The sequence below is a fragment of the Lactuca virosa genome, chromosome 8 (assembly GCF_052849685.1).
Source record: "Lactuca virosa cultivar CGN04683 chromosome 8, Lactuca_virosa_CGN04683_v6, whole genome shotgun sequence".
Taxonomy (NCBI): domain Eukaryota; kingdom Viridiplantae; phylum Streptophyta; class Magnoliopsida; order Asterales; family Asteraceae; genus Lactuca; species Lactuca virosa.
In genome coordinates this window covers 42,108,190-42,180,278 of record NC_136433.1, presented here as the reverse complement: position 1 = coordinate 42,180,278, position 72,089 = coordinate 42,108,190, and the positions used below count along the sequence as shown (strand labels likewise).

The 72,089-nt window shown below is 39.5% G+C and overlaps 2 protein-coding genes across 2 annotated transcripts; both read right to left on the bottom strand.

Moving 5' to 3' along the window:
* Positions 1 to 30,517: 30,517 nt before the first annotated feature.
* Positions 30,518 to 32,067, bottom strand: LOC145130284 (uncharacterized). The gene is made up of 2 exons (XM_079065111.1): positions 31,921 to 32,067; positions 30,518 to 31,837 (listed from the first exon to the last, which is right to left on the bottom strand). The coding sequence occupies exons 1-2, from the start codon at positions 32,065 to 32,067 to the stop codon at positions 30,518 to 30,520; spliced, it is 1,467 nt and encodes a 488-aa protein (XP_078921237.1).
* Positions 32,068 to 51,006: 18,939 nt separating this feature from the next.
* Positions 51,007 to 60,388, bottom strand: LOC145133751 (putative serine/threonine-protein kinase PIX13). The gene is made up of 6 exons (XM_079068716.1): positions 59,053 to 60,388; positions 58,429 to 58,790; positions 52,282 to 52,417; positions 52,051 to 52,187; positions 51,765 to 51,888; positions 51,007 to 51,607 (listed from the first exon to the last, which is right to left on the bottom strand). Exons 1-6 carry the CDS (start codon positions 59,876 to 59,878, stop codon positions 51,294 to 51,296), a joined length of 1,899 nt encoding a protein of 632 aa, XP_078924842.1. The 5' UTR covers positions 59,879 to 60,388; the 3' UTR covers positions 51,007 to 51,293.
* Between the last annotated feature and the right edge of the window lie 11,701 nt (positions 60,389 to 72,089).

The window sequence follows — 72,089 nt, the reverse complement described above, 5'->3', positions numbered from 1 at the left end:
ACTCAGGAGCAGCATGGGGAGCACCTGAGGGAGGTGCTGGAGACACTGAGGAGGGAGAGACTTTTTGCGAAGTTCTCCAAGTGTGAGTTCTGATTGCGCGAGGTGCAGTTCCTTGGGCATCTCGTCAACCAGAAGGGTATTCTGGTCGATCCGGCCAAGATAGAGGCCGTGATGTAGTGGGAGGTTCCTAGGTCTCCAACTGAGATTCAGAGTTTTCTTGGTCTAGCGGGTTACTACAGGAGATTCACCCAGGATTTCTCCAAGATTGTTGTTCCTTTGACCCGACTGACTAAGAAGTCGGTGACATTCCGCTGGGGGCCTGAGCAGCAGGCGGCCTTCGAGACATTTAGACAGTGGTTGTGTGAGGCACCGATTTTGACTCTGTCTGAGGGAGTATATGACTTCGTGGTGTATTGTGATGCGTCGATTACGGGCATGGGTGCAGTTCTGATGCAGAGGGGTCATGTGATAGCCTACGCGTCGAGGCAGCTGAAGCCTCACGAGGCTAACTATCCGACACATGATTTAGAGCTGGGGGGTGTGGTGTTCCCCCTCAAGATTTGGCGGCATTACCTCTACGGGGTCCGTTGTACCATTTACACGGACCACAAGAGTTTGTGGTACCGCATGGATCAGCCAAATCTGAACATGAGGACGCGTCGGTGGTTAGATGTGGTAAAGGATTATGACTGTGAGATCCTTTACCACCCGGGCAAGGCCAATGTGGTGGCCGACGCCCTGAGCCGCAAGGCGGTAGCGGCTCCGATCAGAGATATATGTTTGAGGATGACAGTGATTACTCCACTGCTGGAGTAGATTAGAGAGGCGCAGGTTGAGGGCCTGAAGGAAGAACGCCAGAAGAATGAGAGGATTGTAGGCCGGGTGGCCTCGTTTGACTATGATAGCCGAGGGTTTTTGACCCTGCATGGTAGGGTCTGGGTAGGGGTGTTGATCGGGTAATTTTTTCGGGTTTCAGGTAATTCGGGTTTTTCATGTTAAAAAAAATACCCGTTACCCGACCCAAATTAAATTTGGGTAATTCGGGTAGTGGGTTGGGTTGGGTAATTCGGGTATTACCCGAAATATATAATTTTTTTTAATGGCATCTGAAAATAAATTTAATGAAATAAATATGGCGTGCTCTATTAGTCTTGTTTATATAAACAAACGAGGCATACACGAAGTTACTCAACATTGAGATTTTTTAGACAATAATACTTGAGATATCAAATAATCTTTTAACAGCTTAATATAATCTAATAAGATGTTACAAAACAAATACTTAAAGATCTTAGTTTAAAAGTTTAAAATGTTTAAGATAATTGTAGCCATAAGTTTTACCATGTTCTGAAGTTTCGTCAACATAATTAATTTGTTAGTTGCAATAAAAACTAGTACAAGCTCTACGAAAAAAAATGAAATTTTAAAATAATTTGGGTAATTCGGGTAATTCGGGTATACCCGAAACCCAACAAACGTACCCTATACCCGACCTAAAAAAATCGGGTTACCCAATTACCCGAAAATTTTTACCCGATACCCGATTTACTCGATACCCGAAAATATCGGGCGGGTAATTCGGGTATCGGGTATTTTTGACAGGACTAGGTCTGGGTTCCATACTGGGGCGGAGTACGGCATGTTCTGATGGATGAGGTCCATAAGTCGAGGTTCTCCATCCATCATGGGGCAACGAAGATGTATCGGGATCTTCGACCTGATTACTGGTGGCCCTGCATTAAGCGGGACGTAGCGTGGTATGTGGAGAGGTGCTTGACCTGCAGAAAGGTCAAGGATGAGCACCAGAGACCACACGGAAAGATGCAGCCGCTAGACATTCCCGTGTGGAAACGGGAGGATATCACCATGGATTTCATTACCAAGCTTCCCAGGACCGCATGTGGAGTAGATTCGATATGGGTCATCGTGGATCGGTTGACCAAGAGCGCTCATTTTATCCCGATCCAGGAGAGCATATCGGCCGAGAAGCTGGACGAGATATATGTGCGTGAGATAGTGGCACGACATGGAGTGCCTGTCTCGGTGACCGAGATGTCCGTTTCACTTCCAAATTTTGGAAGCGGTTTCACGAGGAGATGGGTACTCGTCTCCATTTCAGCACTGCTTTCCACCCTTAGACAGACGGACAGAGCGAGAGGACGATACAGACTCTCGAGGACATGCTACACACATGTGTTTTGGATTTCGGTGGCAGTTGGGATGCGTATCTTTCGTTAGCGGAATTTTCGTATAACAACAGTTACCACCCCAGCATAGACCGACCTCCCTTCGAGATGCTTTATGGGAGGAAGTGTAGGACTCCAAGCTGTTGGGGTGAGGTCGGTCAGAGAGTCATGGGGAGTACTGAAGTAGTACTCAAGACTACAGAGCGGATCCAGCAGGTCCGGAGCAGGCTCCAGACTGCACAGAGTCGGCAGAAGAGCTACGCCGATAAGAGGCGTTCAGATTTAGAGTTCCAGGTGGGCGACATGGTCCTCCTAAAGGTGTCACCCTGGAAGGGTGTCATTAGGTTCCGGAAACGGGGCAAGTTTGGCCCCAGTTACATCGGTCTATTTAGGGTTTTGTCTCGGGTGGGTCGGTTTGCTTACCGGCTAGACCTTCCAGCAGAGCTCAGCTAGATCCACAGCACCTTCCATGTTTCACAGCTGCGGAAGTGCTTAGTGGATGATTCAGCAGTGGTACCCCCTGAGGATATTCAGGTTGACGACAGCATGAACTACATTGAGCGACCAATAGCTATCCTTGACAGGAAGTCGAAGGATTTCAGGAACAAGAGGGTGGAGTTGGTAAAGTTGCAATGGCAACACCGCAAGGGCTCGGAGTGGACTTGGGAGCCCGAGGAGGATATGAGGGAGCACTACCCAGAGTTGTTTTCAGATGCAACAGACTTCGAGGATGAAGTCTAAGACAAGTGGAGGAGAATTGTAACGCATGGTTCCTGGTATGCACTTAAACTATTTATTTATTCATTTTGGAAGGGCTACTCGACGAGTTGGTGGCCCTAACTCGTCAAGTAGAAGGCAGAATATGCGCGGGTTTTAAGTGAGCTACTCGACGAGTCGAAGTCCTAACTCGATGAGTAGGACAGTCTGGATGAAACCTTAATCTTTAGGGCTTGCACCCTATTTAAGCATCATATCTGGCCTCCACCCCAACCTCCATCACCTCGAAACCTTAATCAACCTTGAGTGATCTTGAGCTATTTCTTGCCATTTTTGTGATTTAAAGCTAGAAGAAGGAAGCAAGGACTTGGAGTTGCTGAAGGAAGGTTGAAGATCCAAAGCTTAGGACTCATTCCTGACTTGATTAAGGTATAAAGCTTATACCTTGGTTTCTATTCACTTAGATCTTCATTTGAGCTTGTATGTTGTCACTTTTGGGCCATTTCCAATGTCATTCCGAGATTTGAACTCTTGAGGATGTAAGGACTTCAGATCTAGGCACTCTTGAGCTTTAGAAGCTCAAAGTTGCCACCTTTATTCAACCATGGCCCTATTCCATGACTTAGACCTCCATTTTAGCTTGTGGTGGGTGTTTTAGCTTCATAACACCATGCATGCACGTAAAGTTAGCAACGTTATGTGTAATGCTAGTCTAAGGAGTCCATATCTACTATTTGGAAGCATTGGAATTGATTAGAATCGACTGTATGGATTTGGCATATGGGGGACTCGACGAGTTGTTCTTGTGACTCGGCGAGTCGGGTCGCAAACCCCTAACCCCTTTTCTGGTTTGATTGAAATCATTGAGTCTAGAGGATGACTTAGTGAGTTGGGCAAGATTAAGATTAGAAAACTGAAGAACTCGATGAGTCCAAGGAGGGACTCGACGAGTTAAAGTCGTTGTGTCCCGATTATATGTCATGAAGAACTCAACGAGTCTGGGAAGGGACTCGACGAGTTGACTCGGTTGACCACGAGTCTGATTAGTACATGAACTCGCTGATTTGGGAGATAACTCGACGAGTTAGGGTTGACTGGGAGTTGACCTTGACTTTGACTTTGACCTGGATGTTGACTTTGACCAAGGGTAAAATAGTCATTTTACCCTGAGAAGGATTATCAGATTTTTGATTCAGTGTATTTTGTAGTTGATAACCGGGGAGTCGCCGGAGCAGTAGTCAGAGATTCTTCATTCGAGTTTCAGCAGTCAGCCTTACAAGGCGAGTTTCCTTCAGTAGGAACGGGTCTACGGCACCAAGGTCGGCCAGTATATGGGATATGGTAGTAGCTGAGTGTGGGCGGGGCCCGAATCTCATAGTAGACGAGTGTGGGCGAGGCCCGAATCTCGTAGTATTATTTAAGTATAGTTATGTGAATGCTTGATAGGAATAGATATACTTGTTGTCTGTGTGATACTTGTATGCATGTTAGACAGTGGAGTGTGGGCAGGGCCCGAATCTCCCAGACAGTGGAGTGTGGGCGGGGCCTGAATCTCCTAGACAGCGGAGTGTGGGCGGGGCCCGAATCTCCATGAGAGTGGGCGGGGCCCGTATCGCTTAGTTGCATGTTATGTGTATGGTATGTGTTAGTTTGGGGAGACTCACTAAGCTTCGTGCGTACAGTTTTCAGTTTTGGTTTCAGGTACTTCCACCAGCAAGGGGAAGGGCTCAGGATGATCGCATGGTACACACCACCGTTTTAGACTGGGATGTTTAGACTCTGATATATTTTTCTTATATGATTTCAATACAGTATTTGAAATGATGTTTTGAGATACATGATGCTTGATTCTCTTTATGATGATGGATGATTCATGGTTTTATTATAAGTTTTAAAACGAAATTTTTGGATTTTATTTTTGGGATGTTTCATCGTCGAGTGCATCGAGCAACTCGTCGAGTTCCTCCCGAGTCCATTTGACTGAATCCCGAGTCAACTCGCGAAGTCACCTAAGTGACTCGTCGAGTTCATCAAATGTGCAGAATACCAAAAGTTCATGTAAACCAAAACTCTAATCCTTCACTGCACTCATTCAGAATCTCGAAAATGGGTAAACCCTACCCGATTCGTCGAGTCGACTATGGGATTCGACGAGTTCCTTCAGTCCTTTTTGTGTTCAGTCCTTTCCAGTGGGATCCAAGGTCCCAAAGTTCAGATCCAACCTCCCCTAGTGTAGTTACCACATAAAGTTGCAAACTTTACGTTCATGCAAGGCCTCACAAGGCTAAAACACCAAAATTAAGCTTCTTACAAGGTTTTAGTGCATGGAAAGGGCCTAAGCTGGATAAAGTGAGCAAATTTATGTCATTGAGGACCTAGAGATGTCCAGATCTGGAACCATATCCTTGTGATGAGTCCAAATCCGAGTATGACATCCTTTTCGGCACCAAAAGTGACCATTTACTTCAAAGAAAAGAGATCTAAGCAACTAAAGGTCAAGATAGTGACTTTATACCTCAATATGGTCACCAATACATAGCAGAAGTCGGATCTACTGCTTCCCTCTTTGATCCTTCTTCTTTAAGCTCCAAAATCTTCACAATCACACCAAAAATCACTCTCAAAGGCTCTCTTTCTCTATCTAGAATGTGCAAGGCTCAAACTAGGGTTTCTCTAGCTGTAGGAACGATGGAAGAGGATGAAAATGAGCCATAAGTTCTTTAAATATGGTACAAACCCATGAAAATTAGGGTTTCTCTTTATAGTGCCTACTCTTCGAGTTGGGCCTTCCGACTCGTCGAGTAGATCTAAAGTCCCGCGTCCTCATAATAACCCATACTCAACGAGTTGGAGCTCCCCAACTCGCCGAATCCTAGCACAAAACCCTAAAAACTTAGATAATTTAAATGATACTTGGAACAGGTGTTACACATACGACCCTCAACCATCGGGTTGGAATGCCAATACACAACGGATCCACTCATCCTTGGGATGGAATAACCTCGGGCCCACTCAACCATCGGATTGGAATACCCCCGGTCTGTTGGCTTACGCACAAAGTAGTAAAGACTCAACTATCAACCAAATATGTGCACATATATATAACAGATAAACATACAGTCAGCCAACTGACGAACAGACAGATCTACAGATCAATAAGCATAGCAACATCCTATATACCATGATACTGATCTAACATATCACTACTGTAGAAAATCATGCATAACAAGATATCGAATCCAAAGGGTAGACATTGGTGCCTTCGACCCACAAGTACAGTGAGGAAAACTCACCTCGCAAACTAAACAGAAGCTGATAAGGTCCCGACTCCGAATCTCGGCTCTCTAACCGACACCTATTCCCACCAAATGACCAATTTCCATCAAATCCCAAAATACCCAAAATACCCTAAGGGTCAAACTTGGTCAAAGTCAACTGAGTCAACCTATCCGAGTCAACTCAACCGGATTGACCCATTGCGAGTACGCGGGGATAACTCCGAAGGTGCATTGAGCGTACTCCAAACCCTCGTAGTTGACCACCATCGGGGTGGTTGACCTCGTACGCAGGGTGTACTCTGAGTACGCGGGACGTACTCTTGCAGGCTTCAAAACTCAATAAGTGCTTAATGGCTTAAGCACTTCAGATCCAAGGCTAAAATACACTCTAGAGTCATAAAGTTTCCAACTTTATGACTTTACATGCCTATTAAGAGCTTAACTCAAGGTCTTAATCCATTAAGACTTTCTACAAGATGCATGGAGCAAAACTAACCACTGGGACTTCATTTTATGACTTAGGACCCCTCCTAGGGTCTGAAAGGACAACTCAAATCGTCAAGAACATGCCATGCTCAATATAAGACATTTGGGACGAAAAATCATCACTAAAACACCCATTTCTAGATCTACATGATTGAAAGATAAAGTTACAAGCTTTATACCTTTGAAGGGTTACAAATGAAGAATAAATCCTAGATCTAAAGTGCTTCACTCCTCCAAGATGAGCTTGGCTTCCTTCCTTGTTCTTCTTCTAAGCACACAAACACACACTTTAAGGCTTGAAATGGCTTCACAAGGTGGTTCTAGGGTAACAACACGAATGAGAGGGTGGAGGCTAATAAGGTGAAAGGAAATGAGGCCATAAGGATGCTTAATTACCAGCCAAACCCTAAAAATTAGGGTTTCCTCATTTAGCAAGTACGCCCAACGTACACTGATGTATACCTAGCGTGCTAGGGTGCATCCTAGTATGCTCAACGTACACCACGTACGCATGGCGTACTCCGAAGGTCCCAAATTACAACAATGCCCCTTAAGGCCCTTTTACATACAATACTTGAACTTTGGGACCAAATTCAACATAAATGAAATAAAGGGGTTTAATTTAGAAGTACCTCACAGCAGGATGTTACATATTGTGTGGTGATCTAGGTGGCGTTTAGTACCTATTTCCTGATTGATCTGTCATGGGGCGGATGACGTCATGTACAGTATCATAACAATTGAATAATAGCGATCAAAGCATTACAACCATTGTATTGAATATTTAATAATTTTACATTGTGTGCTCAAAACATTGTTTACATGTTATCAAATGCATATGACAAAATAAATAACGTGATGCGACGACGTCCCATCCTCCAAAAACTCTTGTGGTTACCTGTTTACTGATTTCCTGAGAATACAAGTGATTTTGAAAAGTGTCAAAAATTAAGTTGGTGAGTTCATAAGAGTTTTGTATGAGAAGGATTCTGTAACTATTTCGTGTAAAATGATAGTGTATACTTCCAGAAAATCCAATATTTTCTTTAAAAATGAACTGTAGGTCTTGAATCCAAAGACTAAAAATGTGAGAGAATGTTGTACTGGGAAAATAGTATTAGTAAGTTTTATCTTTATATAAAACTACTTGAATGTATGTTAACCTCGTTGTAAGCCTTGAAATACCAAGACTAAAATGTAGGTAATGATGTACTGGAAAGTAGTATTAGTAAGTTTTATCTTTATATAAAACTACTTGAATGTATGTTAACCTCGTTGTAAGTCTTAACCCAAGACTAAATGTAAGTAATGCGGTACTGGATGATAGTTTTAGTAAGATTTATCTTTTTGTGAAAACTATTTGAGTGTATGCTAGCCCATAAACCAAATGTATTGTTAATACCCTATGTGAGTTATTATAACCATACTAATGCGACTAGTTGCCTGAACGACGTTCTTCAGGCGTCGGAATTGTTATGATATTTGTCACCCTAGACTGGCCGGTCTAACTGTAGCTAACAGTTAAGGTGCGGGGTTGCTAATCCTGTATAGATCTATACACAAGTGTCACACTCTCCCTACAAGAGACTCTGGTTATAATGCAAGTCTTAGTTGTGTACTATGGTAGGTACGATGAAGCCAAACGTCTCACAACCAGTATCAACCGGTTTATGTCTATTGTACTGAAAATTCGTTTTCTTGTAAATGAAATAATTATACCTTTAAATAATTATATGTTTCTTCTGAAATGATAGAGTAGTGTTGTGACTCCCAAACTATACCAATTATAGTTTATCGTGTTTGTTTGTCAAGAACATTTATATAACCATTTATATAAATATATAGTAATTATCTTGTCTAGTTTCAAAATGTAAGGTCAAATATCATATTTTTGGGTGATAACCCACAAAATAGTGAAATAACTAGAATGTACTCCTTTTTTTTATTTTATAGAAAAGCTATATTTTGGTAAAAAGTTTCCAAAAACCTTGTATTTACAAATCATAATTTTTCTTATCATTTTATGACATGGAATATATTTTGTTTTTGTTAGTTTTGCATTTGAAAACTAATATATCACAAATATTTGAATAAAAGCTAGTAATAACCATAACTCATGCAAATAACATCTTATTTTGACATAAAGATAAAACATTGTAAGTATTTGTGTGGTAAACTAAGTTTTACTTGTATTCCCCCCCCCCCCCCCACCGTAAAACATGAAAAACTTGAAAATGTGGGGGTATGAACTCACCTTGAGTGGATTTGTGGGTTGTTTGAAGAGATGGTGTGAAGATTTCCAAGCCTAAAACACTTGAATGTGGTTGATGAACTCTTTGGAGATGAGATTATCCAAAATTCTAAGAATAAGCTTGGAGATTAAATCCTTGGAAGCTTGGACTTGGTTATTTGAGAGGAAATGAAGTTAACAGAAAGTAGAAATGGAAATGGTGGGGAGTTGTGGGGGTGATTTCGGCCTAAGATAAAGAAAGGAATTGATGGGATATTTGCTTGGTTAATTGTTGGTTATTAACATTGATACATGTTGGGTATAGTTTTGTATTGGAAAGGAGGAAAACATCTAAATCACAAATTCAACTTTCATTATCTACTTTTCCACTGAGAACCCACTAAAATCCCCTTAGTATGACCGAAATCACATGTGATTTCGGTCTAGGGGTGTTTTGGTTATAGTATGTTTTCGGCCTTAGCATGATTTCGGTTCTAAGCATTCCTCACATGATGTTTTCGGTTGGATATCACCCATTAAGGGTGATTTCGGTCCTAGGGGTCTTTAACATGGGATTTCGGTTTTGGTGTTACCCACTAAAGGGTGATTTCGGTCCTAGGCAAACCGAAATCACTAGGTGGGTGGGATACTAGGCCTAAAACAATTTAAATACAAAAGGAATTTTCATAATTCTTGGTCTATCTTGTCAACTTTCAAGTGTTTGTTACGAATATGATTTTAAAAGTATATATATACATGTTTACTTATACAATTGATGTCTTTTGGCTTTCAAAGATTTATTGCAAACAAAGTTATGATGTGGTTGTACTCATACATAGATACATTTTAAACCTTGCTTGACACAATTTTTGCCAGTTGTCACATCATCCCCCCGCTAGAGGGAATTTCGTCCCGAAATTTGCATTTTGGACGGGTTCTTGCAAACTAGAGGAAAAGTTGTGGGTAATTCTGTCTCATTTGATCTTCTCATTCCCATGTGAATTCAGGTCCTCGCTTGGCGTTCCAGCGGACCTTCACTATTGGGATTCGGCTTTGTTTCGTCCTTTTGACCTCCTTGTCCATGATTTCCACAGGTTCCTCTATGAAGTGTAGACTCTCGTTTACCTTGATTTCCTCGAGTGGAACTACAAGAGTCTCGTCGGATAGATACTTCTTTAGGTTGGACACGTGGAAGGTGGGATGTACGTTACTAAGTTCTTGTGGTAGTCGGAGTTTGTAAGCTACCAGGCTGATTCTAGCAAGGATTTCGAATGGCCCGATATACCTTGGATTCAAATTTCCATGTTTGCCAAACGTATCCTTCCCTTCCAGGGTGAGACCTTCAACAGAACACGGTCACCAACCTGGAATTCCAAGGGTTTTTGTCGCTTATCAACATAGCTCTTTTGTCAATCCTGGGATGTCTTTAATCGTTCATAGATCTGGACACTCTTTTCTGTAGTTTCTCATATGATCTCCGGGCCGGTGAGTGTGCTATCAGGCACTTGCCTCTTTGCTAGTTGTGTGTCACCCACTTCAGCCCACACACAAAGGGGATCTGCACTTGCGTCTGTAGAGGGCTTCGAATGACGCGAATTTGATGCTAGTGTGATAGTTGTTATTGTATGAGAACTTGATGAGTGGTAAAAGGGTATCTCTAGTCTTTACCAAAGTACATCACACATGCTCTCAACATTTCTTCCAGTGTCTGAATGGTCCTCTCGCTTTGTTCGTCGGTTTGGAAGCTGTCCTTAGGTGTCTTAAGTTGTCATCGGGAGTATCTTCCTCTAGAACTCTAAGCTGAATGAACCCTGATCCTAGCTCACTTTCTTAGAGGTAGCTCATTCCTTGGAGTTGGTTGAGTAGATCGTCGATTCGGGGTAGGGGTATCGGTCCTTGATAGTTAGTTTGATCGGCTCTTGACAGTCAACGCACATACATAATGATCCGCCTTTCTTCTTTACGAACAAGACTCGCGCTCCCCAAGGTGAGAAGCTCGGTCTGATAATTCCTTTACTCAGTAGCTCGTTCAGTTGACTGGACAGTTCCTGTATTTCATTCAGTGCTAAGCGGTATGGGGATTTGGCTAAAGGGGGGGTGGCTCCAGGAATCTAGTCGATTTTGAACTCGACTTAGCGTACATGTGGCATTCCCGGAAGGTCTTCTGGAAATACATCGGGAAAGTTATAGATTCCCAGAATATTCCTGAAGGTCCTTTACTTCTTGATTCATATTCCTATCGTGGTGTAACATCCAGACTTTCAGGTATATTATTGTGTGAGTAATTTTGATATTTATAGAGTGACTTGACGAGTTGTGAGTCCAACTCGTCGAGTAGAGTCGAGTTGTCCGCGTGTGATTAATGAATGGACTCGACGAGTCAGAGAGCCGACTCGCCGAGTAGGTGCTGGGCAGAGAAACCCTAATTTCCCGGGGTTGGGGCCTATATAAGGGAACTTATGCCCCCATTTCTGCCTAACCCTTCTGTGTGAAACCCTAAACGAGTGTAGTGAGCTAAGAGAGTCTCCAAGCTAACATTGAAGGATTTTAGTGCATCTTTGAGGAGGAAGAGGATTTTGTTCAGCAAGAAACAAGAAGGAGCTGTTGGGGTTCAGGCCATTTCGTCCAGAGCTTCAAGAGGAAGGTAAAAAGCTTGAATCTTTCCCCTTTATTTGGTTAGATCTCATCAGTTGAGAAGTTAGGGTTTTCATCACATATTATTGGGACTTCAAGAATACTAAGTTATCTAGAGGTTTAAACCTCAGATCTGGACCTTGTGAGGTCCCTAGAGCCCAAAAGTCCCAACTTTATTCATCCATATGAGGAGTATGGTGTTTAACACCTTATGAGAACATGTATTGGTAGATTGGAGCAAAACCACCATGCATGAGTGTAAAGATCGAAGATTTACGTGTCAATCGAGCCTTAGGATGGTAGATCTAGTGTTTGGAGTGATAGATCTGCCTTAAATCGTATGTATGAGAAATCAGATCGAAGGGACTCCCTGAGTCCATGGCCTGACTCCACGAGTCGGTGAGGGTTTGTCCCGATGAGCTTGATCATGCGATAACTCGGCGAGTTGGGGGTCAACTCGACAAGCTGAGCTGGACCTTCGTGAGACTTCTGAGGAAACGAGTGGACTCGACGAGTCACATGGGTGCACTCGGCGAGTCGGGTCAAACATGGACTGTTGACTCGAGTTGACTTTTGTTGACTTTAGAGTTGGGTCAATCATGAGTAATGGAGACCATGGAGGGGTAAAATGGTATTTTATCCACTTCAAGAGTTAGAGAGAGAAAGAATAGCCTTCGATTATTAGAGTCGTGAAAAAAGTATTAATTAGAGATATTCGTCCTTTGTGATAGGCGGAGGCTAGTTCGAGATTCGGGTACGAGGTTATTTGCTTGCTTGCTTGCAAGGTGAGTCTTCTCACTATACTTACCATGAGTGGTACCTTTGTGTGATTGAGATGTTTATTGTGCTTAACTATGATTTCCTACATTATGTCTATGTGATTTATGTCGTGTATCATTCTGAGCTTGCTGAGTTAGGATCGGAGGGTCCACCCGGATTATGGGACCGAAGGGTCCTACTGAGACACATTGACCGGAGGGTCTTATCTGGGTATAGCCATGAGAGGCTAACGAGATATGTGTGGTATTTGGGGGAACCCACTAAGCTTCGTGCTTACCGTGTTATGTGGTATGTGTTATGTGTTTCAGGTTTTTCTCAGGGTCACGGGAAGGCACCGGCTTGATTGTACACACCAGTGAAAGAGTTATATTTTGAGGATCCTTGATTTTTAATCAAACAATTATGGATTTGCGATTTGTAATTAAATAAACGAGATTTTGTGAAATGCGTTATGAGAATTATGTAATTTTAAATGAAAATTTTATTTGAAAATTTACGCGGTTACAAGTTGGTATCAGAGCCTTGGTTTGAGGGATTCGGATGCACCTTCGGGTATGTCTGGACTCAAACTGAGGATTTGAGAGAAATTTTCAAAAGAAATGATTTTTCTAAAACAAGCAAGGGTTTCTAAGAGAAAAATGAGAATGGAGCAGTGTGTACAATCAGCCAGAGCCCGAACGGTGATTTCCCAAAATACCCTTACTCATTTGTGTTATTATTTATTATTGAGATATTAGTGATGCATGCTAGAATATAGGCTAGGTATTTCATATTTTAGGGCTAGAGTTGCCTGACTTGTGATGCCTTAGCCTAGGAATTGTTGTTATCTGTGATGTGCTTTGAGCATGTGAGGAGTAAGAGTATCCAGCAGGAATATTTTGGAGAGAACTTTGAGTAGAGGAGTAATCTAGGAGAGCTACCTAGATGAGCAATTAGGAGTCTACTGAGGGAGTAGTGAGATACCCGCGAGAGGTAGGGTTGCTTGAGTTCAGTGATACCTTTTGGGTGTGAATAGAGAAAATAGAGTGTAACCTAGAGTGGTTTTACGTGCTGGTGGAGATTATTCGATGCCCAAATGCTTCTTGCTTCGTGCTTTGTGGAACTCTTAATGATGGGAGTCAACTACTAAGTGAATATGACGATATTTAGGAGATAGATGGTTGGCATCATAAGGAGTTCTTCAGAAGGTGATGACAGAGAAGTGTGAGAACCTAGGAAGAGCCTAGGGAGTGACCTTAGTCAGATGAGTACACTGATAGAGGAGAGTATACGCTGGGGAGCGACCAGGTTCAATGGGATTGGTGATCGGGAGGGTGAGCAACTACTTAGGAAATCTGGTACCATCAGTGTGGAAAGTATGGGTAGATGTGGCAGGTAGTATGGGCCCGTACTACTGAAAGCAGAGGACCCGTACTCGAAACAAGGAGAATTCCACAGGTTCTAAGTAGCAGACTGAGAGGGGATAACATGGTTCGGATACCATCATTCATAGTAGATTGAGAAGAGATAACATGGTTTGGGTACCATGATTCGTAGTAGATTGAGAGGAGATAACATGGTTCGGGTACCATGATTCGCAGTAGATAGAGAGATAATCACATGGTTCGAGTACTATGAATCGTGGCGGTTAGTGCTTCTGGTTTTACCAGTTATCCAGTTGTGATTGGTTAGACTGGGATCAGATGTGATAGAGTGTGGGTCCTGAGGGCCATGTTGAACAAGTCTCAATAGAGCATACCTTGACCGGGGGGAGGGGGAATCGAGTTAGTGTCTGAGAGATTTTTGGTGAGATGCCAGTTGGAGTCGCAAGACTCAGGGATGAGTAGAGATGATGCTTATTGGAGGATCGCGGTCTGAGTTGAGCAATCATCTGAAGGATAAGGTGTCATCTTCTGTGGCAAGAGTTGCGTTGTCCCCGTTTCCTGGGAGAAGCAAAAGAGATGACGAGCTTCTGGTTTTCAGAGTATGGGGGTACACCCCGTGGGGTAGCATAGGGTTGCAACCTTTTCACCAGAGTATGTTGGGCAGTATGTTTGCTGCGAGGTATTTCTTATACCATGAAAAGGTCATTTGTGGGTCTATGATGGAAGAGAACAGGGAGGTGCCTTTTTGGGAGGCATGCTTTTAGCAGTGGTTTCAAGTGATCAATAGGAGTATACAGGGCGGTGGCCCTCGTTGTCTATATTTTGTATCGGCTGTGAGAGTGAGGTCTCTTGCTTCCATGATGATTTCGGCGCTGGGAGGCTGGTCGAGGAGTCAGAGACGAAGTGTGTGTTAAGTGCATTATTTCCAGACCGAGAGTCAGGACTAATTCAGAACAGTTGGGGTATCCGATGGTATATCGGTATGAGGCTTCGAGACGACTAGAGGCAGTCACGTTGGGAGGATTATGAGATTCTTGTCTGAATTACAGGATATTTGGAGTTGCTCGATTCCACCGGGAAGATCATTGAAGTGATTATATGGTACGTTCCAAGAGTCAAGTGTGGTATACCTGGTGAAACAGTCTATGGAGTAGATTGTTGGTATGCCGATTGGTGATGGTTCGAACCCTGAGTGGGGGAGAACCGAGTATTCTATTGAGAGAATCAACGATCCTTTCAAAGTGCGGTTAGAGAACTGGTTATGGAGATTCGTGGTGCGGACACATGAGACCTGGTTTATTGGTGGGTGAGGCGAGGTGCAAGGCGGGGTGATGTATGGGTATGCGCTTAAGGAAGGATAAGAGAACCCGTGGCATGTGGCCGTTGGCCAGAGAGTTTATTATGGCTAGTGATTTTTCAGGATTGCAATTGTTGAGTTCGAGGCAGTTGGGTTGCCGAGTTCAGGGTGCAATAGCTGAGATTTGCGGGTATAAGTATAGATTGTGATTTATACTCCAGAAGGGACAGCGGTTGATTTGTCAACCAATCTCAGAGTCGGTGTGAGTAGTTCGTATGGGCAGTGATCAGTAGAGGGTGGAGCTTCGGATTTTCATCAACGTGTTTTCAGTTATTGATGATTCCTCGGTGTTTCAACTTGTGAGATGGGAATATTCCGAAGTTACAAGTTGTGCGAGAAGAAGATCGGTAGTGAGATTCTGAGAGGGTTCGTTGTGGTCTCTAAGTATGATGTCGTGAGTATGAGATCAGTGGTTAAGGCAAGACATCGTGAGGTTTTGTGATGGTGTACCAAGGTATTCGAATATGATGTCCTAAATTTTGGAGTATTTTGAGTCTTGAATTTGAGATGGCAAGTGGTGTATCAAGTATCTATGGTTCCAGTGGGAGCCCTTCAGTTATTTGACATCAAGTGAGATTATCTAAGAATGTGAATTGTAGCGAAAAAAAAGGATTTTTGTCATGGCGGTTGCCGTCGGGATTAGTAATGCTTATTCTGGATGGGTGTGTGCACCTATCTATGTTGGGCCGCGGAGCATGAGTTAGTGAACGCGGTGTGGCGCCGACTTGAGAATGAGATCGTGGGGTGGTAAGATAAAGTGTTGTAAGACTACGGGGAGCTGTAGCATCCATGAGTTAGTGCGAGAGAGTGTGGTGATACTGCGGGAAGCCGTAGTATTCACCAGTCGGCGAAAGGGTGTGGTGATACTACGGGGAGCCGTAGTATTCACCAAACAACGAGCGAGCATTGTGAAACTGCGGGGAGCTGTAGCTTTCACTGGTCAGAGGGAGAGCGTTGTGAAACTACGGGGAGCTGTAGTTTTGACTGGATAGCGAGAGATTATTGTGGAACTGCGGGGGAACCGTAGCTTTCACTAGCCAGCGAGCAAGAGAGAAGCGTTGTGAATCTATGGGGAGCTGTAGTATTCTGTAGTCAGAGTGGGACGCAGAGGAGTTCTTAGGCTTGGGTTGCCTTACCACTTGAGTCTTCTGGAACCAGGTTGCCGGACCAGGGGCGAGACTGGGGTCTCCGTGTCAGTCGAGGATTGTTGTATCCCGGGCCGAGGAGGGATTATTATAAGCGGAAGGAATTGGAGAGATGGTATGTGCATAAATTCGCGAATCGCGGGTACGGGTCGAGTATCAGATTGGAAATGAGTGGTTTCAATTCCGCGTCGGGCCAGACTCTCGAGTTTTGAGTTAGCTGTAGTGGTGTATTGAGAAGGCGAAATGAGATTCCGGACTTAAAGGTGGGTTCCATTTTGAGGGGTATTGTGTGTCATCTGATGTCTTAGACCTGGGTGGGTCAGTTCGTTGGTATGGAAAGGACCGTGAGACGTATGAAGCTAATGAGTAGTAGACGACAGAGGTCGAGGGTGAGATGATTTTAGTTGGGGTTGTAGTATTCGCTTGGGGTAAAGCGAACTTCGTGACTTGTGTGTCACACTGGGCCGAGATAGTTAGTGTGAGAAGGAAGTCAATGAGACGTTTTGGGGTATGCAATGGGTAAACTTTGAAGGTTCAACTGTTGGGTCGGGAGATGACCTGGTGCTCAGTGTTGAAAGGGATATTTGAGAAGGGAGCTGGGGTTTATGATTGTTAGATGTCAGAAGATACTTCTGAGCAAGCATGATCTTTTTCCTTGTGTCTGAGGACAGGGTGTTGGGAGTACATTGTTCAGATGGGTTTTGATTGCAGTACAGTGGATGGGTCCCTGGTGTGATGTGATCCTTTCATTCCTTGGAGTATGATCTGGATTGTTTAATATGCCTGGTATGAGTGATCGGTAGTCAATTTTTGGGCATTGACTTGTTTCTATCAGTCGCAACGAGAGAATCAGAGGGGAAGTGAGTTATCGGGGTCTGTTATTCGAGGAGCGAATAACATGATGATATCTTGAGAGGGCGGTCTGGCAGTGAGATAGGCCACTAGAGTTTCCAGATTCTGGAGAGTCAGAAGGGGGATTATAGAGGCAGAAGGGTCTGTCCTTTTTCAGGTTTGGGAGTTCTTGTTTGAGTTCAGGTATCCATGGAGGAAGATAGTTGTGTCGTATGAGATCCTTTCGGTGGTGCTTTTCGGGTTATTGGGTTCGATCTGTGTGTTGTTGAGGAGCGATTTCGAGGGCGAAATCTAATTCAAGTGGGGGAGAATTGTAACATACGAACTTTCAGGTATATTATTGTGTGAGTAATTTTGAGATTTATGGAGTGACTCGACGAGTTGTGAGTCCAGCTCGTCGAGTAGAGTCGAGTTGTCCGCGTGGGATTAATGAATGGACTCGACGAGTCAGAGAGCCGACTCGACGAGTAGGTGCTGGGTAGAGAAACCCTAATTTCCCGGGGTTGGGGCCTATATAAGGGAACTTATTCCCCTATTTCTGCCTCACCAGCTGCCTAAGCCTTCTGTGTGAAACCCTAAACGAGTGTAGTGAGCTAAGAGAGTCTCCAAGCTAACCTTAAAGGATTTTAGTGCATCTTTGAGGAGGAAGAAGATTTTGTTCAGCAAGAAACAAGAAGGAGCAGTTGGGGTTCAGGCCATTTCGTCCGGAGCTTCAAGAGGAAGGTAAAAAGCTTGAATCTTTCCCCTTTATTTGGTTAGATCTCATCAGTTGAGAAGTTAGGGTTTTCATCACATATTATTGGGACTTCAAGAATAATAAGTTATCTAGAGGTTTAAACCTTAGATCTGGACCTTGTGAGGTCCCTAGAGCCCAAAAGTCCCAACTTTATTCATCCATATGAGGAGTATGGTGTTTAACACCTTATGAGAACATGTATTGGTAGATTGGAGCAAAACCACCATGCATGAGTGTAAAGATCGAAGTTTACGTGTCAATCGAGCCTTAGGATGGTAGATCTAGTGTTTGGAGTGATAGATCTGCCTTAAATCGTATGTATAGAAATCAGATTGAAGGGACTCGTCGAGTCCATGGCCTGACTCGACGAGTCGGTGAGGGTTTGTCCCTATAAGCTTGATCATGCAATAACTCGGCGAGTTGAGGGTCAACTCGACGAGCTGAGCTGGACCTTCGCGAGATTTCTGAGGAAACGAGTGGACTCGACGAGTCACATGGGTGCACGCGGCGAGTCGGGTCAAACATGGACTGTTGACTCGAGTTGACTTCCGTAGACTTTAGAGTTGGGTCAATCATGAGTAATGGAGACCATGGAGGGGTAAAATGGTCTTTTATCCACTTCAAGAGTTAGAGAGAGAAAGAATAGCCTTCGATTATTAGAGTCGTGAAAAGAGTATTAATTAGAGATATTCATCCTTTGTGATAGGCGGAGGCTAGTTGGAGATTTGGGTACGAGGTTATTTGCTTGCTTGCTTGCAAGGTGAGTCTTCTCACTATACTTACCATGAGTGGTACCCTTGTGTGATTGAGATGTTTATTGTGCTTAACTGTGATTTCTTGCATTATTTATATGTGATTTATGCAGTGTATCATTCTGAGCTTGTTGAGTTAGGATCGGAGGGTCCCACCGAGACACATTGACCGGAGGGTCTTATCTGGGTATAGCCATGAGAGGATAACGAGATATGTGTGGTATTTTGGGGAAATCACTAAGCTTCGTGCTTACCGTGTTATGTGTTATGTGTTTCAGGTTTTTCTCAGGGTCACGGGAAGGCACCGGCTTGATTGTACACACCAGTGAAAGAGTTATGTTTTGAGGATCCTGGATTTTTAATTAAACAATTATGGATTTGAGATTTGTAATTAAATAAACGAGATTTTATGAAATGTGTTATGAGAATTATGTAACTTTAAATGAAAATTTTATTTGAAAATTTACGGTGTTACAAGTTGGTATCAGAGCCTTGGTTTGAGGGATTCGGATGCACCTTTGGGTATGTCTGGACTCAAACTGAGGATTTGAGAGAAATTTTCAAAAGAAATGATTTTTCTAAAACAAGCAAGGGTTTCTAAGAGAAAAACGAGAATGGAGCAGTGTGTACAATCAGCCAGAGCCCGAACGGTGATTTCCCAAAATACCCATGCTCATTTGTGTTATTAGTTATTATTGAGATATTAGTGATGCATGCTAGAAGATAGGCTAGGTATTTCATATTTTAGGGCTAGAGTTGCCTGATTTGTGATGCCTTAGCCTAGGAATTGTTGTTATCTGTGATGTGCTTTGAGGATGTGAGGAGTAAGAGTATCCAGCAGGAATCTTTTGGAGAGAACTTTGAGTAGAGGAGTAATCTAGGAGAGCTACCTAGATGAGCAATTGAGGAGTCTACTGAGGGAGTAGTGAGATACCCGCGAGAGGTAGGGTTGCTTGAGTTCAGTGATACCTTTTGGGTGTGAGTATAGAAAATAGAGTGTAACCTAGAGTGGTTTTACATGCTGGTGGAGATTATTCGATGCCTGAATGCTGCTTGCTTTGTGCTTTGTGGAACTCTTAATGATGGGAGTCAGCTACTAAGTAAATATGACGATATTCAGGAGGTAGATGGTTGGCATCATAAGGAGTTCTTCAGCAGTTGGTGGCAGAGAAGTGTGAGAACCTAGGAAGAGCCTAGGGAGTGACCTTAGTCAGATGAGTACACTGATAGAGGAGAGTATTCCTTGGGGAGCGACAAGGTTTAATGGGATTGGTGATCGGGAGGGTTGAGCAACTACTTAGGAAATCTGGTACGATCAGTGTGGAAAGTATGGGTAGATGTGGCAGGTAGTATGGGCCCGTACTACTGAAAGCAGAGGACCCGTACTCGAAACAAGGAGAATTCCATAGGTTCTAAGTAGCAGACTGAGAGGGGATAACATGGTTCGGATACCATCATTCGTAGTAGATTGAGAATATATAACATGGTTCGGGTACCATGATTCGTAGCAGATTGAGAGGAGATAACATGGGTCGGGTACCATGATTCGCAGCAGATCGAGAGATGATCTCATGGTTCGAGTACCATGAATCGTGGCGGTTAGTGCTTTTAGTTTTACCAGTTATCCAGTTGTGATTGGTTAGACTGGGATCAGATGTGATAGAGTGTGGGGCCTGAGGGCCTTGTTGAACAAGTCTCAATAGAGCATACCTTGAGGGGGGTGAAATCGAGTTAGTGTCCGAAAGATTTTGGCAGTAAGGACAACAGTGGTGGCATGGGCTGCCACAGTTTGTTGTCTTTTGGCAGGTCCTTGTGTCGGACGCCCCTTTTTCTTGTTCCAGTACTTTTGTTTCTTGAAGAGTACTCCTCCATTGTCGTAGGAGGCCTTAGGCTTGGAATTTGGGGTGTCCTTGCAGGAACACACTTGTTGGTATCCTTGGTTGTCACTATGATTGGGATTGTCGGCACCGTTCCCGTTTCCGTTTGTGTTGTTAGCACTAAGTTGTCCCATGACGGCTGTCACGGCGTCTATTACAGCAGCTTGGAATGTAGCGGGGTCCATTCGTAGGATTGGTGTTGCGCAAGTGTGCTGGTTACAATCGCGTGATGGCATGATTCTTGTTGTAGGGTATGAAACGAGTATGTAAGTAACTATGGTCGTTGCTAGTTGTATCCTATCTATATTTATATTTATATACATATAAACTACATGTTTTGTTGTACGATTCCCAAATGTTTCGACCAACATCATCGTAATATACTTATGGTAGTAAGTATTGTTAGGTGTTGTACGAATGTTAAGTTACAAAATAGAACGTAGACGTCAAAACTTTAAGTGGATTCGGGGCATACTGACTTCAGAGGGCGTATCTCACTTGATTTACTCCTACTGGTTGTGATAAAAAGACGCAATAAGTCTAACACATAGTGGAATTAGCGTAGTCACCAACTCACTAGGCTATTCTAGCTTATCCTATGCCACGGTGACTCGCAAGGTGCCCTGCCATCTCAAACATCTCACGAGTAGCCTCCTCCGCTCTCTGTTCTGCTATGACTGTCCTAGCTTCAGCTGCGATTACTCTCTCCTCGAGAGCCGAGTGTCTCTCCTAGTACTCCATCGTTTTCGCTCGTGCGGTGGTGAGGCCCTCATGGAGTCGTTCAATGAGATGGCATGTCCGGGGGTAGTCCCTCTCCAATAGTCGAGTGCGTGTGTCAGTGGCCTCAGCAGCGTCCCCCATCTCCACGACCTGATTCGCCGACACCCTGGTCTGATCTCCGAGGCGTGTGATTCACTGACCCTTAACACGGAGGGCCCTGTCTGCCGGTCCTCCGTGGCTAAGGTTATAGAAACCTCGCTCTATGCCGTATGGAGAATGCTGGCATTGCTGCCTGCTCCACCTCTCCAAATCTTCCGCCCACCAGGGCGTGGGTCCCTGGTAGCCCATACGATGTGCGGGAACCCGGGCGATGTAAGGAGGATTTATGACTTCGGACTCTGTGTCTGAGTTCTCATTTTCTTCTTCCCCTTCCTCTGGATCCTCTTTGGGATCCTCTTCGATCCGCCCACCATTTCCCTGGTTAGGGAAATAGGGGTCTCCGGGCATGTGAAATCCTGCCATGACGTCTGTGCGAGAATAGAGATATGAGGAATACATGAAAGGCTTAAGTGTATGATTTTGTAGTATTCTAAAATAATCCGATAGTATTTTAATCTTTATGTTTGGTTCTAGAGTTTCTTGGTATATAGGGTTGGTAAGTTTTAGACTCGTTTTTCCCGCAATGACTCCCATACACATGTTGGTCATATCTCACATGAACATAGTTGATCAGGCTATATTCATCCCAGATATGATTACATAACTATCTAAGCTTAATCATAGTGTCCAACTTATCTAAATACTTTTACATGGTTCTTAGTATGACACTGTTTCTAGTATGTATGCATGTATGTATACTTTTTATAAAATACTATTATATTTTAAAAGTATACTTCTTAGTCAGAGTGTTTTAGCCCCATTGTATTTATAGTTGTATATCTTAAATGGTTTGATATGTTTTCGCCTTAACATGATTTCGATTCTAAGCATTCCTCACATGATGTTTTCGGTTGGATATCACCCATTAAGGGTGATTTCGGTCCTAGGGGTCTTTAACATGGGATTTCGGTTTTGGTGTTACCCACTAAAGGGTGATTTCGGTCCTAGGCAAACCGAAATCACTAGGTGGGTGGGGTACTAGGCCTAAAACACTTTAAATACAAATGGAATTTCATAATTCTTGGTCTATCTTTTCGACTTTCAAGTGTTTGTTATGAATATTATTTTCAAAGTATATATCTACATGTTTACTTATAAAATTGATGTCTTTTGGCTTTCAAAGATTTATTGCAAACAAAGTTATGATGTGGTTGTACTCATACATAGATACATTTTAAACCTTGCTTGACACAAATTTTGCCAGTTGTCACAGTGCAGGCCATTGATGTTACATATTGTGTGGTGATCTAGGTGGGGTTGAAATATACCCCAGGGATGGGCCCACTATTGTATGTTTGGATTGAAATATACCTAGGGCTGTGCCCATTAATGTATGTTTAGGTTGAAATATACCCCAAGGCTGGGCCCACTATTGTATGTTTGGGTTGGAATATACCCAGGGTCAGGCCCACTGATTTGTATGGTGTGTGGTATTTTGGGGAACTCACTAAAATCTATGTTTATGATTTTGTGGTTTAATATTTTCAGGTACTTCCAGTTCGAAAAGGAAGGGCCCGACATGATCGCACAACATGCCCTTATGATTTCTACATTGATGATTACTCTACTATGATGTCTTTGATAAATTGTTTTATGATGATTTGAGACACATGCTGTATCTTTTGATGATTTAAAAATGAAAAATTTTTATCACTATTTTTGGGTCGTTACAAGTTGGTATCAGAGTCTTGGTTCGAGGGATTCAAGCACATTCTTGGGTGTGTCAGAACTCAAACTGAGGAATTGATAATCTTTTCAAAGAAAATTGAGTTTTCTAAAAAGATTTTTACAAAAAAAAGGGGTGTGATACATGCAATCAGCCGAGCTCAAGTAAGTGATTTCCAAAATACCCATACTAATGTATTATGACTAATATGCCTGATATGTGAATTGCATGCTAGAGTAGGGATAAGGATACCTTGATTTGTTTGATGCCTTATAGCCTAGAGGGATTGGGAACTATGTATTACTCGGGATTAATATTGGATCAGTTAATTGCTAAGTGTATGCTTTAAAAATTGTATACAATTAGGATCATATAGCCCTAGAATGATTGGTTTGGCCTTATTTCTTGTTCCTTGTATGGTTGTGGGCTTAGGGTGTAATCATTATTAGACAGTCTATATCGTCCCATTCTGTGTACAATTTACGTGCATAAGGCAACCATCGGTGTTGGTAGAGGTTCCTTGTATTGTAGAGGTTGGTGAGTCGAGGATTCCTAGGAGAGCTTAGGAAATGCCATAGTGGGATATGTGTGATGCTTAACATAGGGACTGTGTGTTTATAGATTTATTAGGGTGGCTTAGAGGATTCAATATGGTTCTTGAGGAAAGTACGGATATGTGTGGAAGGTAGTATTGCTCCCATACTACTGAAAGCACATGATATGTACTCGAGTCAAGGACGATCTCAGAGATTCTAAGAAGCCTGCAGAGTGGGAGTTCCCTCGAGTTTATTCTGATCGTTTGTATGTTTGTATTTCAGTATGGTGACCACTCGAGGAGGAGTTTCTGGTTCCGGTTCTGGCTCTGTTGCAGAACAGATTGATGAGCGGTTGCACGAGTTTATTACATCGAATATTACTCACGATATTATGGAGGCCACCCCTGTGATTTATGGTTCCATCAAGAGGGGATCATGGAGCTTTTGGATAAGTGTCTCGAGGCCCTTCAGGCCAATATCACAGTAGGACAGTTAGGAGCGCGAACTCCCTCTTTTAAGGAGTTCAAGGCCTGTGGAGCTCCAAAATTCTTTGGGGCTAAGGACCCCATTGCTAGCTGCCAATTGATCGCTGGCATGGAGAATGCTCAATGAAAGAGCTTCTGCCCTGAGGGGGCGAATATGGGCCTTACATCCTGCCTTCTAAAGGACCGAGCCTGTGATTAGTGGGAGGAGGTCGGTCGTGCATTGGGATTTACGCCCTTGGTGGCCATGAATTGGGAGGATTTTGTGATGAGGTTACGGGAGTAGTTTGCACCGATGATTGAGGTACAACAGTTGGCAAGGGAGTTCCAAGACCTTCTCCAGATTACTGAGACTGTAGCGGAGATCACCGCCAAGTTCCCGAGAGAGGGCTTTATTGGTTCTACAATATGCTGCATATGAGGAAATGAAGAAGACTAGTTATCATGATATGCTGAGAGATGATATTAGAGAGTTTATGAGCTTGTCGGGGTGAAATAACCTGAATGAAATGATTGCCAATTCACATCCTAGGGCCCAGCAGGGGCGGAGCTATTGTGGCAAGTATGGCAATCCGCATGACAGAGCATGTTGAGCAGCGGGTTTGGATAGTTTCAGATGCGGCCAGACTAGACATTTGAGTAGGGATTGCCCTCGAGGAGCACTAATTTTCTTCCATTGCAATCATACAGGACATAAAAATGTCGATTGCCCGATACTGACGGGAGGAGCAGTGACGACGCCTGCACCAGCCACCTTGAGGATCACTGATGGACGTCTGGGCAAGGCGGAGACATCTGTGGTGAAGAGAAGGGCATTCTAGTTGACAACTGAGTAGGCGCGAGCAGCACCGGATGTGGTTACTGGTATGTATTTTTACCATATCTTTTACCATTTTCTTTATTTATGCTTATGTTTTATCTAATCATGTATATGGACTTTCTTAGTCAATTGTATGACTGCTCATATTCTGTTCGATTCGGGTGCTACCCGATCTTTTGTATCTCTTTCACTTAGCAAGAAAGTTAGTGATGCTCCAGGGACTTTGGATTACCCTTTGGAGGTGGAGATCGTCGATGACCGTTCAGTTAGTGCTTTGAGAGTTCATCGAGAATGTGTTCTGAACATATTCATCAAAAGAGACTCTATTGATTTGGTTCCGATTCCTCTGTGAGGGTCGAAGGTTATTGTGGGGATGGATTGGTTGGGCTACAATGGGGCTATGGTTGATTGTGAGCACCAATTAATGAGAATCCGAACCCCAAGTGGGAGAGAACTAGTTATTCAAGGCAAGGGTGCTCAACTTGGACCAACTCTTTGTTCAGTTGCGAGGGCTAGGAGATATCTTCAACAAGGTTGTTCTAGATTTTTAGCTATGTGGCAGATACTCGATTTGGGGGCACGACGACAGTGGGCGATGTGTCCATCGTTCAGGATTTTCTGATGTGTTTCTTGAGCATTTTCGTGGAGTGCCTCTCGAGAATCAGGTTGAGTTACGATTGATTTGGTTCCCAGTGCGGCTCCGATAGCCGGGGCACCATATCGTTTAGCAACTCCGGAGTTGTAGGAGTTATCTACGCAGCTTCAGGAGCTTCTAGACAAGGGATTTATTAGACCGAGTAGTTCGCCATGGGGAGCACCAATCCTGTTCGTGGGAGGTATTGGAGACCTTGAGGAGACAGAGGCTTTATTCCAAGTTCTCTAAATGTGAGTTCTGGTTACACGAGGTGAAACTTTTAGGGCACATCATCAACCAGAAGGCTATATTGGTCGATCCGGCCAATATTGAGGCGATGATGCGGTGGGAAGTTCCGAGGACACCATCTGATTTTTGGAGTTTTCTTGCTCTAGCGGGTTATATTGGAGATTTATCCAGGAATTCTCCAAGATTAATTTACCATTAACCCACTTGATGAAGAAGAATGTTACTTTCCGATGGGGCCTGATCAGCAGGCTGCTTTAGAGATGATGAGACAGAGATTATACGAGGCCGATTCTCGCTCTTCCCGAGGGTATGGATGATTTTGTGGTTTATTGTGACGTATTAATATTCGGATTGGGAGCAGTACTCATGCAGGGAGGTCACGTGATTGCTTACGCTTCGAGGTAGTTGAAGCCTCATGAGGCGAATTACCCGACACACGATTTGGAGTTGGGCCTGTAGTTTTCTCCCTCAAGATTTGGAGGCATTACTCGTATGGGGTTAGGTGTATTATTTACACCGACCACAAGAGCCTGAGATACCTGATGGATCAACCAAATCTGAATATGAGAAAACGAAGGTGGTTAGATGTAGTGAAGGATTATGACTGCAAGATTTTGTATCACTCGGGGAAGGCCAATATTGTGGCCGGTGCCATGATCCGCAAGGCCATGCGTACATCCATCATGGATTTGTGTTTGAGGATGCTTATTGTTTCTCCCATATTAGATATGATCAAAAAGGATCGAGTGGAAGGGTTGAAGAAGGAAAATTGGAAGGAGGATCGAATCAGTGGTCAAATTCCATTACTTGTCAAGGATAGTCGTGGATTACTGACACAGTGTGGTAGGGTTTGGGTCCCAATTGCTGGAGGGGGTTAAACATACAATATTGGAGGAGTCTCATAAATCAAAGTGTTCGATCCATCCGGGGGCCACGAAGATGTATAGGGATCCGAAGTTGAGTTACTGGTGGCCCTGTATGAAAAAGGAGATAACATGGTTTTTGGAGCGGTGCTTAACTTCCCGGAAAGTCAAGGCTGAACATTAGAGACCCCATGACAAGATGCAATCGTTACCCATTCCTATGTGGAAATGGGAGAAGACCACAATAGATTTTATCACGAAGTTACCGAGGACGACACGTGGGGTTGATTCCATTTGGTTCATCGTTGATAGATTGACCAAGAGTGCTCATTCCATACCTATTGATGAGAGCATTTCCGCCGAGAAATTGGCTGACATATACATCATGGAGGTGGTGGTTCGACATGGAGTGCAATTTCGGTGGTCTCGGATCGAGATGTTCGGTTCACCTCCAGGTTTTAGAGGAAACTTCATGAGGACTTGGGTACTCAGATGCATTTTAGCACAGTGTATCATCCCCAGACCGATAGATAGAGTGAACAAACTATTCAGACACTCGAGGATATGGTCAGGGCGTGTGTGCTGGATTTTGGTGGGAGTTGGATACTTATCTTCTACTGACTGAGTTCACTTACAACAATAGTTCTCACGTCAGTATTGATCGACCACATTTTGAGATGTTGTACGGGAGGAAATGTCGGACCCCGGTTTGTTATGGGGGGTTGGATATCGGGTTATGGGGAGTACGAAGGTAGTACTCAGGACCATCAGGACCACCGAGTTGATTCATCAGGTGCGAGGTTGACTGCAGACCGCGCAAAGTCACCAAAAGAGTTATGCTGACCGACGACGACGATCAGGTAGGAGATTACGTGCTTCTGAAGGTGTCACCTTGGAAATGTGTCATCTGGTTCGGGAAGCGGGGCAAGTTGGCCCCCGGTATATTGGTCCCTTCAGGATTACCATCCGGGTCGGCAAGGTTGCACCGGTTGGACCTGCCTGATGAACTCAACCATATCCACAACACATTCCACTTCTCTCAGTTGCGTAAGTATCTAGCTGATGATTCCGCGGTGGTTCCCTTCGATGATATTCAAGTCGATGAGCGCCTAAACTATATAGAGAGACCGATCGTGATCCTTGATAGGAAAATGAAGACCTTGCGCAACAAGGTGGTGTGTCTAGTTAAGGTGATATGGCAGCACCGAAAGGGTTCAGAGTGGACGTGGGAGCCCGAGGAGGAGATGAAAGAGCATTACCCGAAGTTATTTGTAGCAGCGGACTTTGAGAACGAATTCTGATTCAAGTGGGGGAGAGTTGTAACATCCGAATCCCAAGGTATGAATTTTATTTAATTATAAGAAAATTTGGGTTGCCACGATATGGTGATGACATCACTACAACGTGGCAATTTAATTTGTGGTCGCGTGTTTTAATCGGGTGTCACGACCTGGCACTAAGGTGCTGTTTGTTTTTTTTATAAAAACCTCTTCAAACCACTTATTGCTGCGCGGCGCAACACACGCGCAACACTTTCCCTCTTGCAGCAGTTTGTTTTTTGGAAGACTTCAGACTAGAAAACCTCTGCGCGTGTGCTGCGTGGCGTAGCACTTGACTTGCCTCTTCTAACCTCTTCAGCTTTCATTTTTTCCAAGTGTTTTTTTAAGAATTTTTGTATAACTTATTTTTTTAACTTATTTTTTTAAAACTTTTATTTTCTTAAATTTTTTTATTTACGGATGTGATACAATTTATTTTTATACTTTCCACGATTTTTTTTAACTTGATTTTTTTAATTTTTTTATCGTTTCTATTAATAATATTTTCAATTTCAGTTGCATTTTTTTATCGTTTCTATTAATAATATTTTCAATTTCAGTTGCATATTTTTTACGAACTTTGTAGACATCGTTTGCAATACTTTCTTAATTTTTTTATTAATTTCTTTATTAATGTTTTTTAAATTTAGTTTTTTTTCCAGAATAAAACTATTAGCTTCTTTTACATTTTTTTAAGTTTTTTTTTCAAAAAAAAAGTTTTATATATTTGTTTTTTTACATGTTCTTTTTATTATTATTTCAATGTTTTAAGACTAGAATTATTAAATTTCGGTGTCGAGAACTATTTTCAGTTTATAAAATTAGTTTATTTAAATTTCAGTTTACTGCAGCAGTCTGCAGATGTTAAAAAACAAACATGCTTCTTATTATAGGTTGCAGCCGTTTGTTCCACCTCTTCTGCTACAGAGGATTGCAGAGGTGGTCCGCAGACTTCATGAATTTTCACTTCGAAAAATCAAACAACACCTAAGTGGCCACGACGTGACGACCATTTTGGGCCGAATCCCAAATTATAGGACTTGTACCCTATTTAAGGGAAGCGAGGGGCTAGGGTTTCCTTCACCCTCAGTCTCCATCACCTCCAAAGCCCTTTTGAAGAAACCCTTATCCATTTCCTCCATTTTTGAAATCATATTTGTGTCCTTGGTGGATCTTGAAGGAATAAGGAGACTTTCGAGGTTGTAAGATCATCTTGGCAAGCTTGGAAGTTCTGTTTGAGCATCTTTTGGACCCTTGTGACTAATCAAGTTTAAATCTTTATGCATTAGGGCCTTAGATCTATGCTTGTTGTCCATTTTCTCATATTTTGGGAAGATTTGGATAGTAGGATGTCATAAAGTTGGCAACTTTATGAATCCTTGTGGTGCATTAAAGGTTTTATTCAATGGATTTTGAGAGTTAGTGAGTTTTGGGCGTCATGCATGGGATTTGATCTCATTTTCCCTTCATTTTGACCTAGCTTATGTTTAATACATGCATTGGACATGCATATCTAAAAATGAATGATTTTTATGGTATTCTGAGATAGAGAATGTCTTCTGGAAAGTTTGGTTGTTTGGCTTGAAGGATTAAGAGATTAATGCATTAAGTTGCCTTTTTTGGACTCTAGAACCTATTGGATCTATATGCCCAAGAATAATTATGGAGTGATATTGCTAATAATATATGATCCTATAGAGTCACACCTTTATCAAGTTGGCACATTTTGTATATTTATTATTAATATGATTATTAATAAATAATATCGATTCTTGTATTTTAATTAGGGAATAATTATTGTTTTGTGAAAATAATAATTATAAGAGAGTATTACTAGTTATTATTTCATATGGTATGAATTAATAAGTCATTCACAACATTTTGGACTAGTTGGATTCTTTTGTCTTTTACCTAAAAACAAAGTTTATATTTTATAAACTTGGAGTTTATAAAAAATAAAGAATCTTACTTTTTAAAAGGCATAATGATGGTGTGAGAGGTTGCTTTTTCAACCTTCCACCTTTTGTCTCCCAGACTTCTAAAGGTTACCATTACTTTATATTATTTTAATGGTTAGGCCTTACTTTTCATGGGCTATATAAGTGATGCATGAGGCTTGCATTTTTGCAAGAGTGAAGCTCTTCTTCTTCCCTTCTTCGTCTCTCTAAAACCGTGAGTGTGAAGGAGCTCCAATCCTTTGAAGTTTGTTGCTTTACTTTGGTGTTTAGAAGACCTCTTGATTTGTTCCCTTTAGTGCTTATTTTAGTTAAGCACTTAAAGGCTTTAGACACTCAAGAATACAAGAAGGAACTAGCATTCCAAGTGTCTTACTCTTGATGGTGGATACTTGTAGAGAAGATCATACACTTTGATAATTTGTTATCTTCATAAACACCCCAAAACCAAGTGGGTTCAAAGACTTCAAAGATTATCTCTAAAACATCTTATGGTTGGTTTTATTTTATTCTAATCTCTATAAATGGATCCATGATGGTTCGTTTTGTTATAAACTAAAAATAAACTCGTTATTTTTAAAGTCTTCCCAGTGACGGAACCAGAAACTTTTGCTAGGGGTAGCACAAAAAAATCCCGATAAAAGATAATAAGATAGTTTTTTAATTACGGTTTCATTAGAAATAACAAACTAGCGCAAAAGTCTTATATAATTACATTTTTTAAAGTTGTCCTCTACGATTACCCATTTTCCAAAAGCGCTCTATCACTCGTTCGATCTTAACATCTATAAGTGCTTCTTTTTCTACATTACAAATTAAAGCATCATTCAAAAAATCATCACCCATTTTATTACGTAAGTCGGTCTTTAAGAGCTTCATTGCGGAAAAACATCTTTCAACGGTTGCGGTTGCGACGGTCAAAACCAAACTCAACTTTAATAACCTATAAACCAAAGGAAAAGAAAGGTGTTTTCTGGTTTCGACCATCAAACGAGAAAGGTCCGCGATTCCCTTCAAATTAGAAAATCTCTCATCATCAATCAAAGAGTGATAATAGGTTTCAAGTTGACTATCAAGATACACCCTTTCCGAATCATTAAAATCAGTTTTGTACAACTCACTTAGTTTCACCAACTTTGATTTGTCAAACATAGAAAATGCATTACAAGGACTCAAAGCCACCATGTATTCAAGCAAATTGGTGCTCACTTCACTAAAACGGTCCCCAAATTCTTGAATTTGCATATCCAAAACCGTGTTGAAAATATCAACTTCAAAGTGATGTTGATTAGTAACCTTGGTTCTACGGTTTCTTGGAGTAACATAAAGTTCGGACATTTCCACAAATTTAAATTTATGTTTATGACAAAAAGAAAATACCTTCTCCAACATTGAAGGAAACCCATTATTTCTAAAAGCTTTGAACATTTTCATCGTCACTTTTACCAAAGAAGCCGCTTCCAAAATATTTTGATCCCTTCTTTGAAGATGTTTTGACAAGGTATTTGTGAGACCAAAAATCTCCAACATCAAGTGTAAATAAAAAACAAAATCAAGAGTCTTGAAATACGACAAAATACCGTACGCTTGATTTCGGTTATTTAAACTAGATCCCTCCTCTTCAACATATTTAAGAACCTTGATAACCTCCGGAAACAAATTCTTCAAACTTATTATTGTTTTATAATGTGAGCCCCATCTTGTATCCCCGACTCGAACAAGAGAAGTCTCCTGATTTAACCCTCTTCCGGTCTCAATTTCACCATTACCAATTTCTTTTTGAACCCTTTTCTTGTAACTATCTCGTATGATATCTTTTCTTTTACAAGAAGCACACACCACATTAACCACCAAAGCTAATTGCTCAAAGAAATCATCAGCACCATCATGGTTTTTTGCTACAGCTACAACCACTAATTGAAGTTGGTGTGCAAAACAATGTATATAATATGTCGAAGGATTATCTTTCAACATCAATGCTTTCAAACCATTAAATGCACCCCGCATATTACTTGCTCCATCATATCCTTGCCCTCTTACCTATTTCAAAAATAAATTGTATATATAAGAAATAAAATAGATAAAGATTCAAGTACATAAAAAAAGAATTCATAATTTCTTACCTGAGATATACTCAAGTTATTGTTGGTAAATACCGAATCAATGGCTTCTTTTAAAGTTAAAGAAGTTGTATCCTTCACGTGAACAATTCCAACAAATCTTTCTTTCACTAATCCAAGGCTATTAACATATCGCAAAACCATAGCCATTTGTTCCCTTTTGGATACATCACTAGACTCGTCTACTAATATGGTAAACACATCATTACCAATTTCTTCACAGATGGACTTTATTATCTCTTTTGAAAAGCATTGAACAATCTCTTTTTGAATCTTTGGAGACGTCAACTTTTCATTTTTTGGAGCATTTTATAAAGTAACATTATAAATGCTTTCATTATGGTCCCTAAGGAATGATAATTCTTCAATGAAAAGGCCTTTAGAAATTGATTCATCCGACTCGTCATGACCACGAAATGGTAACGTATTCTTCAATAAAAATCTACAAGTATCAATTGTAGCACGTAATCGAATTTGATAGTTACTCGCTTCAACTTCAGTTTGCTTATGAAAAGCTTCACGAATAGATTGGTTTTTCTTCACTAGATTTTCACATTTTTGTTTTGCTTTGTTGTGATGACTATCAACTTTACCCTCATGATCTTTCAATGATTTCTTTTTACTCCAAGTGTTAAAGCCTCCTGTCACAAATACATCTCTGCCCCCTTGTTGCCCCACAATGTCTCCAAACAAATAACAACATAAAGAATAAGCTTTGTTCTCTTTTGTGCTATACTCTAACCAATTAAATTCATCAAACCATTCCTTTCCAAAACGCCTGTTCTTACCACCAATTTTTATTGATGAAAAATCATGGCTTTTTGGTTGAGAAGGTCCTTTAATCCAATATGCTCTCCTTATTTCATCCTTTTGATTTGGATGATATGATGTAATTCTTGGTCTATCCGTTGGATCCGAATGAAGATTATTAATATCAAAACTATGTGGAATATGATGTAATTGTGGTTGTGGTTGAGGTTGTGGTTGTGATTGTGGTTGAGGTTGAGGTTGAGGTTGTGGTTGTGGTTGAGGATGAGGTCTTTTTCCTCCACCACTTTCATCACTACTACCAACATTCAATGTCCTTTTAAAAAAATTTCCAATTAAACCCTACAAATATAATTAAAGATATAAAATTCACAATTGAAGATTTAAACATAATACAAGTGAACACCTAGTTAGCTAATTAGGTTTTCAATTTGAACAAATAAATTAAACTAAATCATTAAACATTAAATAAAAAACATTAAAGATTGAAAAATTAAATATTACTTGTTTCATATTGCGTAAGTGAGCCAATAGCAAAAATAGCAAAATAGTGAATAAGCCAAAGTACAAGAAATTTTCTGATGAAGCAGCAGCGGCAGGTAGCATTGTAGCAACGATATGAACCTAAAAAAAATATCAATTTCTTTTTTCCCTCTTAATCCTGCCGTAATTGATGTGTAAACAAAATAAAAACACATATCTTTTTACATTAATTTAATGGGCTATTGGGCTAAATCATTCACAATGGGCTAACTGACTTCTATTTTAAATACAGTATGATGTTTGAGTTTGGTTCAAAAAGTAATATCGTAATTCACTTATATATATATATATATATATATATATATATATATATATATATATATATATATATATATATATATATATATAAATTAGTATTTCTATTGAGGAATTGAGGGGTAGCACGTGCTACCCCTGTCAACTACTTGCTTCCACCGCTGAGTCTTCCGTTGCCGGTTTTTGTGAAAAACAAATTTTTGTTTCGTATCAAAACCAATAGTGGTATCAGAGCCATCTTTTATATGTTAGAATGATTTTTTTTATGTTTTATAATCTTTGGTTTTTGGAAAACAAGCATGAATTTCTTTTGGTTAAGAAAAATCCATATTTGTTTTATTTTGCAACTTCTGGGTTAAAATTGTTTATTTTTATATATAACCATTTTTCATGCATTTTGGTTATATAAAAGTTGTCTTAGAAAAAAACAAAGAGTTGTTTGTTATAATATTTGATATGTTGTTGTGTATAAACAAGTCATTTGGACCTTTATGTTGTATTTGGTTGACATTTATTTATTCATAAGATGTAATAGATAAATAGGTAATTTTTCATTTGTTGATTTGTTGTAATAAATTAGTTAGACTAGTTGTATTTACTTTAAGTGTAACAATATGAAGAAATTACCACCTTGAAGACCTTTGAAGTGTCTCTTGAGTCCTTTAGGAAAGACTTAATAATTCTTGTGATGACTCACAAAAATTATTACTAGACATGACTTGATTTATACACATTATAATGCATGATTGTGATGTTTATTTTATGTTAAATGTATGTTATGTTTTATGTATGAAAATAGTTTTACATGTCAATTAACATTTTTTCATAAGACAATATCACTTGGAGTTTGAGTAAAAAATATTTAAAAGATAACATAAGATGTTTATAAATGGATATTTATAAAAACGTTTTACCGGTTACCGGTTTACTGAACTCAATTTTTTGTTGAAAATAGTTTTATTGTAAAACTTATAAATACATAACTTTAAAATATTTGAAATGGTTTAAAAGATGTTTAAACTTTGTATAAACTCCATGTCTTTATAATAAATACGAAGTTTTTATTAAAAAAACTAAAATCGGTTTATAGCGCTATAACGGAAAATAATAAAACTAGTGATTATTTTTTGCGTCGAAACTTAATATATGATATTGGTGTTTTAAACACAACGCAACATGTTGATATTATGTTTTATGCATGCTAAATGAGATTTAAAACATAAATATCATCACCCAAGTTTTGGTTTATCAAAATATGACTTTTATTATAAGATGCATAAAATTGAGTTTATAAAATAAAATGAGTTTATTCTATAAATTCATGGAGTCATAAGTTTTTGATTGTTAAAAGGATATTTAAAATAGTGATTTCATAACCCATCCAAAACTCCAAGTTGTAAGTATAAAATATAGTTTTATTAAGACTGTTACCGGTTCTTAAAACCGATCTACGACTAAACTTTAAAATACCGGATTTTAGTTTATAATTGATCGCGGTTAATGGCAAATAAAATAAAGTTTTATTTGGCACCTTAAGAAACTCATAACAAGTGATGTGAATTTTACAAAAAGGTACATGAATTGTTGGATGCATGCAATATTCACGAGACCATGTTTTTATAAACTATAATTGTAAAACATATATAAACCCTTATTTACAAAACTTCAAATCTATGCAATCAATTTAAAATTCACTTGGGATTTTTGTGCAGTTCATATGGATTTTTGGGTCACCATATTCATAAGAGTTGTCAAAAATAGTCAATGTGTTTTTGTATTTGCTTATAGGAAAAAGGTCACCTAACCATTTATGGAATAGAACTCACATGTTTTTTAAATGGATGATTTGATCAATTTCTTATGTGATAAAGGTCGTCTAAGCATAAGAGTTTTGAGGCATAGATGGGATAAACATGCCAAACTAAACAATAGTTGTTTAGGATCCCATAATCTAGGAGTTACATATCGTATGCAATTGGTAATCGCTACCTACCGAGTTTGATTAAGATTATGGGAAAAATGTCACCTAACCATTTATTTGTTTCGTTACTTGGATCCTAGACTTTAATAAATTAATGTTTTAAGAAACAATATAAGGTATTAATTTTTAAAGACTAAATATTGAAAATACTAAATGAAACTTTGTTAAATTTTGTTGATAACTGTTAATAATTTTACGTCCTGCAAAACCTCTCTCTTGTTGAGTTTCAAGAGACAATAACATTTAATGGTTATAATTTCTATAACTGGTATAATATCTTGAGGTTCTACCTTTAAGATAAATATAAATTATATATACTGAAAGATCCCATACCTGAGTAACCTCTGCAACCAGTTAGTCTGATCATGATACTTTGATGGAAGTATTATTGTGATGATATTGATGCGTCTCACATCATACTGAAGAAATTAACCATGACTTGCAGAAAGTCTTGGATAATTATGAAACATATCAGATGTCTCATCAAGTAAAGCATATATTCAATCAGAACACTAGAAATAGTTTCAAGTCTGTTCAAGCATTGAATAAAAGGAAGTCTAAGAGATTGTGCGCTCATATAGACTTATAGTTCAGTTAAGGGAAATACAACATAAACCCAGAAATCTGTTGGTGATTTGTTATCATCAATGTTATTTAAGTGTAATGGGATTATTTTTGTTGACCAAAAGTGATCTTGATAAATATTAAACAAGTAAGGAAGGTATGAAGTACACACTTGTTTAAATTTGATCAAGTATCAAAGTACAGTGTCATTTAGGGGCGAAGCCCCTGAACGAACGGGATTCCGGGGGCAGCGCCCCTAGGAGCGGGGTCCAAGGGGTGGCAGCCCATGACGGGGTCCAAGGGGCAGAGCCCCTGGCTGGGATCGAATTTTAAAAATCCGAATTTTAGAGAATTGACCCATTTTGATCTCCTTCCAAAATACCCGTTTTAAGACCGTTTTGGTGGTTTTGTGACAGCTTTAAACTGTCATATGATAGTTTTTAGACAAGGATCTAAAAGTTAGTTTTGGTCTCTTTTTTTGGTACTCACGAAATTATACACTTTCACTCTCTTTCTTTTCTCTCTGAATTTTCTGAGTCTTATCCATTTGGGGATTTGGGAGTATGTCACACCCCCAGCCATCGGCGGAAACACCGGGTAGTGTAACGTTATTCTTCGTATCACAGTTATATAACATACATTGAATAGTACTAAAGAAAATACATACCTTTATTGATAACTGAAAGTTACATAACTGTTTTTCTAGGACCTATTACATAATATCCGACTATGACATACTTCTTAATGAACAGAAAGGTAATAGTAAAACTTCTTCTGTTCGAATACATACCAGCTTTTCAAGTTCCTGAAAACACATGCATTTTAAAATACGTCAACATAAAGTTGGTGAGTCCACAGGTTTTGACTCCATAAAATAATACATTTTTCCACATTCAAAAGTATAGTTTTGAAAGTATCATTTTGACTCTCCAACATTTAGTATGTATATTAGGTATAATAGTTTACTTATCAATTAAATGTTATACCTAAACATTCCTTAATCCTAAGGTATAAGTAGGGGGAAACTTATACTTAACATTAATACTTGTATACGACAAAGTATAATATTTCTAACAATTTGCTACCATGAGCCTATAACCGCTGCTATGGCATAATACCTCTAATAGAACACACTCATGATTTACCATGAGAAACAACACCGTACGCTTCATCGACGCCGGAACAATAACAAATAAAAGGATAGTTCATCACTTGCTTTTGGTTGACTGTAGCTAACAGTCACAAGTGGGGTGGTCAACCTGTATACTAATTATACACGACTTCCTCGCTCACACGGGATTAACGGTTATAGTTCAGAGGATTTCCGCTAAGATCCCCAATCTTAGTTGAGGAATACAATTACTCATGTAGACTTCGACGACTTCCTATAGCTTTAACAACAAAAGCATTTTCACGTCTAAAACCCTAAGTCACTAGACTATGCTTTTAAACATTACTCCTAACTTCATAACATTTAGGCAGTATAACAGCTATATCTTGAAGTAAAACCAGGTTTTATCTTAACCTAAAACCAATAATAACAACATATAATGTTCCTAGTTTTATCTTGACATAAAACTATCAATATCAATACCAAGTTTTATCTTAACATAAAACTAACAATAACAACATATAACATATCCAGTTTTATCTTGACATAAAACTAATAATAGCAACATACTTTATAACTTAACATATAGAACTTCCGAATATAACTTCGGAACTATATCGCACACAACATATATATAGAATCCTAAGTATAACTCAAGATCTACATTAGTAAATTAACATACTGATAAGTTGATAATAGTTGTATATATTCAAAATATTATATTTAGAACAACTATACCCCGACTATTATAACTATATACTATCATATAGACATAATAATAACATATATATATATATATATATATATATATATATATATATATATATATATATATATATATATATATATATATAATATCTAGCATGCGTTTTCCCCCGAAATATTAGAAAGTGGGGCCGTGAAACTCACCCTAGTAGCGTGATTTTATGTTATCTAAGCAAAAACGGCCAGCGTACGAGGTCGTCGGGGCTCGGGATGCAAAATGGCCTCTAAAAACGAGATAGAGAGAAGAGTTTAGGTGTGAGAAGTGTTAAGATCGAATTTGCTATTTATAGGCTGATTTTTGGCCATTCACGACGTGAACCAAGCATGCTCACGTCGTGAGCTCGATCCTGCTCACTTCTTAGACCCGCCATTTGGTCCCTAGCTTCGAATGGTGTCCCTTTGACTCCTCACGACGTGAATCAATCCTTGCTCACGTCGTGAACTTTTGGTTTATCACTTCGTAGACTTGCCATGCGCCTACTAGCTCCGAAATCTGGCCTTATGACTCCTCACCTCGTGAACATCTATGTTCACCTCGTGAGTTCAGTCAGATTAGGGTTTCTGATAGCTGAATCTTCGAAAGGTCGTAACTTTCACATACGAACTCCGTTTTTGACGTTCTTTATATCCACGAGTAGGTATTTACGAGTACTACAACTCTCTTTTAGACTTAAATAGCTAGTTCTAAGTTTATTTTAAATTCCTCTTATTATAGAGATTTATAATGTTCGGTTTATCATAACTTCTTCATGCGAAGTCAGATTCAAACATTCTCTATATTTTTGGAATCGTATGGACGTATATTTTGAGTTGTATCATAAAGAAGGTTCATATTTGTATTAGAATTTATCATCAACTACATAAAACTCTTACCACATTACTAGGTTAACATAATCACATTACATGATTGGCATAATCACATGTGATTGTCTATTGACCTATTTTGACTAGTGTTACAGAGTACCACCCAAATACTTCGATTTGATAGTGATAATCACGATTCTCAGATTTCCAAGTGCCATTAAATCCATATTTATAACAAAAAATCGAAGTATTCTGTGATCATGGCAAGTGGCGATTCTATGAAGGAAATGACAAGTAAGTTTGAAAAACTGAACAAGTTTGAAGGGCAAGATTTTCGTAGATGGCAGAAGAAGATGAAGTTTCTCCTTACCACTCTGAAAGTGGTGTATGTTCTGAGTACACCCATGCCAGTCTTACCAGAATCTGTTGAAGATGAACCTTTGGAGGCAACAAGAAGAAGATCAAAGTGGGAAAATGATGATTACATATGTCGTGGTCATATTCTCAATGGTATGTCTGACTCTCTTTTTGATATCTATCAAAATTTCGAATCTGCAAAAGAACTGTGGGATTCTCTTGAATCCAAGTACATGGCTGAAGATGCTTCTACTAAAAAGTTTCTTGTTAGTAACTTTATGGGTTACAAGATGATTGACTCCAGGCCTGTTATGGAACAATTCCATGAAATGTTAAGGATTTTGGGACAATTTACTCAACACAATTTGAAAATGGATGAAGCCATTTCTGTGGCTGTGATCATTGACAAACTACCCCCTTCATGGAAGGATTTTAAACACAATCTGAAACATAACAAACTGAACAAGTAAGTTTGAAAAACTGAACAAGTTTGAAGGGCAAGATTTTCGTAGATGGCAGAAGAAGATGAAGTTTCTCCTTACCACTCTGAAAGTGGTGTATGTTCTGAGTACACCCATGCCAGTCTTACCAGAATCTGTTGAAGATGAACCTTTGGAGGCAACAAGAAGAAGATCAAAGTGGGAAAATGATGATTACATATGTCGTGGTCATATTCTCAATGGTATGTCTGACTCTCTTTTTGATATCTATCAAAATTTCGAATCTGCAAAAGAACTGTGGGATTCTCTTGAATCCAAGTACATGGCTGAAGATGCTTCTACTAAGAAGTTTCTTGTTAGTAACTTTATGGGTTACAAGATGATTGACTCCAGGCCTGTTATGGAACAATTCCATGAAATGTTAAGGATTTTGGGACAGTTTGCTCAACACAATTTGAAAATGGATGAAGCCATTTCTGTGGCTGTGATCATTGACAAACTGCCCCCTTTCTGGAAGGATTTTAAACACAATCTGAAACATAACAAAGAGGAATTGACTTTGAATCAACTTGGAAGCCATTTAAGGATTGAAGAGTCCATAAGGACTCAAGAACTTGACAACAATCCTAAAGGCAAGAACCAAGTTGGTTCCTCTTCTGTGAACATGGTGGAAGGAGAAAGTTTAAAGAATCCCAAGAAGTCTAATGGAAAAAGGAAGTTTAAAGGAAAGGATGACAAGTCTTCCAACAAGAAGGCTAAGTTGGTTTGCTGGAATTGCAACAAACCGAGTCACTTTAAGAAAGATTGTCGTCTTCGCAAAGTGAACAAGGATGGTGCTGGACCAAGTGGATCCAAGGATCCAGAAAAGCAACAAGGTCAGAATTCTGTTTTCCTGCAGAATTCTAAATATATTCAGAATTATATTTCTGTGATTTTTGAAGCATTTTATGTGCAGGATGATAATGTTGCATGGTGGGTTGATTCGGGAGCGACAAGTCATGTTTTCAAAGATCTATATTGGTTCAAGGACTTTCAACCAATTGAAGATGGATCTGTGGTGAAAATGGGAAAGTTTGCAACTGAACCAATCAAGGGTTTAGGATCTGTTTTACTTTATTTTACTTCTGGAAAGTGTTTGTGTCTAAACAATGTTTTATATGTACAGGGGATTCGAAATAATCTTGTGTCTGAAATTGTTTTAAATAATTGTGGTTACAAAAAAGTATTAGAAAGTGACAAGTATATCTTGTCAAGACATGGTTCTTTCATGGGATTTGGATATGTATGCATTGGAATGATTAGACTTAACATTAATTATCCCTTTATTGATAATTCTGTTTGCATGACTTCTACTAGTACTACCAATAATTTTAATAAATTTGAATTATGGCATGCTAGACTAGGACACATTCATTACAAGAGATTAAAAGACATGTCTAAAATGAGTTTAATTCCTGCTTTTGATATGCAAAATAATGGAAAATGTAAAACATGCATGCTAACTAAAATCAATAGACAACCTTTCAAAGATGTTGTTAGGGAAAGCAAGGTGTTGGATCTTATACATAGTGATTTATGTGATTTCCATGTAACACCTTCCCTTGGAAACAAGAAGTATGTTGTTATTTTTATTGATGATGCATCTAGATATTGTTATATCTATTTGCTACATTCTAGGGATGAAGCACTTGATAAATTTAAAATTTATAAACAACAAGTTGAGCTTCATAAAAATGAATTAATAAAAGTATTGCGTACTGATAGAGGTGGTGAGTATTATGATCCAGTTTATTTTGAATCAACTGGAATAATACATCAAACCATAGCTCCATATACACCACAACAAAATGGTGTAGCTGAAAGGAAGAATAGGACTTTGAAAGAAATGGTTAATTCCATGTTGTCATATTCTTGATTAAGTGAAGGGTTTTGGGGTGAGGCAATGTTAACTGCATGTTACATCTTGAACAGAACTCCAAATAAAAGGAGTAAGAATACTCCTTATGAACTTTGGTGTAAAAAGGTACCAAATTTGAGTTATCTCAAAGTTTGGGGCTGTAGAGCAGTAGTAAGGCTCACTGAACCCAAAAGGAAAACATTTGGTGAGAGAGGTGTAGATTGTATCTTTATTGAATATGTTGAGCATTCTAAAGCATATAGATTCTATGTTTTAGAATCTAATGGCCCTGTGTCTATAAACACGGTGATAGAGTCAAGAGATGCTATCTTTGATGAAGAAAGATTTACATCTATACCTAGACCAAGGGACATGATTCATCAATCTTCCAGCAAGAGTATTACTCAAGCTGAAGATGTTTCTGGTGGTGCAAGTTCTGTACCTGAACCTAGGAAAAGCACAAGAGTAAGAAAAACCAAGTCTTTTGGATCTGATTTTCAACTTTATCTAGTTGAAGGAACAAGGAATGAGACTATATGTCAACATCAATATTGTTTTAATATTGAGGAGGATCCAAAGACTTTTAGTGAAGCTATGGCTTCCAGGGATGTTCATTTCTGGAAAGAAGCAATTCAGGATGAGATTGATTCTACCATGCATAACAATACTTGGGTATTGTCGGATTTACCTCCTGGTTGTAAGGCATTGGGTTGTAAGTGGATCCTCAAAAGGAAAATGAAGGTGGATGGCACAATTGATAAGTATAAAGCCAGATTGGTTATCCAAGGATTTAGGCAAAAGGAAAGCATTGACTTCTTTGATACTTATGCTCCTGTTGCTAGAATTTCCACAATTAGATTATTGTTAGCTCTTGCAGCTATACATAATCTTGTGATTCACCAAATGGATGTGAAAACTGCATTCTTGAATGGTGACTTAGATGAGGAAATCTACATGAAACAACCTGAACGGTTTGTGATGCCTGGTAATGAACATAAGGTGTGTAAATTGAAAAAAATCATTATATGGTTTGAAACAAGCACCAAAACAATGGCATCAAAAGTTTGATGATGTGATATTGTCTAGTGGTTTTGCATTAAACCAGGCTGACAAATGTGTATATAGCAAATTTGATTCTTCTGGTAAAGGAGTTATAATTTGTCTATATGTTGATGATATGTTAATCTTTGGTACTGATCAAGGTGAAGCTGATAAAACCAAGAAATTCTTATCATCTAGTTTTGACATGAAAGACATGGGGGAGGCTGAAGTAATTCTTGGTATAAGAATTAGAAAAGGAAACAATGGGATTTCAAATTCTCAATCTCATTACATTGAGAAGATATTGAAAGAAGTTTAACTTTGAGAATTGTTCTCCTGTTAGCACTCCTATAGATCCTAGTCTTAAGCTTCTACCTAATAAAGGATCTCCAGTGTCTCGACTTGAATACTCAAGGGCTATTCGTTGTCTAATGTATGCCATTATTAGTACTAGGCCTGATATAGCATATGCTATGGGAAGGCTTAGTAGATATACTAGTAAACCTAGTTCACATCATTGGCAAGCTATAAGTAGAGTATTCAAGTATTTGAAAGGGACCATAAATTATAGTTTAACTTATATTGGTTATCCTTCTGTTTTGGAAGGTTATTCAGATGCCAGCTGGATTAACAACTTAGAGGATCACGCCTCTACAAGTGGTTAGGTGTTTCTTCTTGGAGGAGGTGCCATTTCTTGGGCATCTAAGAAACAGACTTGTATTACCAAATCAACCATGGAGTCTGAGTTTGTTGCTTTGTCTGCAGCTGGTAAAGAAGCTGAGTGGCTAAGGAATTTGATTTATGAAATTCCATTGTGGCCCAAACCGATATCTACCATTTCTATCAGATGTGATAGTGTTGCAACCTTGGCTAAGGCTTATTGTCAAGTGTACAATGGAAAGTCTAGACATTTAGGTGTTAGACATAGCATGGTTCGTGAGCTCATCATGACTGGTGTGATATCTGTGGAGTTTGTAAGAACTCATTTGAATTTAGTCGATCATCTAACCAAAGGGTTGGCAAGAGATCTTGTGCACAAGGCGGTTGTAGGGATGGGTTTAAAGTCCACTTAAAATCTTTTATATTGAGATACCCAATTCCCATCTAATGTAATATTAGATGCTGAATTCAATATGGAAAGCTTGATATTTGAAGATTGGAACACATTACAATCATTCTCCCAAGGTATGTGTTCAGTACTGCAAGTTAAGGAGGTTGATATAAATTTTGTTTCTTAATAGTTCTTTGAAAAATTGCATTTGCAGGTGCAAGAACAAAAGAACTACCTATATAAGCATGAAGTTTAGCTGCTTCAAGAAGTTGGGACTTGACTTTGATATGCTTATTGAAGGATGGGACACAAGCTAGTAAAATATAGTGCTAAGTTAGAACTTATGAGAATGTAAACTATTGTGTGTATTATCTTCATATATTCACTATGGATAGAAAGGGTTCAATCCTTAGTGACACCCTGATATTTGAATATTTGGAGTGTATAATCTACTTATGTGAAATTCAATCGTCACGACATTTCATTTATGCATCATTTTGTTGGTGTTATGTTTCATTTTAAGTTAATCAAGATTACACTTAAATAGGGGAGGTTTGTTGGTGATTTGTTATCATCAATGTTATTTAAGTGTAATGGGATTACTTTGTTGACCAAAAGTGATCTTGATAAATATTAAACAAGTAAGGAAGGTGTGGAGTACACACTTGTTTAAATTTGATCAAGTATCAAAGTACAGTGTCATTTAGGGGCGAAGCCCCTGAACGAACGGGGGTCCGGGGACAGCGCCCCTGGGAGCGGGGTCCAAGGGGCGACAGCCCCTGGCGGGGTCCAAGGGGCAGAGCCTTTGGCTGGGATCGAATTTTAAAAATCCGAATTTTAAAGAATTGACCCATTTTGTTCTCCTTCCAAAATACCCGTTTTAAGACTGTTTTGGTGGTTTTGTGACAGTTTTAAACTATCATATGACAGTTTTTAGACAAGGATCTAAAAGTTAGTTTTGATCTCTTTTTCTGGTACTCACTAAATTATACACTTTCACTCTCTTTCTTTTCTCTCTGAATTTTATGAGTCTATCCAATTGGGGATTTGGGAGTACCACCCAAATACTTCGATTTGATAGTGATAATCACGATTCTCAGATTTCCAAGTGCCATTAAATCCATATTTCTAACAAAATCAAGAAAGGACCGAATGATTAGGGTATTTTCTATTGTGGAAGAAACTAGACACTAAAGGGGGAATTGTTCCTCTCATCTCATCAAGCTGAGGAAGTCTGACCTGGACAAGACTTCAGATGTCTATATGATATAACTATTTATTTTTCCATCATTCACTTGAGTATGTAATACTTCAGGTGACACTAATAATTGATATTATGTGTTGATGATTGGAAGAAATAATCAACTGATTACAAACATATGGTATTTCGTGTTGAAGATATAACAAGTGTTGTTATAGTCTTTTATTTAAACAATAGATGTATTGTACCTATCCTTCTAGGGACATGTAATAGTTGTGATTTATGAATAAATCTAGATTTACTTATCGTTTAATGGATGTTCATATTCATGTTCTGAAACGATGTATTCTGTGTTAAAGAATATTTTCTCATAATGTTATTCATGAAGTAAATATATAATCTTTCATTAAATTAATAGTTCTGATCATAACTCATATATAATCAAATGATATTTGATTGTAACTTATCTATGAATTAATCATCATGACAATATATATAAGAAATACATATACCAACTTCAAAAGGATGGAATTTTTGAAGGCAAATGAGATTGATTCATTTAATATATGTGAATCCTATTTATATGGGAAGATGATTCACAAGTGTCTTTATCTATTAGTAGTTAAAGAACAAAAGGCTTGACAAAGAGTTATACATAAGTGATGTATGTAATCTTTTTCAATCCATGAATAGATTTGCTGATAGATACATAATCAATTTCACTGACGACTTTTGTTCGTTGTTGATGAAACCTTTTGATTTGATCAAAATTTTCATAGTGAAGATTGAAATACTCATTAATGATATCATCATTAACCTTTCGATGTGATAAACAAAATGAGTTTTGTAAACCAAGTCTTCTTGGAACATCTTAGGAGTTGTGGAATCGATTCACAACTCATTCCGACAAAAACACTCACTTGTCATTAGTATGTTTCTTGTGGCACAAGATCACCTGGTCATTTGAATCTATCTTTTGATATTCGAGGTAGCCTTCGAATTCTCTAGTGGGATAGGGTCACCTAGCCACTAGCTGAATGTCGATAGTACAAGTTTTTGAAGAGGATAAAAAGCAGACCTTTCCGTCTATTACATGATGTTTATTAAAGGAACGATTTACTTTATAAATTTTTTGGAGTCATGCTCACTGCAACAAATATATATATATATATATATATATATATATATATATATATATATATATATATATATATATATATATATATATTCCAACCAAACAAGTGGATTAGATACTTATATTAGGCTAAGGATGAAATAGTTTATCCTTATCTAAAAGATATGAAGTCATTGAGCTTATGTTAGACAATAAGCTTAACCACTCTAGTATCTACTAATTGCATTTATGTAGAATATCCTAAATGATTGTTTAGGATGAAGTTTCTACTAATCCCAGTATGTGTCATTCCATAAGACAAGTGATTAGAAAGTTCTTTTTCTAAGTGAGAGCTATATGGAACTTTAAGAGCTTAAGAACCATAAACTAAATGCATCAAGTTTGGAACTAGCAAATTTCAATTGTTGTTGAATCTGCTCAATGGTTGACCAGGAACTAATAAAACACATAGAGATGCATTCATGTATGATTATCAAGTATGGGCTTGATTAATCTTCCTCGATATAGTTTGACTATAAAGAGTAAGTGAGTTTTCAAGGGAGAAAACATACATGAATGAAAATCTTTCCAAGATTTAAGCTAACATCTCAAAGTAAGAATCTTATTTTTTATAAGGTAATTACATAGTGTAATTTAACTATGAATCTAGATGATTCTTATGTTTGCTACAAAGCTAGTGGGAGCGCAGTAACATTCCTAATGTTATATTTAGTGGACATACTAATTCATGGAATAAGGATCTATATAGATAGATCATGGCAACTTAAAGGATTAAGTAAAATTGCATTAATTGTCAAGGATCTTAAAGGAGCTTAAGATAAAGGACTTTGAGAGAGTCATCTTGTCAAATACCATATGACATGATTTTGAGCAAAATCCTAGTGCAAAACTGCAAATGTTTTTGAACTAGATAATATGATTGTATTATGTATGCTGATGCAATTGGATTAATCATTTATGTCATGATTATGCATAAAGGCCAAATAAGTCGTATTCTTAGAGCATGTCGAATGATACCATTATAATCCGAGAACAAGACATTGTGTGACTTATAGGAACATTCTAAAGTACTTGCGAGAACTAGAGAAATATTCCTAGTCTACGGAGTATTTGAAAGAAAGTTATGTTTAAAGGTGTTACACATGTGCTAAATTTTCAAATAGATTGAGATAACTCTCAGTCATAATCGGGCGTGTCCTCATTATGAATGAAAAGATAGTTACATGGATAGTGGTTCCATGTAGATTTTAATTACAGTTACACATCAGAGTTAGAGTACCTCGTGGTTTGGAGAACCACATACAAAGATGATTAATGTATAGTTCATTATGACTAGGAGTAATCCCATTACACAAGTATTGGTATCTAAGTCATATTCAAGCATCTAATTCATTCTCAATAGTTTTTCTTTATATATTAGTTATATATATATATATATATATATATATATATATATATATATATGTATATATGTGTATATATATATATGTATATATGTGTATATATATATATATATATATATATATATATATATATATATATATATATATATATATGTATATATGTGTATATATATATATGTATATATGTGTATATATATATATATATATATATATATATATATATATATATATATATATATATAAAACTAAAAATGATTGTATTCGCAAAGTTTATACAAATCAAGTTTCTCAAATCTACTTAACAAATCTGCTTCTTTAGCTAAAGCATGAAAGTCAAGCTGGTGCTATAGATCATTGTTGATACAAGTAGATGTATTTGATTGAAATTTAGTATTTGGATATTGGAACAATAAAGCAACATATATTGTAATGAATGATATATTGGATATGCGTCTTTCATTAAATAATTATTGTGTTCTATATTAGCATGTTTAAATCCTTGAATAACTGGGTTATTCTAAATGTCCATAGTCGTTCATAGTTGTGAGAGCATCTATGAAGTAAGACTAATATGAGTGGATTGGTGGATTCTCATGGAGATCAGAATGGCAAAGAGCTGCTACCAACTTCATAGGTACTTGATTGGGAGAATAAGTATTGGACTTAACCCGCATCAAAACCACTTTATGGATCATATTTAAGAGTGATGTTTTGATCAAGGTTGTATCTTTTAATCTTAGACCTGAGATGCGTATTTGGGACTTGAGGTGTAGGGATTGTTGTGCTTAGGCATGGTTCAACGTTGTTTCGTAAAGGGGCAGTCATAAAGGCCATCGTTGGGTATGACATGAGCTGCATTGATAGGCGTATGTAGTCAAGATGATCTTTGTATTCTTAGACTAGAGATGCATATTTGGGACTTGAAGTGTAGGGATTGTTGTCATATCTCATGTTCGACATGATGTCTGAGAATACAAAGATGGGCGTATGTAGTCAAGATGGGATTTGTCCCTCTTATTCGTAGAGAGCATGACATCTAAGGCCTTAGTTAAAGTTGAACAGTAAATGAGATTGATCGCGATCCATATCTCATTTTCGACATGTTGTCTGAGACAAAGGAATAATTGATACCACACATTTAGTAACAATTGTAGCTTAGAGCTCCTGGAATTGACTGTTGATGAAATGGCACCCTTCATATGTTGTTAGGGGCAGTAGCCCGTTGCTAGACGTCAACTACTGTCTATGTCAGTCTATAATGAATCTTGTGCAAGTGGGAGATTGTTGGATCTATATGCCCAAGAATCATTATGGAGTGATATTGCTAATAATATATGATCCTATAGGGTCACACCTTTAGCAAGTTTGCACATTTTGTATATTTATTATTAATATGATTATTAATAAATAATATCGATTCTTGTATTTTAATTAGGGAATAATTATTGTTTTGTGAAAATAATAATTATAAGAGAGTATTACTAGTTATTATTTCATATGGTATGAATTAATAAGTCATTCACAACATTTTGGACTAGTTGGATTCTTTTGTCTTTTACCTAAAAACAAAGTTTATATTTTATAAACTTGGAGTTTATAAAAAATAAAGAATCTTACTTTTTAAAAGGCATAATGATGGTGTGAGAGGTTGCTTTTTCAACCTTCCACCTTTTGTCTCCCAGGCTTCTAAAGGTTACCATTACTTTATATTATTTTAATGGTTAGGCCTTACTTTTCATGGGCTATATAAGTGATGCATGAGGCTTGCATTTTTGCAAGAGTGAAGCTCTTCTTCTTCCCTTCTTCGTCTCTCTAAAACCGTGAGTGTGAAGGAGCTCCAATCCTTTGAAGTTTGTTGCTTTACTTTGGTGTTTAGAAGACCTCTTGATTTGTTCCCTTTAGTGCTTATTTTAGTTAAGCACTTAAAGGCTTTAGACACTCAAGAATACAAGAAGGAACTAGCATTCCAAGTGTCTTACTCTTGATGGTGGATACTTGTAGAGAAGATCATACACTTTGATAATTTGTTATCTTCATAAACACCCCAAAACCAAGTGGGTTCAAAGACTTCAAAGATTATCTCTAAAACATCATATGGTTGGTTTTATTTCATTCTAACCTCTATAAATGGATCCATGATGGTTCGATTTTGTTATGAACTAAAATTAAACTCGTTATTTTTAAAGTCTTCCGTTGCCGGTTTTTGTGAAAAATAAACTTTTGTTTCGTATCAAAACCCAACAAAACCTAGATCTAGACTTATACGGATGTCTTATGGGATAAAGTTAGAAACTTTAGCCATTAAGGCCTTGGAAAGGACCAGATCTAAGCTTTGGAGCTCTTGAAATCGGAAGAAAATGGATTAAGCTTGTTTGAGCTGTTTAGACCAGTCCCCACGACGTGGCCTTAGGCTGTCACGATGTGGCGACTGGGGAATCATCGACTGTTTTGGCATGTAGTGCCCATGACGTAGAGGGCTGCTGATTGGCAATTTTGACCTTGATATGACTGTTGACTTTGAGGATTGACTTTTGACTCATTGACTTTTAGTAAAAAATATAGTTTAGAAAGATAGCATAAGAGTTTATCTTGTGTGGTAATCTAGGTGGCGTTTAGTACCTATTTCCTGATTGTGTGGGTTGTTGACGTTTGAATGCATTAGCGAGGTGAGTCTCTTCACTATAGTCGTGTGTCGAAGACACCAATGCCGACCCACTGGATTGTGTTATGTAGGATCCTAGCTGTCTTTATGACTCTTGCATGTATGTTTGGGTTGAAATATACCCCAGGGCTGGGCCCACTATTGTATGATTGGATTGAAATATACCCGAGGGCTGTGCCCACTATTGTATGTTTTGGTTGAAATATACCCCAAGACTGGGCCCACTATTGTATGTTTGGGTTGAAATATACCTAAGGGCTGGGCCCACTGATTTGTATGGTATGTGGTAGTTTGGGGAACTCACTAAGCTTTGTGCTTACGGTTTCGTGGTTTAGTATTTTTAGGTACTTCCAGTTCGAAAAGGAAGGATCTGACATGATTGCACAACATCCCTTTACGATTTTTGCATTGATGATTATTCTACTATGATGTTTTTGATACATTGTTTTATGACTATTTAATACACATGCTGTATGTTTTGATGATTTAAAAATGAAAATTTTTTATCACTATTTTTGGGTCGTTACATGTCCTCTATTCTTTATTTTGTACAACTTTTTGTTTACATCTTTAAACTTTTGTTGCTTTCATTTTAGTTTATATAGCTTAATTTTTCCTTTGTAATCCTGTTGAGAAGCTAAACTGTTTTCCATCATTTAAGCAAATTTGTTGTTCAAATTTTTTTGTTAAAATTTCAAAAGGCATATACCCTTGCATAGATCCAAAGTTTCATACTTTCATCAAGTTTGTTACATTCAATTTCATCCCGTGTAGTTGGGGTAGATGTGTCATCAGTGTGATCAAACACTCCAAACATGTAGAATGTGATTTCGAAAGTTGGCGTCAAACATTATTGTTCAACTCATCAAGTTTAAGGGCAACACGAATGATAGCTTTGATGTTTGTAATGTCGTAGTATTTTTCAGCAGATGATTGGGGTTAAGGACAACACTTGCCTTATTTTTTTGTAGGAAATAGAAGGGTAAATATGGCCTAGGATTTAGGCTGTCGAGACAACACAATAAAAGAAAGGAAGGGGGCGATATTGAAGAGAGATGAGAGATTTGCCTGGAGGACTTTAGGCTCCCGTAGCGTGAAAAAAAATCTCATGATTGACAAGTTCTTACCGGAAAACATATATATAAAATACAAATGGATATGAGCCTACATTACACATAAGATGACCTAACTATGATGTTACAAATGCAATAAAAACACATCTAGAATGTGCATGCATCTACAAGATACACACTAATAAACATAAATTGCAAAACCTTGATGATAATTCCATTGATATTGTTCAGATGGGTAATCGATCGATCCACTCCATGATTACCAAACCTTTTGTTCATGGTCGGGATCATCAAGTCCCATGTGTTAGCCTCTCGACTTCCTTGGTTATAATTTGATTGTGTTGATCTCTTCTAAACGTGCCACCACTTTCTCCATTGAAGGCCGACGCACTGGATCTGGCTCAAGACAGTTTACGATGAGTTTCACTACTTTCATTGCACCTTTTGATGGATAAACTTGTTCCAACCGTGGATCCATGATTTTCTGTAGTTTTTTGATATTGTTTAAGGAAGGTCTAGCCCACTCCACCAAATTATGTTGTGAGTTAGGCCGGCTTTTGTCATGTACACATAACCCGGTAATCATCTCTAGCATCACCACTCCAAAACCATAAACATCACTCTTAACATATACATGACCTGCAGTTGAATAAAAAAAACACTGGATAAGAAATCCCAATAAAAAGTGAAGAAACCATAGCCAATGTGACCCCTAAGACTGAGAAACCTTGTGATTTAATTAATCCGTAAAACCAACAAGTTGTACTAGCTTGAACAAGGAGATTAGAGAACTAACCAGTGGCTATGTACTCAGGAGCTGCATAACCGTAGGTGCCCATAACGCGTGTTGACACATGAGATTCTCCATTGACTGGACCTAACTTTGCCAGTCCAAAATCCGAGAGCTTCACATTAAACTCCTGTAACATATATAACTCACTATAACAAATTGCTATGATACATATATATTTATTCTCTTTATTATATAATATGTAATAGAACCCCCCAAAAAATTGCTTAAAGGTTGCAATTATAATCATGGATCGTATGTTCAGAGTAAAACATATCTGTTTTTTACTTGCCTCATCTAACAAAATGTTTGTCATTTTCACATCTCTGAAGATGATGCTCTTTTCTCTAGTGTGCAAGAAAGCAAGGCCTTGTGCTACTCCTATTGCTATTTTAATCCTCATGTCCCACGGAAGTGGTTTTAAAGTTTCTAAAATCCAATTTAAAACGGAAATATATCATTTACAAATTTCACAGATACCATTCAACATTCCATATTTGTTGATATATATTTACATACTTACTTCTGAAGAGATGACTAGCTAAGGTTCCTCTTTGCATATATTCATAAACAAGAAGAAACTCCTTATTTTCCCAGCAATAGCCAAAGAGTTTAACAATGTTTGGGTGGCTAAATGTTCCCAAGAAGTTCACTTCTGCCTGTCATGAAAACACACAAAATTAACAATTTGATTTTTACTTCCTTTGTACCGTCCGTCAGCTAGCTACTAGATAATCTTGCCACTTTATAATATACTTGTTTTAAAAATCTATTTATTTAACAAATCAAATATTTCTTCCAAATCTATTTATTTAACAAGAATGGTTACACTAAGAGGAAAAATAGGACACAAAAGGTTTCTGCAATTCATGTACAATATTCCGATCTCTTCACCGTAGTTTTACTTTTACCATATTTCGATCTTTTAGTGATGTTTGACATCACACAACACTTATCAGCCAATTATTGAGCGATTCTGTTAGATATGTTGAACACGACTCTTTGTATGGGAAACAAAAAGACTTTTATTAAGACACTTAAGAAGACCTTACACTTTGTGAGACTACTACACACTTTGCTCTCTTTGAGGCTTTCTTGGATGGTTTGGAGCAAATGAGCTCCACACCTATTTATAGGCCTCTTAGGAAGGTTCTAGATACTAGTATACACTTACTACCTACTAGATAACTCTAGAAATATCTAACATACTCTATATGCTTCCATATGTTTCTAGAATATTCTACCATGTTCTGGAGAGGTCTAGGTTGCTCCAGTGTCTTCTAGAATGATCCATAACCTTCCAGGGTCTTCCATGTCGTTCTAGAGTATTCTAGACTCTTCCGGTATATTCCGGAGTCTTCCATAGTCTTCCATAATGTTCTAGAATCTTCTAGAGCGTTCTAGAACAAGCTAAAGTCTTCTAGATAATATTTGTTCTATTGGGCTAGTGATGATCTTTAACACTCCCCCTCAGCACTAGCCCTCATTCTTCGTACCATGTTAAGCTGACAACGAAAACCTTCACATTTTCCAATACTCAGTCCTTTGGTGAACAAGTCTGCTATTTGGTCATCGGTCTTGATCTGTCGCATCTCAATTTCTTCCATCAAGACTTTCTCTCTGATAAAGTGATAATGCACTTCCACATGCTTTGTTCTAGCATGAAATACTGGATTTTCTGCCAGCCGAATTGCAGATTGGTTATCGCAGTGAAGTGGTACCGTATAGTCAACTTTTTGATGTAAGTCCTCCATTAGGAGTACCAACCATGTACTTTCTTGAGCTGCTACGGCCGCTGCTTTGTACTCCGCTTCTGTGGTTGACAATGATACGGTTGGTTGTCTTTTACTACACCATGATATTGGCCCCGACCCAAGCTTGAACACATACCCAGTGGTTGATCTTCGGGTATCATGGTCTCCTGCATAGTCAGCATCACAATATCCAACCAACTTGCAGTCTTCTCCTTTTTTATACAAGAGACCATAGTCAATTGTACCTTTGACATATCTTAAGATCCGTCGGGCAGCATCCAAATGAGGTTTCTTCGGATTTTGCATGTATCGACTCATAACTCCAACTGCATAAGCAATGTCAGGCCGAGATAAAGTTAGGTAGATAAGACTACCTACTAGTTGTCGATACATCGTTCCATCGTCCAACTCTTTTCCTTCATTAGCACATATCTTGGTATTTGGCTCTATTGGTGTTGATACTGGCTTACACTCCAACATGCCAAACTTTTGAAGTATATCTCTTGTATACTTTTGTTGGCAGAGGAACAACCCTTCCTTTGTACGATCAACTTCTAACCCCAAGAAGTGTTTAAGCTCCCCCAGCTCTTTCATTTGGAATCGCACCGATAGATTTTCTCTTGTTTGATGGATTTCTCTTTCGTCATCCCCGGTGATGATCAAGTCATCCACATAAACCAACACAATTGCCAACTTCCCTTCTTTTTCTTTGACGAACAGGCTTGAGTCTGCATGTGCAACTGAATAACCACTTCGGGTAAGAAATTCAGCAATCTTACCATACCAGGCTCTTGGTGCCTGCTTCAATCCGTAAAGAGCTTTTCTCAGCTTGCACACATGAGTGGGATTAACTGCATCCTCAAATCCCTTTGGTTGGTTCATGTAGATCTCCCGATCTAATTCTCCATGCAGGAAAGCATTCTTCACATCCATCTGCCATAATTTCCAGTCTTTACTAGCTGCAAGAGCTAGCAGCACCCGTACAGTAGTTATCTTCGCCACTGGACTAAATGTTTCATCATAGTCCAATCCATATTGTTGTGAGAACCCTCGAGCCACCAAACGAGCCTTGTATCTTTCAATTGATCCATCTGTGCGTCGCTTTAATTTATAAACCCACTTGCAGGAAATGGGTTTTATATCTCTTGGTCTTGGTACCAGTTCCCACGTTTGATTCTGCTTTAAGGCTGTAACTTCTTCTTCCATTGCCTTCTGCCAAGCTTTATTCTTAATTGCTTCTTCATATGTCTCCGGCTCTTTAACACCGTCTTCTAAAATAGCCGCATTAGCATACTTGGGATTAGGCTTTCGGATTCTTTCCGTCCTTCGAAGTTGTGGAGGCGGCGTCTCCCTTTCACCGGCATTACTTGTTTGAGTTACTTCTTGCTCAATGACATCAGTGTCGCTCGGATCTTCAGGTGTATCAACACTTGACCAAATGTGTGCAGTTTGCTCCCCCATCTTTTGTTTTAAAACTTCTTCAATATTTTCCGAGTCTGGTAATACTTTCTTCTCTAAGGACCACCATGAAGATGCTTCATCGAACACTACATCTCTTGAAGTGTAGCATCTTCCGCTTGTTGGATCACAACACCTCCATCCTTTTCTTTGATTGTCATATCCAACAAATATACACCTGACTGCTTTCTTGTCAAACTTGCTACGTAAATGACTAGGTACAAATACGTAGCAGACACAACCAAATACTCGAAAGTAGCTAACAGTAGGTTTCATGTTCCATAGTGTCTCAAATGGTGAGATGAAACCTAACCTTGGTTGGGGAAGTTTATTGATCACATGGGCAACAGTTCGCATTGCTTCAGCCCAAAATCTTCCTGGGACATTCTTCGCGTGTAGCATGCTTCGACAAATTTCTGCAAGATGTCGATTCTTTCTCTCAGCTACACCATTTTGTTGAGGTGTGTTGGCACATGTGAATTGATGACGTATACCACATTCTTTTAGATAGCTATTGAATTCTTCCGAGGTGTATTCTCCTCCATTGTCTGAGCGTAGACACCGAATCTTCTTTCTCACTTCTCCTTCGACCGTTGTCTTGAATTCTAGAAACTTTGAGAATGTTTCAGATTTTTCTTTCATGAAGAAAACCCACACATATCTCGAATAATCATCAATGAATGTCACCATGTACCGCATCCCGCTAATTGATGTCTGCTTGACTGGACCGAACACATCCGAGTGAATTAACTCTAGTGGCTTCTTTGCTCTAAAATTTGACTCCTTGTATGGTAATTGATGAGCTTTACCATACTGACATCCAGCACAAACAACATCTGTTTTAACTTCAAGTTGAGGTAAGCCACTGAGCATGGATTTCTCCATTATTACCTTCAACTTGTGATAACCAACATGTCCCAGCCGTGCATGCGATAGATCTGCTGTCTCGTTCTTACGAGTCTTATCTACATAGGCAGACTCTGCGGAGAGAACATAGACGGACTCCACTCTCCGTCCTTCCATTGTTGGCTTTTCTGATATTTTAAGATCTCGATAGACCTTCACATCTTGTGGGCCAAACAAGACGTAGTTTCCTGATGATGTTAGTTGCGATACCGATAACAAGTTCTTCTTCATACCTGGCACGTGATAGACATTATGTAGTGACACCATGTCAGATTTATTACCAGGCATGATCGTTGTTTTGCCAATCTGAGCAATTGGAAGTCGTGCATTGTTGGCTGTAAGTACCATGCGACTCCCTTTGTACTCCTTCACGTCTTGTAGTTTGTTCTGATCACCAGTCATGTGATTGGAGCATCCTGAATCAATGATCCAGTCATTCTCATAGTTGATACGCTCTCCCATCATTGCCATGAGCGCCAACTCGTTTTCTTCTATGGCGCATAATGCCTCAGCATCCCATTCATCCTCTATTTCCTTTTTGGAAGTTACGACATTGCTTTCCACAGACTTTTTCTTTGACCAACAATCTTTGGACATGTGGCCCCACTTTCCACAATTGTTGCAGTTGCCTTCGAACCTCCTCCCCCGAGAACTCTTATTGTCGGTCTTTTGAGATCTCCATGGTTGTGAGGTTCCTGGCTGACTCTTCCATTTGTCAGCATTTTTGTATCCTTCTTTAGAAGGTGGCTTGAAATTTCTCCGACTTTTACTTGTGTAGAGTGCTTCTTCTTCACTCTTCAGCGTGATGCCTCCCATTTTCTTAGCCATAGCTTCTTGGCTGGCCAACAAATTCTCAAACTCTACAAGTGATGGTTGAACGGGCCATCCTTGTACAGCAGTAACGAAGCTTCTATATTCCGGCCTCAGTCCATGGATGATGATCCTCTTCATTCGAGCTTCTGTAATGACGGATTGCGGATCTAGTTCAGTAATCTCCCGACATATCGACTTGACCTTGTGGAAATATTGAGCAATCGTCATGTCACGTTGTGAGATTGATAATAGCTCGTTCTCCAAAAGTTGTAGTCTTGTATCATTCTTCTTTGAGAAAAGCGTCACAAACGTGTCCCAAGCTTCTTTCGGTGTGTTCTCGTCCCGAATATGCTCCAACATCTCTTCTTCGATTGTGGTCTTCAAGGCAAACATTGCTTTGCCTGCTTTGATTTTCCATTTGCGTAGAGCGCCATTAACATCTTCCTCCGGAGGCGTGGTTTCGCTTCCGCCAACGACCTCCCATAGATCTTGTCCTTGTAAGTAGGACTTCATACATGTTTCCCATGTTTTGTAGTTGTTGTTGTTGAGTTTCTTGATTCCTCCGACGACTTGGAGATCACCCATCGTGTTGGCAGTACCTCGGTAATACCAAACAAGCTAGTTTCGACACTAAACTTGCAGAGTCACAAACTACTCACGATACAACGAGAATCACTCGTTCTCACTATCAAGAAACCTTGCTCTGATACCAGATTGTTGAACACGACTCTTTGTATGGGAAACAAAAAGACTTTTATTAAGACACTTAAGAAGACCTTACACTTTGTGAGACTACTACACACTTTGCTCTCTTTGAGGCTTTCTTGGATGGTTTGGAGCAAATGAGCTCCACACCTATTTATAGGCCTCTTAGGAAGGTTCTAGATACTAGTATACACTTACTACCTACTAGATAACTCTAGAAATATCTAACATACTCTATATGCTTCCATATGTTTCTAGAATATTCTACCATGTTCTGGAGAGGTCTAGGTTGCTCCAGTGTCTTCTAGAATGATCCATAACCTTCCAGGGTCTTCCATGTCGTTCTAGAGTATTCTAGACTCTTCCGGTATATTCCGGAGTCTTCCATAGTCTTCCATAATGTTCTAGAATCTTCTAGAGCGTTCTAGAACAAGCTAAAGTCTTCTAGATAATATTTGTTCTATTGGGCTAGTGATGATCTTTAACAAGATATAGGGTATTCACATCACTCTATCTGTACTTGTTATTTACTTATTTTGGTTAGATGCAAATGATGGCAGCGGGCAGCCTACTTTAGTTCGATTCCCCAGTACTTCAGTCAATATGCTATTTTCCCATCCATTAATTTTAGGCAATGTACTTTTTTCATCAAAAAAAAAAAAAAAATCTCTAGTTCTCACGAATCATTGAGTTCTCAAAAGAACTTGAACGTACGATATATACATTGCCAGGATCAACATAGATTAAGAAGATCAAGGGATGAGATTGATTCTAAGAAGATTAGGTACGTACGTTCCATAATTAAAGGAATAATTTAAGGGATTTGAATAATGCAAAAAAATAAATAAATACATTGCTTAAAATGGGATAGGGACCTACAATAGGTTGCTAATCCATATTGAGGGTCACAAATTGTGCATATATGTAATGTAAAGAAGGTACGAGAATAATAAGCCAAGTACGTACGCAACTCATGCACACCAAAATAAATATTTCAATGCAAGAGAATGGAGGTAACAAAAAAACAAACAAACCTGCCACTCGGAGAAACCTTGCATACTTTCGGGGTTGAGTCTCTTGATGGCCACAGCTAACCCAACACCAGCCTTCCGTGGGACAAAAGTCACACTGTCCAACCACCCTTTGTAAACTGTCCCAAAACCACCATCCCCAAGCACCATGTCAGGCCGAAAATTCCTAGTGGCACTCCGAAGCTCAGAAAACGTGAACATCTTCAAGATTGGTATCTTTGTCTCTTTACCAGGTAGCACCACCTGCTGAGAAGCAGTTGCAACGCCACCCTCAACAAACGTGGTGGCATGCTTTTCCATCATCATGCCTTTCTTAATGTTGTTGATGCTTTGCCCAAGTTTCTTTCTAGCACCCACACGACCTTCTGAAACAATAATTAATTAACATTTAGAAAGAGAATTAACATGAGATTATTTATGGGCTTTTTAAATAGAAGACAACGACATGTACGTGTACATGATCATAGCCATCTTCCTATAGGTCATTGTATCAGTGATATATACTACCAAGGTATCTCATATGATCAAATTTGTTGGTGAGTACTGGCCTTCAAGATGGAATATATATCAACCTAAACATAAAGCTTATAAAAATCCCAAACAGTAAATAAAAGAGTTTTAACTTACTTATTGGAGCTTTAATCAAGAACAATGACCATGCCTTCTCAATAAATATAGATCTTCCAATGTCTTTTTGATCACGAGAACTCATCTCACTTTGCAATGTCCACGATAACACAAGCTCAAGCTTAGCTAACACCTTAGTCATTGTGGGTCGATCCTTTGAACATGCAAGGAGACATTCATATGCAATTCTTCCAAATTCCTTCAAACATTTAGCTCTCGTTTTCCCCCTCAAATAGGGATCAATGATTCGATCAATCTTACCTTTTCTGATGCACTTTTTCGCCCATACAGATAGGCTGTGTTGCTCCTCATCCAATGTAAAATCCAGAGCAGGTCTACCACACAACACTTCCAATAACACCACACCAAATGCATACACGTCAGACTTTCGTGTCAGTCTCTGAGTTGTGAAATACTCGGCATCCATGTACCCAAATGTGCCTTTGATTTGATCGGTATAAACATTAGTGGTCCCCACCAGCTTAGCTGGACCAATCCTGGACAACCCAAAGTCAGAAATCTTAGCCACCAAATTCTCATCCAGCAAAATGTTTGAGCTCTTGACATCGCGGTGTATGACTCTAGATTCGACACCTGTACCTGTATGGAGGTAGTCCCAACCACGAGCAGCATCTATGCAAATATTGAGCCTTTGGACCCATGTCAGCTGAGATGAATTACTTACATTACCTTTTCTTTTGTGCAAATGATCCCCAAGACTCCCATTCCGCATGAATTCGTAAACAAGGATCATCTCTTTTTCAGTAGACCCTTCATAATATCCTAGTAGAGACACGATGTGACTATGGCGAAACTTGGAAAGCATCTCAATCTCTGCCCTGAACTCGGATGCCCCTTGACTCGAATATTCAAAATTCAACCTCTTGATGGCAACATCAATTCTTTTCCCAAAGTCAACTCTACCTTTGTACACATTCCCAAACCCGCCCTTTCCTATTACAAATGCATCATCAAAATCATTGGTGGCCAACCTGATTTCAGCAAGTGAAAAACGCCGACACTGTTTATCCAGTCAAGGGCAATGAGAATGAATCGTTCCTCTGAACATGTTCTTCTTTGTGTAGGGATTGCTGTCCCGATGATGTTGACATGGATAAATTCTTCCGTTCACCATCATCTTCATTCTGTTGTTTCTTTAGAAAGTAAAACACAATACCCAATACAGTAAGGAGAAATATAAGGACTGAGAAAAAGTACATCTTTTTCGGAGTTATGGATTACAGTTTGGAATGGAAGAAGCGATCCTTTAATCAGAAAGCTGGAGATGATGGTTGCCTTGAATGCTAGAGTTCACTTTGATCATCTAAACTGACCATCCAAATAGAAACAGATGTTGGCTAATAATTGTTTAACCCTTATCGTTAAAGTATCCAAATAGAAACAAATGTCTGCTAATAATTGTTGGAAAAGTCCCAAACTAAAATTGGTTTATGAAAAAGTCCCAATTACCGGAAAAAATGACTATTTGACCCTTTTTTCCGGTTTGTCGGTTTCAATACTTACCCAGTTTCAATAAAGTCTCATTATTTTACCATAATTTTCATTAAAGTCTCATTATTTTACCATAATTTGAGACTTATTCGTAAATTATGGTAAAATAATGAGACTTTATTAAAACCCGGTAATTAATGAAACCGGTAAATCGGGAAAATATGATCAAATAGTCGTTTTTACCGGTAATTGGGACTTTTTCGTAAACAAATTTTAGTTTGAGACTTTTTCGTAAATCAAAGTAAAATATTGGAACTTTTCCGGATATTTCCCAATAATTGTTTAACCCTTATCATTAAAGTATGTAGGACCCGACAAAATAAAGTTCTTTAAAGGGTGCAACTAAAATTTAAAGAGATATTAAATAGGGTGAGCATAAGTCAGTTTCTAAAGTTTTTAAAAATACTTTAAAAAAAAAGTAAAAATAGTCTTTGGAAATTGTCATTTTAGTCCAAAAAATTCAAGACTAATACCATTGATCCAAAATAAGTTTTTTTTTTATTACATTTTTTGTCCAAAAGTTTTTGAAAATACTTAAATTGATGAATTTGCCGCTTTTATTTTGGTTTATCATTTTCTTTTCGTTACAATAATTAGAAAAAAAAAAACAAAATTAAAATACCACCCCTACCCCCTTATCCCCCCCTCATCCCTTTCTTTCTTACAATATATTCATAAAAAGAACCGTTGGAGCCGCCACCCTCGCTAGAGCAGCCACCCTCTCGTCGGAGCAGTTACATTTGCCAAAGCCTCTCTTCGAAGCATTTTCCACTTATACACACACACACACACACTCTCTCTCTCTCATATATATATATATATATATATATATATATATATATATATATATATATATATATATATATATATATATATATATATATATATATATATATATATATATATATATAGAGAGAGAGAGAGAGAGAGAGAGAGAGAGAGGTAAGTTCAATTGAGAAAATAAAAAAGGTTGAGAATTGGGGAATCATTCTCAGCCACTCATTTAATCTAAGCATAAAAGACACGGTGACAAACTTGTAAATATGATAATAACCTTCAATCTCAAATACGTAACATCGATTTCTTTGTTGAATACTCCGAATTTGAATTTCCCAGATTCGCAAACGAACTCAGTTGGAATCGGAATTTCTTTGTTGTTCATGAAATTGGAATTGGAGTTCTGGACTCGCAGTCACAATCAACATTGAAGGACTCGGAATCGGTACTCACATGTTCCTAATCGGATTTTCGGAAATCAAAATCAAAATGTGAAATCGATCAGACATAGGATGTCGCATCTGAAGTCGGAAGCTTTTGAAATTGGAACATATATTCTAATCGGAACAGTTCGCGGCTTGATTATCAGTATTACAAAGAAATCTGGAATCGGGATTTCAAGGTTTCAAAATTGAAATCGGAATTTTTTTTTTGGAATGAAATGAAAATCGGAATTGCACGCTTCAAAGTCGAAATCGAAAGTATATGATGATTTGGAATTGATAACTTGAATTGGAAGTATCATGTTTTTAACATTTTTAAAAAAGTTAACTTGTATGCACTCCAACTGTTTGATGAAATGCATAAACTAAATTACCACGTTATATTCACATATGAATATGTTTTCTGACCTGAATCAGTATATGATTATTAAAACAAAAAACAAATATGCAAGTCTGTATGTTATTCATATGTGAATAACGTATAAAAATTATATATATTTGTGAAAACACCTTGTAATATTCATATGTGAATATACTGTGTAATATTCATAAGTAAATATATCATCTTATATTCACAAGTGAATATACTATGTAAAATTCACATGTGATATACCATGTAATACTATGTAATATTCACATATGAGAATATCATATAATATTCATAAGTGAATATACTATCTAATATTCACAAGTGAATATACTATGTAATATTCACAATTGAATGCATCGTCTAATATTTAAATATGAATATACTATGTTTATTATATGCTATATTCATATATGAATGATACTTAAATTATAAAAAAATTAATCATACTTTTTATTCATAAGTGATAATGTATTTTTTTTGGAAAAAAAACATTGTTTTGAGGTCCTAAGCAAGTTTGTAATTCATATGTGAATAACATATAAGAATTATATCCGCATGTGAACATATGTAATATTCACAAATGAATATATATGTAATAATCAAATGTGAATATATATGTATTATTCACAGATGAATAAAACTGTCAATAAAACCGAGGACGACAAAATATATAAAATTAAAGATAAAAAAAGTATTTGATAAGAATATATATTTATTCACATACAACTAATCTTTTTAGGTTAATAAAATAATTATATAAGCATATATATTTTTATTAATGTTATATTCATTTGTGAATAAATGATAACTTTTTTTTCGGAAAATTATAAAAATAGAAAAACGTCATTTTGAGGCCCTAAACAGTCCCGAATAGCCGAAAAAATTGTATATTTTTATATGTTATTCACATATGAATATTGCATAGGATATTAACATATGAATATTACAAGGTATATGCACAAATATATATAATTTTTATATGTTATTCACATATGAATAACATATAAAATTGTATATTTGTTTTGTGTTTTAATAATTATATACTGATTAAGGTGCGAAAACATATTCATATGTGAATATAACGTGGTAATTTAGTTTATGCATTTCATCAAACAGTTGGAGTGCATACAAGTAAGCTTTTTTAAAAATGCTAAAAACATGATACTTTGACTATTTAAAACTTACAAAATAGTAGATTGATAGAAAATTATATGAAATTTTTCAAAAAAAAATGATTTGATGTTTTTCTAACCTTAATTTCGAAGTTTTGTTTGATGATCGATGTTGAATGAATGATATGAAGTGAAATTGTTGTTGATTATCGATGATGTTGATCTAATAACACTGGGAGTATAATTAATCGTAGATGTTGAAGATATGCTCGAATTCAAGCATAATTGAAGGTTGGATTGAAAGAACCAAAAACAATTTTTTTTTGTCTACTGTTAAATGATGTTGATGAACGTGTTTTTGACGAAGATGGATGATTGGTTAACACTGGATGATGTTGATCGAGGATTTAATTGAAGAAAATTGGATGATCGTTGAAGGTTGGAGAAGAAATTTGGATGATGAACGATCGAGTAATAATGAATTTGAATTGTTATCAAGTTATCCACAATTATGTATCTGTGATTGAAGGATATCATATCATATTTACAATTTTGCCACCGTGTATTTTATGTTAAGATGCTAATTAAATGATTGGCTGAGAATGAATCCCCCATTCTCAACCTTTTTTTTCTCAATTGAACCCTCCTCTCTCTCTCTCTCTCTCTCTATATATATATATATATATATATATATATATATATATATATATATATATATATATATATATATATATATATATATATATATGCAAATCCTAACTCCGTCATATCTCGATAGAAAGCGACGATGAGTTGGACGACGAAGTTAACTTTGGCGGCAACGAGTCAGACGGCGATGAAAAACATCAGCTCTTAAAAACTCTCGCTGAAGCACTTCAAATCTATGTTGTTGGAGGTGGTGGTTCATATCTACTTAGCTCCGACAACGAACAAATGGTCTAATCCCTTCATCGGTGCTAAAAACCCTCTGTTGGAGTCGCCGATCATAACAAACTCTTCGCCACAGCAAACCCTATTGTTGCTGTCGGTCCAATCTTGACACACACACACACACACACACACACTCTCTCTCTCTCTCTCTCTCATGTCCGAGGTGGTTTAGGATTTGAAAACCATAATTTCATATGTGTCTCTCTTCGTCTCTCTCCTTTCAGCGACGACTTCCAGATATGAAAGACGTCAGAAAACCCTAGCTTCAGTCGTGTCTCTCTTCATATCTCTCCTTCTCCGTCTACGACGTTGAGCTACGAGCTACAGAAACCATAGCGTTGTCGCTATAACGACCGCGAATTCCGGTGGTGGCGGTCATGTTATTTATCGATGATGGTGATTTTAAGTATTTCACTTTTAACAAAATAAAATACACATAAATGGGGAGGGGTGTTTATATTTTGTCTTTTTTTTATTTTAATCAAAAAAATAATAAAATTAATAAAAATGGAAAAAGAAAATACCAATGGCATATCCATCACTTTAAATATTTAAAAACATTAGACCAAAAACACAACAAAAATATTATTTTGAACCAATGGTGTTAGTCTAAAACTTTTTGGATCAAAATGGAATTTTTCAGTTAGTAATATATATATATATATATATATATATAGTGATTTTTTTGCAATTTGAAACTTGGTGTCAAAATTGAAAATTTGAAAACTTAGTGACTTTATTGCAATTTGGGAAAAAAATGTTATTGGGAGAACTTGATAATCAGTCATTTGGTTGATATGGTAACAAAATTGTAAATATAGTAACATGATTGAAAAAATTAACTCGGTGTTAAAATCAAATTTTTTTGGTAATATAGTGACTTTCTTGCAATTTAAATTGCAAGAAAGTCACTATATTACCACAAAATTTCGATTTTGACACTGAGTTATTTTTTTTCTCAATTATGTCACTATATTTATAATTATGTTGCAATATCAACCAAATGACCGGTTATCATTGTAACATCCCAAAAATATCAACTAAAAACATCGTTACAAAACATTCATAATATTAATTTATGTCTGAAAACCGGTATCATCATAGTAAAATATTCAGAGTACATCCCAGAAAATCCATAGTGCGGAAACAAGAGTGTGTGTGATATGCCGCTACCGCGCCAGCTCCTTTTCCCTAGCTGAAGAGATACCTGAAAACAAAACTATGAAACGTAAGCACGAAGCTTAGTAAGTTCCCCCATAATGCCACATACCATGCAATCATATAATGAGTAACTAAGGGATACGGGCCTCGCCCACACCCATAGAGATACGGGCCTCACCCACACTCTGCTATCCATGGAGATACGGGCCTCGCCCACACTCCGCTACTAAACCATAACATACAAGTATCACACAGACAACAAGTATAAGCAATTCTATCATACTGGTATATAACACAATCAAACTCGGCTATGAGATACGGGCTCCTCCCACACTCTGATACTAACATATCGTCTATACGGGCCGGCCTTGGTGCCTTAGACCCGTCCCTACTGGAAGAAAACTCACCTCGAGAGTAGCTGCCGAAAACCTGCTCAGACTACGCCTGGCTGCCGCACCGGTAATCCCCCCGGCTATAAATCCGTAAACATGGATTAGGTACTCATAAATACCCCTAAGGTCAAATGACTGGTCAAAGTCAACTCCTTGGTCAAAGTCAACCTTCTGATTGACTGGACTCGCCGAGTCCATATGGCGACTCGCCGAGTCCTTCTATGTCTAGCCCGACTCTGACTCATCGGGTCCCTGTTCCCACTCACTGAGTCAGCCTGACTCGCTAGACGGGGACAACTAACAAACCCGCGACTGGACTCGCCGAGTCCAAGGGGGAGCTCGCCGAGTCCGACGAGCAGATCTCACAAATCGCTCCAATCTTCCATCCGAACATCAACCTTGGAGGTTTGGAGATTCTGGGACTATAGCTACACGTTAAATTGCTAATTCCACGTGCGACTACGAAGGGTTGGACCTCCTACACTTAAACCCTTCCTATCCGAGTGACTGATCATATGACTCGCCGAGTTGGAAGAACAACTCGTCGAGTTCAAGGCTATATCCAAGGGACTCGCCGAGTTTGAAGAACGACTCGCCGAGTACCAGACAATCTTCATAGGACTCACCGAGTTGTTTATCCAACTCGCCGAGTCTAAGGCCGAGTTTATCCAATCTTCATGGAACTCGCCGAGTGCGCTTTGGCACTCGCCGAGTACCCTTCGACTCTTCACCCATTCTGGCCAATTATGAGACATGCAATGGTTCCCAAACCATAAATCTAAGCTCCTAGGGTATAAACACACGGAGTTTGGGAGGTTTAAGGTCTTGCAATCCACATATAAGGGACAAAAAGGGAATCTATTATACTAAAGATCAAGAAGGAGCTTTCTTACCTGGTTAGGAGCTTCTCCCAGGGTAGATTTCGGATCTACCACACTTCCTTGCACCCTCCAACTTCCTCCTTCTTCTCTTAAGCTTCAAACTTCCTTCACCAAGCCAAAATCACTCACAAGGATCAAAATGGGCTAGGGTTTCGCTCTACAGTTCTTCTGGAAGAGAATGGGACGAAATGGGTGTTTTAGAATGGGTAAAATAGAGTGCAATGTCTGGAAATAGAGTTTCATCCAGACAGGTGGACTCGCCGAGTCCATGCATCGACTCGCCGAGTTCACCGCTCAAATCCCGTGTCCACCCTGCTGCTACTTGGCGAGTCGGGACGCAGACTCGCCGAGTTCGTGGCAAAATTAAGATAAAAAAACTTAAATAAAATCATACCATGAACCCGGTGTTACAAATCTCCCCCACTTATTTTAGACTTCGTCCTCGAAGTCTGCCGCTCCCTTCCGGAACAGCTCCGGATAATGCTCCATCATCTCATTCGCGGGCTCCCAAGTCCATTCCGAGCCCTTCCGATGCTGCCATTGCACCTTCACCAGCTCCACCCTTTTGTTCCTCAGTTCCTTCGTCTTCCGGTCTAGGATAGCCACAGGCCGCTCGATATAATTCAGGTTGTCATCAACCTGGATGTCCTCCAAAGGTACCACTGCTGAATCGTCCACCATGCACTTCCGCAGCTGGGAGACGTGGAAAGTGTTGTGGATCTGACTGAGTTCGGCTGGCAAGTCCAGCTGATATGCCACCTTGCCCACCCGAGCTGCAACCCTAAACGGTCCAATATACCTGGGACCCAACTTGCCCCGTTTCCTGAATCGGATGACGCCCTTCCACGGTGACACTTTCAGGAGAACCATATCCCCGACCTGGAACTCCAGGTCTGATCGGCGCCTATCGGCATAACTCTTCTGCCAACTCTGAGCAGTCTGAAGCCTGCTCCGGACCTGCTGCATCTTCTCTGTCGTCTTGAGCACTACTTCGGTGCTCCCCATGACTCTCTGTCCAACCTCGCCCCAACATATCGGGGTCCTGCACTTCCTCCCGTACAACATCTCGAAGGGAGGACAGTCAATACTCGCGTGATAGCTGTTATTGTAGGAAAACTCGGCTAAAGGAAGATAGGTATCCCAGCTACCACCGAAGTCTAAAACACACGCCCGCAGCATGTCCTCCAGAGTCTGGATGGTCCGCTAGCTCTGGCCATCCGTCTGCGGGTGAAAGGCTGTACTAAAATGTCGACGAGTACCCAGCTCGTCATGAAACTTCTTCTAGAACCTGGAAGTGAACCGCACATCCCTATCCGAAATCACTGAAACTGGCACCCCGTGCCGTGCCACCACCTCTCTGATGTAGATATCGGCCAATTTCTCGGCCGAGATGCTCTCCTGAATCGGGATAAAGTGGGCGCTCTTGGTCAATCGATCGACGATGACCCATATCGAATCCACTCCCCACGCGGTCCTGGGAAGCTTGGTGATGAAATCCTTCGTGATGTCTTCCCATTTCCACAGCGGGATATCCAACGGCTGCATCTTGCCGTGTGGTCTCTGGTGTTCGGCCTTGACCTTCCTGCAGGTCAGGCACCGCTCAACGTACCATGCTACATCCCGCTTCATGCAGGGCCACCAATAGTCCAGACGAAGATCCCTATACATCTTCGTTGCCCCTGGATGAATGGAGAATCGGGATGTGTGCGCCTCCTCCATCAGAACCTGGCGCACGCCTCTGAGATATGGAACCCACACCCTGCGGTGTAATGTCAATAATCCCCTGCTGTCATGGTCGAAGGAGGAAACCTGTCCCACAATCCGCTCACTCTTCCGATGTTCCTCCTTTATAGCCTCCTGCTGAGCCTCCCGAATCCGCTCCAAAAGCGGAGTCACCACTGTCATCCGCATGCAAATATCCCTGATCGGCGCCGCCTTGCGGCTAAGTGCATCGGCCACCACGTTGGCCTTCCCCGGGTGATAAAGGATTTCACAATCATAATCCTTTACCACATCAAGCCACCGATGCTGCCTCATATTCAGATTTGGCTGGTCCATGAGGTACCTCAAACTCTTGTGGTCCGTGTAAATCGTACAGCGAACCCCATAGAGGTAATGACGCCAAATCTTGAGGGCGAACACAACAGCCCCCAACTCCAAATCATGCGTCAGGTAGTTCGCCTCGTGAGGCTTCAGCTGCCTCGACGCGTAGGCGATGACATGCCCTCTCTGCATCAATACCGCGCCCAAACCTGAGATGGACGCATCGCAGTATACAACAAAATCCTCCATACCCTCTGGCAAGGCTAAGATTGGCGCCTCGCACAATCTCTGTCTCAGTGTCTCGAATGCTGCCTGCTGCTCAGGACCCCAACGAAAGACCACGGCCTTCCTCGTTAACCTGGTCAGGGGTAATGCTATCTTGGAGAAATCCTGGATGAATCTCCGATAGTAGCCAGCTAATCCCAGGAAACTCCGAATCTCAGATGGAGACTTCGGAACCTCCCATCTCATCACGGCCTCCACCTTGGCCGGATCCACCGAAATCCCATTCTGGTTGACACGTGCCCAAGAAACTGCATCTCGCGCAACCAGAACTCACACTTGGAGAACTTAGCATACAAGTTCTCCCTTCTCAAAGTCTCCAAAACCTCCCGCAAATGCTCCTCATGCTGCTCTCGCGTCTTGGAGTAAACCAAGATATCATCAATAAATACTATCATCGACCGGTCTAACATCGGTCTACACACGCGGTTCATGAGGTCCATGAACGCGGCAGGAGCATTGGTGAGCCCGAAAGGCATCACCACGAACTCATAGTGGCCATAAAGTGTCCGAAATGCCGTCTTCTGCACATCCTCCTCTTTGACCCTCACCTGGTGATACCCTGAACGCAAATCTATCTTGGAGAACCAAGATGCTCCCTGAAGCTGGTCAAAGAGGTCGTCAATCCTCGGGAGTGGGTAGCGGTTCTTCACCGTTACCTTATTCAGCTCCCTATAATCGATACACATCTGATGCGACCCGTCCTTCTTCTTCACAAACAGAATCGGGGCTCCCCAGGGTGAACTGCTCGGTCTAATGAAACCCTTGTCTAACAGCTCCTGAAGCTGTGTAGATAACTCCTGCATCTCAGGAGGAGCCAACCGATACGGTGCCTTGGCTATCGAAGCCGCACCAGGGACTAGGTCGATCCTGAACTCCACCTGTCGCTCTGAAGGTATCCCAGGCAGCTCCTCGGGGAATACATCCCCGAACTCTCGTACTACGGGCACATCGCCCACCGTCGCCTTACCCGCCTCTCGGGTGTCCATGACATATGCGACATATCCTGCGCAACCCTGCTGAAGGTAACGCCTTGCCCTCGCTGCCGAATAGAAGGCTGACCCTCGTTGTGATCTCTCACCCTGAATTATTAACTCTCCCCCACTTGGGGCTCTGACTCGTACTAACTGTTGCGCGCAATCTATCACTGCCCCATTGGGGCTCAACCAATCCATGCCTATAATCACCTTGTTCCCACGCAACGGAATGGGAACCAAGTCTACCAAATAACGCTCCTCGAACAACCTCAAAACACAGTCTCGGAAGACCTCTGATGCTCGCACCGACCGGTCGTCCGCAATCTCGACCTCTAAAGGGTAATCCAACATGCCTGAGGACTCAAGAAACTTCTTGCTAAGTGCAAGAGAAACAAAGGATCGGGTAGCCCCCGAATCAAACAACACCTGGACTGGAATACCGTTCACATGGAACGATCCTAAACGTATATACACAGAGCACATATCAATATCATAAATCTCATATAAATAGGTCAGAGGGAAAGAATCATACCCGTCACCACATCAGGTGCAGCGCGTGCCTCCTCGGTTGTCAGCTGAAATGCCCGGCTCCTCACCACCGGAGCCTCTGCCTTGCCCTGCCGGCCATCTGTAATCCGCAGGGTCGCTGGAGCTGGCGTCTGTACTGGCGCTGCTGCTGTCAACTGGGGGCAGTTGGCCCTCTTGTGGCCCCTCTGGTTGCAGTGGAAATACAACAACTCAGATGTCTGAATAACCGGAGCAGGGGCAGTACAATCCCTGCTGAAGTGTCCCGTCTTGCCGCACCTGTAGCAGCCTGTCGATCCTAATCTACACGCTCCCTCGTGCGACCTGCCGCACTTCCTGCAGCGGCCCGGTCCTGAATGGCCTTTCAGCCTACCATCTGATCCCTTGGGCTTCTTTCCCGAAGCCCCTATCGTCTGTCCCTCCTATGCCTTCCTCTTCCGGATGTGCTCCAGATCTATCTCCCTCTCCCTCGCCCTAGCGATCATAGAATCCAGGGTAGGGCAAGCTGAAAAACTGACATGCTCTCGTATGTCGGCTCGCAGCATGTCATGGTAACGGGTCCTCCTCATATCCTCATCACCTGCATACTGGGGCACCAGTAACGCCCTCTCCCGGAACTTGGCAGTGATCTCCGCCACTGTCTCTGTCGTCTACCTCATATCCAAGAACTCCCGTGCCAACTGCTGGAGCTCCACCGCAGGCGCAAACTCCGCCCTGAACCGTGTCACAAAGTCCGGCCATGTCATAGCCTCAATGGTCGCGGCTCCCAAAGAGTCGCAAACCGACTCCCACCAATCTCTAGCTCTGTCACGTAGACACCCTGCTGCAAATCGTACCTTCGACCCCTCGGGGCAGAAGCTGATCAGCTGTGCAGACTCAAGGTCTGCAATCCATCGTCTGGCAGCAATGGGGTCCTTCGCCCCATGGAAATCTGATGCACCACTGCCCCTGAAGTCCTTAAAGGACAGTATGCGTGGTCCTGACTGGCTAGCCGTCATATCACTCCTGAACGCCCTGAGACGATCCTCCATCAACTCTACAATACCCTCCTTGATCGACCCGAAGATGATGGGAGTCGACTCAAGGATGCCCTTGGTGATCTCTGACGCAATGAACTCGCGTAGACCCTCATCAACTGGTTCGGACCCTGAACCCGAACCCGATCCTGATCCTGAGCCTCCCGCTCCCTGTCGTGTGGTCACCATGCTGCAAAACATAGCATAACCACCATCATACTATATTCCACTAACGAGGCTCACATTCATATCACAAGTCCCCGGTCTCATCTCGGCCCTTTTTGAATCGAGTACGGATCCTCCGCCTTCAGTATTACGGGCCCATACTACCTTCCACGTCTATCCGTACTTTCCTTAAGAATTGCCTCAACTCAACCAAGTCCTTTCTACTAATACTGCGGTTCTCGTGCTACTCTCGCCCTAGGCTTGCCCTAAGTAATCGCCATCCCACTCTCTGCCATCAGCTGCACAAGAAGTCCCTGCTTTCTTTCCCTAACTAGCTCGCGAATACTATTACATATTACTCAGACTAGATAATTATTCGAATGAGGGGTCCTACCCTACAACGGTTAGACTCAAACAAGAGCTGTGAAATAGGGCTAGACCCAACCTTCTG

What these genes read in the sequence shown, in the direction of transcription:
- LOC145130284 (XM_079065111.1), bottom strand. Translation starts at nt 32,067, where the DNA reads ATGGCTATGGTTTTGCGATATGTTAATAGCCTTGGATTAGTGAAAGAA. An exon ending in ATAACTTGAGTATATCTCAG is followed by an intron (nt 31,838 to 31,920) that starts GTAAGAAATTAT and finishes TTTTTGAAATAG; the next exon opens with GTAAGAGGGCAAGGATATGA.
- LOC145133751 (XM_079068716.1), bottom strand. Translation starts at nt 59,878, where the DNA reads ATGCTTTCCAAGTTTCGCCATAGTCACATCGTGTCTCTACTAGGATAT. An exon ending in AAGGTTTCTCCGAGTGGCAG is followed by an intron (nt 52,418 to 58,428) that starts GTTTGTTTGTTT and finishes TTTTCATGACAG; the next exon opens with GCAGAAGTGAACTTCTTGGG. An exon ending in TCCTGAGTACATAGCCACTG is followed by an intron (nt 51,608 to 51,764) that starts GTTAGTTCTCTA and finishes ATTCAACTGCAG; the next exon opens with GTCATGTATATGTTAAGAGT.